The following is a 71,328-nucleotide window of genomic DNA, read 5'->3' on the forward strand; positions in this document are numbered from 1 at the left end:
AAAGGTGTTTATTTCTCTTTTACCGGGAGAGGATTTCTAAATGAGTGTAGCAAATACCATCTACTAGAAAGGTAGAGTAAGGCACTGAAACAGGACATAGTTCCCTTTTAGTCAGACAGCTATAGCCAGCACCAATGAGAAATGCTAGGAGATGCCAAACAGAAACTTGGAGGCTGTCATGAGGTATTCTGTGTTCGGAGACAAGGAGCAACCAACGTTTCCTTCCTGCTTAAGAAAAGAGCTTAGGGAAAAGCCAGCATGGAAGAAAGGACTCTCTTAAACATAGCTCTGAGGAGACAGGGAGCTAGAGCCATGGCCCCACTGCCCGCTTTGAGGGTACAGCTCTTTGTCTGCACTCCTTTGGCTCCCAGGTTGAAGTGTCGGAGACGTCATCGCACCAGATCATCACAATACTGTAAGATACAGAAAGCTTCTTCTAATTACTGAAGAGGCTGCTAGATTATCTAGCCTGCAACAAATACAGTTATTCTTTATAAGACCATGAAATTAAAGGCAAAGGGATTTTTTAAAGCACAAAGGTTTTACAAGATATTAGGGAAGGAGAGCGCTGTTAGCCAATGACTATTAGCTTCTGTTTCTTCTTTAAATCACGGTCCACCTTAGCACATCCATCACACCCAAGCTCCAAGACCCCTACAAGAGCATTTTATATTCCTCTCCTCATGTTTGCCTTTGTGATCTTCTGGACTTCAATCCCTTATCACCTGAAACTCCAAACCCCATCCTTGGGCACTGAAATATGCAAATGGACAGGTATTCAAAGGAGAAAATCTCAGCTGACGGAACAGCAGGAACGTGCCTACGGCCTCCCATCCCTGCTCCTCTGCCTGGAAGAGTGAGCCAAGCCTGACGGACAGGTGCCATCATGTTTGCCTGCTTCCCCGTTTGGGCTTGGGGCCATGTCCATGCCCGATCCCTGAGTGCTTTCAGCAGCTCCTCTTGCTCCTCAGGGCTTCTGCTAACACTTGGCAGAGCCAAAGCAGGCAGCTGGCTAGGAAGGGAGGTGGCCAGAGCAGCGAAACAGAAGATAGCTAAGGTACATGCGCACTGAGTTTGTGCTGTTCATCTGAAGTCCCGAAGACACCTGTGGATATGCCACACCTTGGAAAATGCCACTTCCAATAAGGTGGGTACCTTCTCCCACACTGTGTGGCACTCGGAAAGGTCCATGGGCACCTAAGAAACTCTGGACAAAAAGCTTTTCTTTTTCATTCCCTGTGGCTCGTTAAACACAGTTTTTGCCCTCACTCAGAGGGCAAAACAAATGCTCGATACTGCAAGCAACAGAGATCCGTTCCTGGATTTTGAACACTGCTGAGTTATGGTACACAGTTAGAAGACAAATCAAAGCCACCCAGACCCATCTGTGGAAAGTCAAAACTGTGACACTTCAGCATGACACCAAGAAATAATCTTTGGGCAGGAAAAGGAGGACAGATCTGGATTTGCTTCTTTTATTTGCGCTTTTTTTGATCAGGAACATATGTATCTTCTAACTAACAGGAGATCATTTCATTTTTCATTGGGCTTAAAATAACTTGCCAGTAATCAAAAAAGGTTTCTCTCTCTGCTGTCTGTGATTGATAGGCAGAAGCCAAACAAGTCATTCCACGGTTGTAAGAGCTGCAGAGGTCTCTGCTGAATTCATCTATAGTGCTTCAAATCAGTGTGCAGCACAGCCACTGTGGGAGAAACAGAACAAGGAGTTAGATCGTCTGGAAGGGCCACGGCAGGGACACGCTATCATGGCTCTCGGTAATGGGCTCTGAGAGAACATGCTGCGGAAGACTGGAACTGTATTTTTATGCTTTATGTGTAGGATCCATCTGCGCTGGAACTTTGGGGAAATTTATTGCTGGGATGGACTTCAGACATTGCATGTGGGGTTTCTCTTGAGGAAGGACAAAGTTCTCCAGGGCAAGCTGCATGCTCTTTTAAAATTCTAGGGCCAGATTATGCAAGGTACGCAAACGTAATTGGATTTAAATAACTCTGACTGAAGGCCATAGGGCTTCCTAGCCATCCTCCCCCCTTTACAGCCAGTCTTCAGCTGAGAGGACTAATTCAATGGACCTCTTGGGGCCCCTTCCAGCTCTGTTTCCTGTGATACATTTGGATTCCGCAAAGGGAAGACTGAAGCTGATTGCTTTTATTACAGCTTCAACAGGAGAAATTTGCATTAACAACAATAAAAAGAAGACCTGGCATCTTAAAAGGTCTCTTCTAATTCTGGCAGGTGGTTCAGGTCATTTTCTGCCAGACAGGAACAGTTTTCTACTGTCTGTTTTCTAATGCATTGACCACTGCCCCCCTGAAAGTGGACAGTAAAACACACGGTGAAAACATTTCCTCAAACAACTTTAGGTGTTTTGAACATATCTTTACTTTTTTGCTCATAGAAAGTAAGTGTTTGGTCTACTAATCTGGACAAGCCTTCTGAGCTGATGAGCTTTTTTGCATAAGTAAACTTTCCCTTTGAATCAGTATTTAATTTAATACTTACAACAGTCATTTTACAGAAATGAATTTTAGTGGTGTCCATTGTTACAGCTTAACCACGTGGTATTTTAATTTGACTAGCCTCACCTCAGCCAAAGAGAGCTGGATGACTCCACTCTTGTCTTTGTCTAGGAGCTGGAACACTTCTAAAAAGCAAGAGAGGGAAAAAATGCATATAAACCACAGAGTTTGGCATATAGAGAATCCCTGTCTGACAAAAGGTAGACGTCTGGCCGTTTGCCACGACCTGCTGCAGACCTACTGAGAATATTACAGCTGTTCTTCTCCTTTCCTCTTACAGGTAATTTCTAAGCCACTTCACAGGGAAGAATAGCTAGATCTACAGCAGCAAGCTGGGAGTTGGCAGCAGGACAACTACAAAATCTAACACGCTCGTATCTGATATGATTTGAGGGGTGCACATGTAAATCAGGTCTGAGTCAGCACTCTAGATGATAAATGGTACCATTTAGAGGAGATGGGACAACTGGGGGCCACAGCACTGAACATAAAGTGTAGATAGCCATAAACCAGAAGAGCCAACTCCATGGCCACTCAGACGGAATGGCGTTTGCCATTTCTCTGCTGCTTTTTGAAATAGGCACATTTTTGCTGGCTCCCTCACTTTTCCACGCACTTTGCCACATTCAGAGTTAAAAGACACCAAATACTTAATAAAAACCCAAAGTTATCAGGAATCCTCCTTGGCTGATGGCACTTGGCTGATGGCACTTATTGAACAGGGTCTCCAGGCGGATCATGCAGGCCACAAAGCCATCAAAATTGATGGTCAGTTTGCTGCTGGCATAGCGGACGGCAATGTTTTGCTGCACTTGATCGTTGAGAGTGAAACCTGAAGGCACAGGAAGCACACAAATCACTGCCGCAGCAGGTTAATACGCTGCCTTTGATGTGAGTCGTCTGTGGACTCCTGCAGCCGCAGGCACACCCGGAGCACGGAGGGGGTCCATTCATCCCAGAAGGTCTGCTGGGCACCTTTAAAGCCCATTGCACTGCGGTGAAGGCAGCCACAAAGCTCTCCCCCAGCATTTTGTCAAACTGCATATTTAACATTGTTTCACAGCATTACCAGTCCTCTGGTCCCCATATAAACCCATGATTAGTGAGTCTAGAGGATCCAGATAAAGAGCAGTGATGGCAGCAGAGCAGATTGCTCACGTAACACGTTGGGCTTTACTCAGACCCGTATTAGTGCTATTTCCGTCTCTGGATCATTCACATAGCACTCCACTGGGCACAAAAGAGATCAAAAACCAGTGCTCCTCTAGATGTCCCCGAGCCGGCAAGCCCTGCTGCAAAAGTGAATAGCACAGATCAGAGAGGACACGGTTGGGGCATGCCTTGATAAAGCTCGCGCCATCTCTAGTGTGGAGGAAGGTGGTGGGAGGAAATGAAGGGAAAAGAGGCTTTGGGCATAGCTTTGAGAGAGGATGGTTAGATTGGGAAATAATGAGGCCAAAAATAGAGCAAGTAATAATCAGATGGACAAGCAATGATCACAGCATAGACAAAAATATTAATGGTTGAGAATGCAGAGGAGAGGATGGGGTTTGACGTATATAACAGCAAAAGCACTTAGCGGCAAGTCGGGAAGCAAGAGCGGCACTGGCAACACTGCGATCTAGGAGACAGAAGCAGAGCAGTTAACATGCTCTGCTGGCCTCCCAGGGCTTGTTTTTAGCGGGCGATCACAGTGGCCAGAAAGCCTCCCCAGGCAGCATACCCACCCGCCTCGCTGAGGGCGTTCCGCATCTCATGGAAGTCCATGGTCCCGGAGTAGTCACTGTCCACTTTCTTATAGATGGCCTGTGGCAGAGGAACGAGGGAATGGGGCAGCTGCTTTTAAAAGCGCGCCTGCACAGCAGCGGGGTTGTGCGAGCACAGGCGGGCAGGCTCTGACTTCCACAGCTGGATAACAACAGCAGTGAAGACATGGTAACATGAATTCACCAGGGGCTGGCAACCAGAATGAAATATCAGGGCCCTTCTAGGCTCTAACCTTGGTTTGCTAGTCCACCCTGGAGCCCATGCCCTGCCATAGGCCCTGCTCTTGTAGCTAGACTGATCATGCCTGCCTGCGCTGCATCCACACCACCACTTTGCTGTGCAGACACAGCCTTAGCTTTCCCATGGGCTGGGACAGACGCTGCCCCTATCAGCCAAACCTTCTACCCTTTGAAATGTTAGCGAGAAGGGAAACATTTCAAGTAGCTCCTTGCAAGCAAGACGGACTGGGAAGCACATTCCCATGGGCTGGCAGCCTGCCTGCCTTCACGTTACCTGGTGACAGACAGAGCATTGAGGAAAATACCCTATCATTTGGCAAACACCACAGCAGACAAAGTCCGTTTTGCTTAATATTTCAGACGCAAGGACAGATGCTTCCTACTGCCAGCAGGTTTGTTATCCAGCACTGGAAAATACGTAGGCCTAGAGCTCAGGCTGGAACTGGCTCTGAGGGCTTGCTCTGCTGACCTAAGCCCCTCCATGGACCCAATGCCTCCAGCCTGAGGGGAGCTGAGCACTTCTTCACGAACATCCATGAAAGGTGCTCCGTGCTGAGCAGCATCAAACATGGTAGCAACAGACTTGCTTCAAAGGGATGTCATCAAATAGCACAGGTCCAAGTTCGACCTTCCTTTAAACTGCTTGATTCTTGGTGAACTTCTTGGGATATTAAACCCTCCATCAGAAAAGTTATTGTAGCATTTCTACAAGATTTTAAAAATACAAAGCCAGGCTTTTGGTAGATCCTGAAAATGTATGTTTCTTGTGTTTGCTTCAGCAGTTAACTGGCAAACTCTAGCGCCAGAACATGTCTCAGCGACCCTGGTGCTCAGGCGATAATGTAACACACCACAACAGCAGAGACAGGCAGCAGCTTTAATAAAGCAAGCAGCCGAGAGAGACTCTGTCTTTTGTCCAGCAGTGAAAGGGAGTTAATGTGGCTTTTCAGAAGGTATTGCAAATTATGGAGAATGGCGGGGCTAAGGTGAAAGAGGCTCTGCTTGGGCCCTTTTAAATGGAAGGTGCTTCTGAGCCCTGGATCAAGCTCCAGCTGCGAGAAGGGAAGCTTACATGTATATCTGCCTTTGGTGGCTTAACCCAACCTCACTTCTGGATCTGTACTTCAGAGTTGAGAGGGAAGGGGAGACAGTCAGAAATAATATCTTACCAAATACTTTTGAATCTTCATCCAAAGTGTCTTGACTTCTACAAGTCCCAAGGAGCCAGTCCCATTCATCTGGGGTTGTTAAGGCAGGGTTCGAAAATCAGGATTCCTCTATCCTCACCAAAGCTGGAAGACAACTAGTTCTGACAAAAACAAATCACTCAGCACAGGGTAATCTTAATGCCACATTAGCTCTCCTTTGTAAAGTATCTCCATCTCCTACAGACAGGCCCACACTTTTATATTTGCTTAGGGAAAGGCATGCCAAGACTCTCCAGGCTATCTGCACTCTCAAGGAATGATTTACGGGATTGCTGAACACACAAGCGTGATTAGATCCACCCATATTTTGTACGGTTAACAGTGGATTAAAGTCCTTCAGGAAACAAAGCATCTGCCTTGGGGTGGACCCCTGTTAGACACCAGAGGCAGGAACCGCGAGTGAACTGCGAGAGCTCGTCTCAGGCTACGCCGTCGTCTGCACGTCCCTCAGGGCCCTGCACATCCCTTCCTGCAGAAGACTACGCACACGCTCTTGGCTTTCCCCCTCAGACAGCTCCTCCAGCCCCTCTCTGCCCCTTTCAGCCCCGTGCTGTGTAGGGAGAGCCTGACTGTAGAGACGGAAGTGGAGGTTGTGCTTAAAACCCAGACTCCTGCCAAGCACGCTGTCTGTGTGTCTTAACCTGGCCCCTGGTCTGGGGCGCCCAGGCTCAACGTCCTGGCTTCTCTCCACTGCTGCTCTTTAGGGAAACGTTTAGGCAATGGGAGACGTAAAGCCGATGAGAGAAGCAACCGGTGATGAAACAGTTGAGGTTGCTGCCGCCCTGAGCTGACAGAGCTTGCTCGGCTGAATTTTATGCCTTCGGTCAACAAAGACACGTGTGCCGAGGCAATGAAATGCAAACTTAGCCTTATCTTATCAGAAAAACTTGCAACAGAGATCCAGAAACTTTAACAGTGATGAAATGACATTTAAAGGATACATCTAAAAGGCTGATCATCTCCCTGCAAGTGTTAATGTTGAATCCATCGCTTTTAATATCCTTTCCTGCACACAAAGGAAGCAAAAATCAAAGTCAGAAGTACTTTTAGACCAACATTTCTCCACATGCCAGCCACATCAAAATCTCTCTAGCACGGTAAATGCTCGGTCATTTCTTCCACTATTTCCTCCCAGCCGTCTTTCTCACTTTATGAACAAATGGACACTAAAGTGGCTGTTTTAGTGCAGGGGCAGGGGATGCTCTCATTTTAGGGGGTGGTAAGCCTCTATCTGCCCACAGAAATCACGCAGCAGCACAATAAGAATAATTTCCCCTGGTGAAGGGGGAGCGATTTGGCAGCTCTTTGAAAGGGAGTGCCGGATGGTATTTTTCCCCCGCCCCGTATAAGAGGTTCAGCAGGTCAGAAGAAACTCAGCGGGGCTGGGCGGCGAGAGGAGCAAGGCGCTGGCGGGTCCCTGGCCGCATGCGAGGCTGCGGCACCGCTGGCCGGGAGCTGCCCCGTCCTGCCGCGGCTCCCTCCCCTCCCGCTGAGCCCTGGCGCAACTCGTGTGCCGCGCTGCAGCAGGTGCCTGCTGCCCCGCTCAGCCTGCAGCGCACAGTGCAACTCACGCTTTGCCAAAAGCTGGTTCAGGATGGTTTGAAGTTCAGCTGCAGTCACTTCACAGTCCTGGGCAGGAAACACAGCACATTAACGGGAAAAGCAGTTGAAGCAAACTGCCTTCATTCTCTGTCAGACATCTGGAGACTATCATACCTCCAACCCTCTTCTAAGGTGGGTAAATCTTTACTTCTTTTCTAACGCTTCCCATTTTCCAGCAGACAGCCCATGGAGGAGATCCTCAGAAACCACAAGCATTTCCTACCCTTTCAGATGGGAAATAAGCCTTTTGTCAGGTGCCGTGGGGACATGACCCAGCAAATGTTAACTTTTTACCAGGCTTGGCTCGACTGATTCAATGTCTCAGTTTCTGTCGCGACTAAAGGGGTTCGGGATTGCATTCGAGATCTTCCAGGCTTATGGAAACTACAAGCAAGCAATACCAAAACTCCCCTCTCACAAGACAGAAAAGCCTTTCTAACTCTAAAGATGTTCTCATTCTTCAGTGCCTGTGGCCACCTATTCATCAGGAGCAAATGTGACGTGACAGCTGCGGGCTAGCGCAGCAGGCTTTGGCAGATACTGGCGTCTGTCAAATACAACAAATAAAGAGAAATTTCACCCAACAGTTTTCTAATTCTACACTAAAAGGAAGGAATTGCCCAAGTAGCCAGTTGTCACAATTAGGTGCTAACTCCACAGATAATTTATTTCACCATGGAACAATATTTTCACAGTCACAACTCCCATCAGCCCTATTTTCAGAGCTATTCCTTGCCTTGCATTACCGAGTGAACAAGTCACGTTCTGCACCGATAAGAGGAATAATGTAGTAGACCTGTTCTATTGTAGAACAAATTGAGCTGGAGCTGTGAGCTAACAGAAGGGGAGAACTGCCTGGTTTCCGAAGGCCAGACAGTAAAAGGAATTGGCAGGCCAAATATTTGCATGATCATAACAGAGAGGTCACAGTCTTTTTCTTTCATTTTAATCCCCTTACCTCTCCCGAAAGCTTGTGAAACGGAGTCTTGAACTCTTCAGCTATAACTTCGTTATCAACATGAGGCTGGAGGAAAGAGATGATCAAGAATGTGATTTATGACGTGGTACTAGAAAGTGAGATATGGGTGTCATAAAGCAACTTTACAGGGGACCGTTTACAACCATGGAAAATATCCACTTGCACTGCAGCAGTGGCAAAACAGAAGCGCTCCTTAAATCAAGACCGGTCAGGGGGTTGCCTTCATTTGGGACTAACTGCTTTCCAAGACTGAAAATGTTTTGAAAAGGCTTTCTTGCAGTATCAAAATAGTCTTATAACTACAGAGCAAATGTTGCTGTACCCGGCTACAGGGAACATGTGGGTGTCTTAGTTCACCGGTTCCTTGGAAGTACAATTTTGCAGTTTCCCTCCGGCTTCAGCAAGACTATTTGTTTCTATGAAAAAGATCATTCTGTGCCCTCCCCCCGTCTCCTACCTATATTACACAAAAGGACAATTTAAGGTGTTCCTACCCTGTCTACAAGGGTGCAGCTTCTGTGCCTCATGGGCACAGTTACATGAAAATACACGTGAAACTAAGCCAGAGAGATGTGTAAAGAAGCCCTGTAACCAAAATGTTTTCTCCTGAGCCCAAACATATACTGTGATCAAGTAGCACAGTACTCAAGAGAACAGTAAAAATCTTACATCAATTTTACCGCACCTTGAAAGAAAAGTGTGTTAGAGAAAAACAGTCTGCCCAGTTAAGGTGTTTACCTCATACGGTTTTGCAGCCACCACATCACCAATCACCCTAAGGAAAAAAACAAATAAAACACAACAACCAGTAATGACTAGTCTACCATTTGCCCATAAAATAATTAAGAAAATAACATGTTTTAATACAAAAGGCATTGCAAAATGCACAGAACAAGCCTCTAGTTTCCCCGCTTGCGGTGCTCCCCATTTCACCCCTGTCTGTACCACCTCATTTTAAGATAGTTTCATTGGGAAATCCAGCTTTCTTGTTCATTAGAAAACCCAGCTTCGTTGTTCTTGCCTCGTATCCAGACTCCTCGGTTTTTCATTCACTGGCTGCTATTGATGAAACAGCCCTTTTTAAAACCATCTCTTCATCACCGTACTCCCAGGTCCTTCCCTGCACTCCTTAATAGGGGCAACTTCTACTTTGTAGCCCTGGGGGCTCTAGTTAGGACATTGCTGCTTGCTGGAGGCCATCTGATAAGCTGTGACTGTGTGTTATGGATGTGTGTGCCATACAGGGAAGACTAGGTAATCAAATACGTCCTAGAAATGGGTCTCTTTGGCTGGTTAATTGCTGGTTAAGGGGAAGCGTAGGGCACGGGACATGGGTCTCTCGCACAGAGTGCAACATTTTCCTTCGTGTCTCTCACCAGCAGAAGAGGACGCTTTACAGAAGATACTTACCGAGTTTTAGCCTGTTTCTCAGAAAAAACTCGAAGGCAGAACTCCCCATTTTTGTCAGGCTCAGAAGTGGAGGGCACAATGATGTACTCGCCCCGGGGCAGCTTCATGCGCCTGGAGACTTCGCGCTGTTTGACGTATTTGTCAGACCTGGCTGCTGGTTTGTTCCTTGCAAAGAAATCGCGGTTCAGATGAACATCCGTGTTGTTTTCCAGCTGTGGAGAACATGTTTTTGTTAGAAACCATTTGACAATTGACTGGTAAGCCAGACACCCTGCTTCAATTCCATTGCTTAAAAGCCATCTCAAGAAGTTTTTCTTAGCATGAAAAAATAAATCCCTGAGTGACAGCGTAAAAGATAAGCACCAGGATTCTGTCATGGGAAACAGTCAGGCAGATAATGAGAAGGGGAAAAGTGTCTTGCTCTATAAAGACTATCTTTTCACATGCCTCTTCACAGTGGTATAAAGATAATTTAAAACATCATAACATCCACTCAAATTTGGTCAAATTAGTACTTGCTATACAAGTTGTCCCACCTATTGAGCATTTTTTCCTTTCATAGCCTGTTCATGAAAAAGATTTTGGTTTTACAAATGCATTTCTTTGGAGCAGTTTATGGTCTGTGATAGAACTCCCAATTGCATAGGAGTTATGCTCTCTGATTTCTTTAAACAGACAGAAAAGAAGAGCAAACAGGACAAAAATACTAGCATGAGGGTGAGATTTTTCAGGTCAGATTAGAGGATTTAGCCAACTTCTACTAATAATATTAAAGATATGTACATAGCCCTTTGGATTATGGGGTAAACAGTACTCAACTTTTCCGTAATATCCATATATCATTAAACAAGTGATACACTGTATAGCTCACAAAGCACTGATGGAACAAGGAACAAGGAAGTAAGAACAGCATCTCTGCTTTTGAACCTCACAGTCCTGATTTTTGCTCCACAGGGATGTCCTTCAACAAGTATGAGCCAATGATCCACAAAAAGAGTTGTATGTTTGACACAGGCTGTGGAACATGACATACTGATAAAATTTCTGCCTGTCTAAGATCAGAGCATACAGAGGTGTTATCAAACATTTTACGATAATTCAGTGTTTTTCTCATAAACTGTAGCGTAACAGGGGTTTTCATCTTTTTCTGTTTTGAAGACAAGACTGGATTTGGGATTTTTTTTCAACACCCCCATCACTTCTCTCCACTCAAGCTTCAGCTACGTGGGGCTGCAAAGAACAAGAAGTCAGATCGCACATCTTTTTCATTGCGTACAGTTCATTTTCCCTTGCATCTGCAAGGCTGTTAAAGGAGCAAAATTAATTAGTTCCTGACCACACATTCATTTACTGAAAGAGAAGGAAAGGGTTGAAAAGCCCAGGAAAAATCGGCAGCACAGACCGCCGGACTTAAGTAAATGAGCACAGGCTGTTCCTACTGCCAGATAGCCCTGGGGTCTCTTTCTTCAGCAACGAAAAGTCTCTTTACCTTGATACTGACATCTCTGAGGATTAGGGAAGGTTGAGCTGGGTTTCTTCATTAACGGCAGCCCCAGCTCAGAACAATAAAAGGAATGGAGAGTGCCCCAGAGTTTGGCATTTCTTCCAAAAAACATTAGCTACATTTTCTCACCTTTAGAGTGCAGAGACCCTGTTCTGCCTTCGTCTTTAATAAACAGACAAATTCTGACCTCTGCTGTACAAAATCAAATTTCAACAAGGATAAAGGAGATCAAGATTGGGACTCAGATCTCCCTAATAAAACCTGGTGCCCCAGTGCCTTGGAAATGGTTATGGAGAACTTGAGATATTTGTGCAGTGACAAAGGAACAAAGCTCTCCAGAAGAACTGTCATCAGCAAGGAGGAAGTCCTGCTGGTAGTTTAAATCTCCAGTGTGACAGGAGGTGTTCATCTGGAGGCTAGAAGTCTTCAGCAGAGATTACGTACCTCCGGAGGAATCTGAAAGGAAGAGAAAGAGCTGATGTTAAAGGGCTGCTACGCACATTCTTCAGCCATTAGAGAAAAACATCAGATAAAGCCTCATTCAGACACTTATTGTTCATTCCCATTTACAACCATATACTGTAGTTTACAGCTCTGCATGAAGTTCTGTCTTGTGCTAGAGCTGTTCCAAAGGAAAACCAGGATTTTCAGCCAGACAAATCTGTACAACACTTAATTGCTGTTCTCCAGATATGATGGTGTGAATGATACTGTTGGCTGGAAATATTTGGATGAGCCTTGAAATGTTCAGTCAGGAGACTCAACAATCGTTTAGCCCCACCTTGCAAAACTGACCTCAGAATTTCTCAGAGCAGACCTAAAATCTGCAAGTCTCCTGTTATGGGAATGCTGATAAAAAATATAAGGATACTGTCACCGGCCATCAGCCTGAGGATGAGTACACTGTTGTAAGGCGAATGTAATGAGCAACAAATTTCAAGAGTTAGCCCTTGCTAAATCAACTAGACAGCTATGTTAATTGGTACCTCCGAATACAAGGTAGCTTTTCGAAACACAATCAATTGTCTTGGGAGCGCAAATTCCAGTGAGAGCCAAAGGGATTGTGCTCCCAAGTCACCAAAGAGCTTTTGGAAATTTCACTCGTACAACGCTTCTGGACTACCTGAGATGGCCCCTGGGACCTCAGGCCTTGTTCCTTATAGCCAGCACAGCAGAAGTCAGGAGCTCGGGGATAGGTCCTGTTACAGGATTTTTCACCACGCAGTTCCAGCTACATGACCTATAAAAGCTCTGCAGGGCAGGTGGGCTTGAGCACACACCTTTTTGCTTTCTCTTATAGAGATCTGCTTTAGATCACCATCCGTGTTGGCCTAACTGGCCTTCCTCAGCCACAGCAGCAGCTGCAATGATGTACATCTACAGCACTGAGTGACCCTAGGAACTTGGATCGTGGCTGGATGTCTACGCCAGGTGGCTTAGCAGCCACTTCGTTCAAAAGGAAGAGTTTGTCTTGTTAAGAGTCACTAAATCTCCCTAATACGGAAAAGATCACAGAGGAAGCAGATGAGATGAATTATACGTAAAGCAGAAAGGCTCTGCTAACTTCTCTGCTGTCGTGCTGAGTGATGTGAGCAGCGGGCCATCTTTAATGTGCAAATTCCAGGACAGAAAGAGGTCAGAGTGCTTGGCGCCACACAGATGGCGAGTCAGAAATGAGCACGGCTAAAACTCTCTGTGCATGCAGCTGCTTAGGCACTAGGGAAAACACTTCCTCATTTTGAACCATCCCACACAAGACACATTAGCAAAAATCAGCCATTCCCATCTGCTCCCACCTGTGCCAGTTAATGATCTCCAACCAGAGGAATCTATACAACATTTAATTGCTTTTCCCCAGATATGATGCCGTGATCAAAAAAATCGGTTGGAAATTCTCATATTTGCTTCTCTCCCCTCACATCACAGAAGTTAGAGATGTCACTGTAGAATTTTTCCCTACATTATATTTACAGAGACAGAAGCAACACTGGGGAAATCAAAAAAAAAACAAAAAAAACACCCTCCTGAACCAGAACAGTAGCATGGTAGACAATGAATCAAAACAATTTTCAAATGCAAAGAAAAAAAAATGCAAGCAACTACTGAGCACTAACGGTAGGCTGTAATCAGAGCCACTTATCTGGGATTGCCAGGCACCATGAGCCTGCCCCCATTTAGATGCTGAAAGAGAAGGCTCTCCATAAGACTGTTACAAATTAATTGCCCATACTTCTACACCTCTCTCCTGTTAAAGTGGGACAAAAACTGAACCAAAATTTGTCTCACACTTCCCGTATTATGTGCGTCAGGAAAAAATGAGAGAAGGATTTGAATCATCAGGCAAAATCCAGGTCTTCTTGAAGTGTAGTGTTCAATGTGAAGATGTTGCACATTACTAATTTCTTCCAGGGGAACAGAACCAGGGGAATAAAACCTTTAATGAGGAACAAACTATACCCGATAGAGTGAATAGCCAATACTAAGCAGAGCTTCCCCCATTTTCTTCTGTTTCCTGCGGTTCTTCTGCATCAAGCCCACCAGCAGAGTACAGCACGGCTCATTCACGCTCCCTTCGTGGTCATCGTCTGGTTTGTCCAAACGGATTTTAAACTGGGGATTGGTCCAGTATGTTTCTAAAAAGCCCCAAGGCAAAACAAAAAGGAGAAGATTTTGCTCTCATGGTAACCAAGATGGTTGCCACTTGAATTACAAAGAACGTATCTTTGGAAGAACCTTTGCCTGCAGTTTGCCCCTATGCTTCCAGTATATTATATAGTTCTATGTTTTCACGGCTATGCCAAACACCAAGTGGAGCCATAGCAAATCAAAGCACCCAGATATTTCCTGGGCAGTAATAACAAACAGGCAGGAGCTGATGCCATTAATTCCAATCAGGCATTTATCTCCAGGAGACATCCTTGGCTGAGGCTGCTATTGGTGCAAGAGGACCAAATGCCAGCAGGCCTCTCCAGAGGTCTAACCTGAAAAGGCATGCCAAACCACGCTGCCGCTGACCTGCCACACTTTCCTGGCCTGTCTAGCCCTTTGGAGGATTATTCCAGCCAGAAGCAGAAGGAGCGTAAGCAGGAAGAGCACGGAGAGGAGAAAGAAGAGAGGTGTGAATTAACTGCGCAGTGGGGAGATAATGCCCTGATGAGGAAATAAGTGTGAATTAGATCTTGATTTAGACTGCCAAGCTTTTGCTTACTATCTAAACCCTGCAGAAAGAATTTCACCTCCAAAACCTTCCTATCTAACCCCCTTCTGGTTCAGAAAGAGTTTGCTGCTTTGTTTGTTTTCTTTGTTATTTCACCAAGTGCCTGCTTGGCTGAGTCTTTACCTGGGTGTTTTCGGCTGCCCCCGGCAGTGGAGCCACGTCTCCACTGTCCATGAAACAGGGTCAGGTCCCACTTATTGACTGTGCTTCTGGTCAGTGTGTCGGGAGTCAGGTTGCAGATATTGAGCCAGGTGAAATGCGTTTGAAAATCTGAAAACGCCATCCTGGCACACAAAAAGACCGGGTGAGTTCATCACCTGTAACAGTCAGAGCAAACGGATCCCTTTCCCAACGGGGCAGCAGATATCCGTGTCACAGAACTGCCCAAAGTCCCATTTAATTGAACTCTGAAATTTAGAACTGGCTTTTGGGAAACCCCATTTCCCACAGCCTGAAAGACCTGTATCTCATGAAGCCAATTTTTATCTGTGGCCATTATGCATTATGGCCTCAGTCGTACCATTTGCTGCCATGCACAGTCATGGGCAACCAGTCCCTCATGGATTGCGCTTCACAAGTAAATTCACCAAAACTGGTGGAACCAAATGTGCAATAAGATGCTATTTAATGCGAGTAAGAGTTGGCCCTTCTGAAAGAGTCTCTCTGTAAAAAAAAGAAAGCCTCAGTTTGGTGTTTTGCTCAAATTTGACTGTGGATGTTGATTTTTACCACTCCTAGTATGTCTGCATGAGTGACAGACCTTTCGCATCGTGCCGTGAGCATGAGGCATGTTCTCAGCTCTCCCCTGCCTTATGTCCCACACAGTTGCTTGTACTGAAGGATGGTGGGTGTTCATCCTTTAATCCAGTCTAGGACAGAGTTTGACATGGGCTCAATATTGGTCTGTGTAATCAGCTAACTGGGATGGGCTTTCCATTAGCTCTGGGTAAATAGACTCTTCCCAAGCGGGGAATCTAGACTTTTTCATTAGCGTGTAGCATTTTGGCAAAAAACAAGCCTCAAAATATAGAGCATCTGAGGTTCATTCTTGCCACTTCATTAATTTTATTGCCATCTGGTCTCTATATTTTGGATAAGCACTAAGTTACGCAAGCTCTAATAGAAGGTAATATTTGAATGGGAATGGAGATAAACAAGAGGCTAGCAACTCACACATGTCACTGGTACCTTAGTAACCCTTTTGGTACTGGTAGTTTTTCTCCATCCAAATGAAAGGACTGTTAAAAAAGCATATGTGCACACAAAATGTCCAAAAGATTAAGCTAACGGAATGATTCTCACCAAAACTCTCCATCATTTACTTGCTTATGCAGAGCCTCTTTTTGTCTGCGATCAATATGATTCCATTCAGGAGCACTGCAGGCAAAAGACAAAAGCAACCTGTTCAGTTGTTACATTTAATTTCATGACAAGAGCAGAGAGTTAGGGTCTGTCTTGGGTTGCAGCTGACAAAGGCATATGTATTTCTGCAACAATTCGACCTTCTGTCCCCACAGCGGCAGTGCACCCAGCGACCGGACTAGACAGAGCTGGGATCACATTTCAGCTGCACTTACAACGAATGAGCCTTAAGCGGGATCATCCCTGTGAGGTGCCAGAATGCACAATGTCACAGAGACTGACTGGATTAGGTAATACGCGGGCTGCAGGTCAGGCGGAGCTTCTCAGCTGTGAGATCTACTGGAATGCCTGGTGTCCTCTCTAGGGAATTAATATAAGCTCCACTGTTTGGATCACCGAAGAACAAGCCAAAAGAGGGAATTAGAAAATACACTGCAGAAAACAGTATTTCTTCTCCGCTGTTCTGATGTTATTGTGTGACAAGCTGCATTCTGATTTGATCTGCTCCCATGTAGCTGTAAAACTCTACACCTGCTTCAGCAGGGTTGTCCCATGCTAAAACAGGTGTAGTAAAATCCGGATGTGGCATGTACATGCGCCTGAGGCAAGCTCTGAGAAAGATAAGAATAATCCTAATTTTTATCTGTATTTTCTATCCTCAAGTATTATACAACATCAGCATCAGTAATGCAGTCAGTCGGGACTGGAAACAGATCTCAAAATACTGCCTGAAAAGATATAGCCTGGTCCAAATGAAAGGAAAATCCATGCCATTCTAAAAATAAAGATAAAAGAGATGTTTTCACTGGCATTCTCATGAGACTCCAAGTCCAGTTTAAGACCAGACAGTTCCAGACACATATTCAAATTTCAGGGTCTTTAGCTGAATAGACCTTTAGCTGCACTGACCTTTTCAAGATTCTCCAGCAGAAATAAAATACAGGCCTGACGCAGAGCCCATCAACCTCCTCAGAGCTGCCAAAGAGGCAAAATGGTTTAGCTCTGTTCTGTTATTTCCCAGGAATGGAATTGGTCTGCATACTCTCCTAAGGTCTTGGCAGCATCGGTAGGATCGCTCTGGGAAACGTCATCTTGCAAAATGACATGGCTATGGCTTGCATTGTGTTGCTCACAATTAAAATGTAGACTGTTCTCTCTTATTGGAAAGCTCTGTCTGTGGCAGGGAAGAATGTCCACTGGGCAGAACAGATCAATATCTAGCCTCGCTACTGATTTAATAGTGTTTTATTCCAACTGATTTAGTGTCTTTCCTGAATGTGCTCTGTGATTTGATTAACTGCATACTCCCAATTTAATTCTGAAAAGATACCAAAATACAGTGAAGAGAGAGAGGCGGGGGTGTGTAATAACCTACTCATCTTTCCAAGCTCCAGTCCATTCCACTTCACCCCAGGGATTTCTAAGCCTCACTAGTTTCTCTGGCTGTCCTCGGTAATTTACCTAAAGGAGACACAACAAACAGAGACTGAGCACTTCCATTATTCCAATCACCATGTAGCAATTGCTTTTCAAACAGGTTAAGTATGATTTGTACTTGAGTGATACGGTCCATTATAATCTGCAAGAGTTACAAGACACCTACAGGTCTTCCACCCTTATTTTACATTCTCCTGTGCCACCAAGTGAGCTGTTAGCTGCATCACCCACGATTTCGTATAATGATAGCAACCTGCAAGGAAAAACAGCAGCTACAAAATAGCACAATATCTACATTCTCAGAAGCAGGAGGCACCTCACAACACAGCAAAGTTGGAAAGAGGTTATTTGGCATGAACATCTGGCATGAACAAATGATTCCACTTTCGGAGAAGCAGGAATATCTAGGGCTCCCTGTGCAGGAACAGACATCGAGGGGAGTTCCCTAACGAGGCTTTGGCACCTTTCCCCTTGATGCCGACTGGCAAAGTTCATGCTCTCGCCTCACGTGGCACAATTTTGTGGTGGAGCGGCTGCCCCCTTTCCTGCTCCTCCTTCCCTTCCCCCCAGCGCAATAACAGCTAGGGTCACCAATCTCTTGGTACAACACAGGTTACAGGCTGCACACTGCACTCCGTAAAACTACCAGTAGTGTACTGAGCCTTCAACCTGGCTAAGTATTACAGTCTGTCTTCTTTTTTTTCTGTAAGGGCTGTGCACAAGTTAGCAACATTTTTATTTGGTCAGCCCCACAGAGACCCTGGAAAGGTGAAGACACTGCACTATTGCAATCCCAAGCTGTTCTGTATGATGGCAAGGGTAAAACCTTCATCCAGGCTCGATGAGCTGGATTAATCAATGGGTACCTAGAGAGGCTGGCTTACCTCTTCTGCTCCAGTGACGGAGTAAGAGTGTCCCTCTACCAGCTTCAGACTTGTGACTGCTTCTGTTTCAGCTGCATCAGTTTTCTGGGGCAATAAAAATATACACATTTACTGCTATACATTGTACACAAGCACACAGCTTTCATGTACAGGTGAAGATATCCAGATTGGTATCCACAATGAATATCGATATTCCCAATGCCAAGTATATTAAATAGAAGTGAGGTTCTCAGCAAAAGTTCACATCCAGAGTTTCATACCCCCATATACGCAGCCCCAGTCACAGCCGAGATTCAAGAAAGTACTGTGAAATCTCAATCTAAATCCAGACTCCCATCTCAGGCAACAGAGCCAGTCACCTACAAAGACATGTCCGTGTGAACTCAGCTCCAGACTGCCTCGGTTTGCATCCAGTATGTCCAAATCTGAGCTCTGCTAACCCTACATGCCACCAACCAAGATTTGAAACAAGATTATGAAACAGGATGTGGAAGGTGTGGGGTTTTCAAAACGTACAAACATCTTTTCTTACTCAAGAGACTTTGCATTACGGGTGTTGATAATTCTGGGGATTAAAAATCAAAGCCGGAATCAGACTACAGACTCCTAGGAAGTATCTCAGAGAGTGTGTCTCCAGCAGTTGAGTATCTGGAGTTGAAATTACACAGATTTTGAATGAGCAAAGATACTCCGAGAATGAGACAAAAGAACAAAACTGAGGGAGTCCAGTTCCCAGTTCATGGCTTTAAGTGTTATCATGGACTCTCTTGTAAAAAGGGAGGTACGACAAGAGTAAATTATTTAAAACCTAGCCCAAAGGTTTTATCGCTGAAATCAGTAAAAGTTTCTCTCTGATTGTAGTTCGCTTTTAGTTCAGACCTTATGACCAATGCCTAACACTGATCTGAGCTTTTGTTACAATATGGACCACGGCTCTGAGAAGAGGAGTGAGGAGAGTAAAACAGCAGCAGCCTCTTACATTGATGGAGCAGCTCAGCAATGACCCAGCTCGCAGAGCCTTCTGGATGATTTGGTACAGGTCTGAAGGAGCCGCCTTCAGTTCATAGGACTCAGAGATGCCTCCAGTGAAATCCTCAAACGCTTCTATAGGGAAACCTCCCTTGAGAGCTTCGTAAGAGCCGTTCAACCTATGGAAGAGCAGAGCAATCCAAAGGGTAATCTCCACTTACAAACATTTGCACTGCAGAAAGAAGGGTTTGCAGTTCAGTATCTCTTGGTCTTCTGATCATCAGTGTGACTTGGGGCACCAGAAGTAAAGAAACTTGAAACAGACAGTTGGTAGTGTCCTTTATGGACCTAGAGTAAACTAAAAATGGGTGGAAAAGAGACTGCGTTTGGGTGAAGTACATCGTGCCTCACACCACAACTGCTCAGGCAGTCAGCTTTCTCCCAACCAGGAATGCTGCCTCGCAGGTAGCCAGCTTACTTGGCATAGGCCTTCTCCAGCAGGGCGCTCCAGAACTCGCTGCGCTCCGCCGAGTGGACGAAGAACAGCTTCCCGTTCTTGGTGGGCAGCCGGTCGTCAACCACCACATCCACCCACTCCCCGTACTGCCAGAACTGATGAAAAGAAGAGAGAAATCGCTGATCGGGGCTGATATGCATATAATGGCTCCATACTACCACCTTCCTGACCCTATTTAATACTGGCTCACGCGCTACTCTTTCTGTTTTATATCAGCTTGTGGCTTCTGACTGTCATCCACAGGCACCTGTCATCTAGTCCCCCTGGACAAGCTACTGTGGGCTGTCGTTCCCATGTTGGACTCCTCCTCCTTGTAATAGAAGGAAGAACTCCTCTTTCCCATCCTTGTGAGCCACTAAGTAGGCTTCTTAACATGGTATTCAAGTTTTGCAGATAGCTAATACTAACAGCACCTTCTTGCACATCTTGAATATCTGGAACATCAGCACTTCTTGAACATCTGGAACACTGTTTGTGCTCCATGTGTAGGTTATGTGGTGGAGACCACAGAAAGCTAATGGGTGCACAGGATACTCTGAAGTCTTCTTTTTCTAATCTACTCTTTTAATGCAAGATACCTTGAAGAGATCCAATTTTCAGAAAGCGCTGAAAGCCATCCACTGAAAAAATCAAGCCCCTGTAAAAACGTTGCAAGGAGAGGTGACCCAAAAGTGGAAGTACCCAACAGTGCCAATCCGCTCTAAAAATACCGGAAAATGTGAGAAACATTGCTAATATTATTTTTTTGCTTGAACACTTGAAACATTTCCTCCAGAATTTGATGCAATCCTGGATGCAAAGGAAAGAGGATCGTTTACACAATAAACCCTCTGCTGAGATGAGTTGGCAGAATGGATCTGGGCTCCAGCACACCTGCCCTCACCAGAAGACCTCCTTTAGTATTGCAGGACAAACCTACACTGCCACGTTAACCCAGCAGCAGAGCTTGTGCTTCAGCCTAACTTCCACATCCTCGACACAGCCTGGAAGGCAAAGTAGGTTGGCTTAACCCTGAAACTGGTGCACTCGCTCTCCAGGAAGGAAATTCAGACAAAGCAGCAGGGAGGGAAGGGAAGGAGGAGAGAACTTGTCAGTCTGAACTCCATCTCAATAAGCACTTCAGACATAGCTTGGCTTGAGCCACATGGCGTGATGGTTCAGCTCAGTTTAAAAAGCCAGTATACTGTCTGCTGTAAAAAAAGCACAACCTAGCCCAGTGAACATGTGTCATTTAACACGATTTAGCATTTAACTCTGCTCTTCTTTTCTCCTCCTCTTTACCCCCAACCACTTCACTTCTGCACTGTAATTCTTGAATATTTAACCTGTGCCAAAGACAAAAAAGCTGCTTTTAGCTAAATATGGGCGTATTCTCTTTTATTCACAATACGCTGATCATATAGGTACCTGGAAATGAAAGATCCCAGCATAGTCCTTTTGGAAACTCTGAGCCTTGGGAACAACGCGGTACAGAACATCTGGATTCAAAGTGAGAGATGCCATGGCAGCTAGGAGCCAGCAGTCACCTAAAAACATGCAAGTTCCAAAGCAGAATAGTTCATTAACAGGGTTTTGCCAAGCTGATCCTTACACCAATATGTAATGCTCCTAGACTAAAATGCCAAGATTAAGTGCTTTGCAAGGTCCCGCCAGATGCAGTATTGGTTTGGCTATTCATTTTTGTTGTGTTCTGTTTTTTATCTATTTGGCTCATTTTCTACCCACCCAGAGCTCACAGATATCCTGGAGTCTCTGAAGCTCATAATGGTGATAAATGTCATCGTGTAATTTGGCACTCTTTCCAAGGCTTTACTGTTTTGTTTTTTCTTAATGAAGCTGTGAAAGCAGGATCCTCTTCTACATGCTGTGAAAGCAAGATTTTTGCATGCTTTGCAATGCCTTCTGGAAAAAAGGGCATAGCCAGAGAGAAGGGATTTGAGGTATGTTGGGTTGCAAACCCCGGCTGGCAGTACAGAGTTAATGACTTGCACATCCTTAACCAGCCCTGAGCTGCCACACCTGGGAGAGGCAGGGGCTTGGAGGGCATCCAGAAAAGGGCAAAAGGTCTGAGTTGCTAGCAGGGTGGTGGGATTTTCAGTTTTAGCTTTTGGAGAAAGCTTGGTTGATAGCAGGAAGATTTGGGTGGCTAGTCCTTGTTAGGCCTTTCTTTGAAGGTCTGAATTTGGACCATTGCTGTTTTCCCTTGGAGAGGCAGAAATAATGGTGCCAAGTCTGGGGAAGAGTTCTTCAGAGGAGGAAGAGGAAGAGTCTTATAAAGTTAGAATTGAAACCCTTATTTTTCCAGCTGTCCCCAGCTTTCTTGCTGTCCTGACTGTTCCCGGCCCGCCGTGAAGCACAAAAGGCTATTTCTGAGCAGATGCCGGAGCAGGGCTCCTGGTGTCCCTGCTGTGTGCCTCCGTGCCCTGGGGAGACTAGAGGAAGTCTGTAGGAGTGACAAGGTGCTGCACTCCCAACATGCAGCATCTGCAAGGGCTTCCCTCTCCCTGGCTCAGGCCAGACTTTTACAGCCAGCGAAAGGAAAGGTGCGTTTGATTCACAGCTACACCAAGATTCAGTGAAATGGGACTCGGAACAAAACAATTTCAGACTCTCATCCCCATAAGATACCAAATGCCATGTGAAATCCTTTGCAACTGTCTACAGTATCAATTAACTTCTTAACATCTGGGAGAATGAGTGACATTGGTGTGGACGCTTCTGCCTCCCACAAACGTACAATGCAATTTAACTTTCATGGGAAGTATCGGGGCAAGTCTGCTTGGAGTATTAATGGAAAGAATTGTATTGAAAGAATTGCAGTGCTGAACTTTGTCTTGAAAATTACTATACCTGCCTTGAGCAATGCAAAGTCTCATCTCTAAACCTTACTTGGGAGCCTAATATCTTTGTCTAAGCTTTTGACTGAACAAGTATTAACCATGTCTTCAGAAAGGAACAAGTTGGGAATTGGCTGTTGTGTATTAATGAGGATGCAGGAAACTGTCCGTACCAAGAAGCTTCCAGGACGGGGTCTAAATTACACAGCCTGCCTCTTCACAGAAACACAGATTCACAGAATGGTTGAGGCTGGAAGGGACCTCTGGAGATCATCTAGTCCAACCCCCCTGCTCAAGCAGGGTCACCTAGAGCACGTTGCACAGGATTGCATCCAGGCGGATTTTGAATATCTCCAGAGAAGGAGACTCCACAACCTCTCTGGGCAACCTGTTCCAGTGCTCTGTCACCCTCACAGTGAAGAAGTTTTTCCTCATGTTCAGATGGAACTGTCTGTGTTTCAGTTTGTGCCCGTTGCCTCACGTCCTATCGCTGGGCACCACTGAAAAGAGTCTGGTCCCATCCTCTTGACACTCTTCCTTCAGATACTTGTACACATTAGTAAGATCTCTTCTCAGCCTTCTCTTCTCCAGGCTAAACAGGCCCAGCTCTCTCAGCCTTTCCTCATAAGAGAGATGCTCCAGTCCCCTAATCATCTTTGTGGCCCTTCGCTGGACTTGCTCCAGTAGTGCCACATCCCTCTTGTACTGGGGAGCCCAGAACTGGACACAGTACTCCAGATGTGGCCTCACCAGGGCTGAGTAGAGGGGGAGGATCACCTCCCTCGACCTGCTGGCAACACTCTTCCTCATGCACCCCAGGATACCATCGGCCTTCTTGGCCACAAGGGCACATTGCTGCCTCATGCTTAACTTGGTGTCCACCAGCACTCCCAGGTCCTTCTCGGCAGAGCTGCTTTCCAGCAGGTCAACCCCCAACCTGTACTGGTGCATGGGGTTATTCCTCCCCAGGTGCAGGACCCTGCACTTGCCTCTGTTGAACTTCACGAGGTTCCTCTCCGCCCACCTCTCCAGCCTGTCCAGGTCTCTCTGAATGGCAGCACAGTCCTCTGGGGTATCACCACTCCTCCCAGTTTTGTATCGTCAGCAAACTTGCTGAGGGTGCACTCTGTGCCTTCATCCAGGTCATTGATGAAGAAGTTGAACAAGACTGGACCCAGGACCGACCCCTGGGGGACACCGCTAGCTACAGGCCTCCAACTAGACTCTGCACCGCTGATCACAACTCTCTGAGCTCTGCCATTCAGCCAGTTCTCAATCCACCTCACTGTCCACTCATCTAACCCACACTTCCTGAGCTTGTCTATGAGGATGTTATGGGAGACAGTGTTGAAAGCCTTGCTGAAGTCAAGGTAGAAAACATCCACTGCTCTTATCTTCTTGTACACCACAATGAGATCTCGGCCTATAAGTAAAGTTTCTTGGCCCTACTAGAATAATAAATTGCTAGTTTAAAAAAAGCACAAGCTGACAGTGCACATTTGTTTTTTCAAAGTTCAACATCATTTTGCCAGCAGCAGCTTTCACAGTTTTGGATGCGGCTGTGCCTGCATGGTGCAGCAGCACATGCTCCCTGTCCCTGGTAAGGCAGCCTACGTAGGACCACTAAAACTTGTCGTAATACAGCTGCACGTTACAAGTCACCTTTCAATATGTGAGGAAACTGTTCCATTCCCTTCCTAAAAAGGGCATCTAGAATTTCTGGAGCGAGGGAAAATGAGGCCAACTGGCCAATGAATTAAATATTTAATTAGAATGTATTTCCAACACAGGTAGAGCCCAACAAAATGACAGCAACAAAAAACATTTCTGCTCACTGTATACATTTGAAGTTGTACTCTTTTTAGCTTACAAAAATAAAGAAGTCTTCCCAGCATTAGCCCTGCAAGGCTGTGTCACCTACGGGCACATAAGCTGCTTTCTGCTGAGTCTCATATTTCATCAATAAAAGTTTCAGACAAGTGCCAATGACAATGTGTGCTGCTGCTGTTGAATGTGCTAAAAAGGAACCAGCTTGATTCTTGGATCCCAAGTCATTTGTAATGCTGGTAAGATCCAACTTTTTTATTTTTTAATTTGAAATGAAAAATTCTGACCTTGAGTTTGTGATGCAAACATGAAACCTAGCTGTGCATATATATGCAGTTTTGAAGAATTACTTTGACTATTAGCATACTTCAAATGAAATCACTACCTGCACACAGATGCATGCTCACAGAAGAGCATGTGGGGTTCAGCCCACAGGACACTGGGCTGCGAAGCCCCCAAAGCCAGCACTGTCCTTGTATTCATGGGAGGCGTCTGGGCCCAGTTCTCTGGTTACCACTATTTGATGCATTTGGGCCCTGCTCTATACTGAAAGCCTGTTAAGCCCCACAAACGACCGGGAGTCCCTAGAGACATTCAGGAGGTGACAGAAATAAAAAGGGGCTCGAGGTGCTTGCAATCAGTTTCTAGGCTTAGCACAAATGATGCATTGACCTCTTCTAGCTCGAGAGCAGGTAATATTCCTCAGTCCTTTAGCTTGTAAGCTGTCAAGGAAAATGAGGCTTTACTGCAGGCATTTTTTTCTTTTAATGCTATTAGAGAAACTTCTCAAATTGGAGGTGACAAGAAATGTCGCTTTTCTTATTTGTCAGAACAATTCTCCTAAAACAGAGGAAGTGATTCCCCATACTCTGCTCTAGCACCCACCAAATAAATATCCTGGAGCAAGCATATGATTGGGCATCTTATTTTTAGCCTTGGGAGCATAGGCATGCACACTGGGGAATTTTTTTAGCCATTGCTTTAGTGGTGCTGTGTTTACAGGACCAGCACTGGTATCATTTCTTGCCAATGACTTGCAGAAATTGTTTCAATCGCATTTGCACGACGCATGAGACACTAGTGCAGTGAGGTCCGAAGTGCTGCACTAAGCAGCACACAAGTGAGAAAGGCTGGTTTCTCTGCGTTTGATCTATCAGATTCTCATTACCAGAGTTGCAGCGCTCTCGCCTCTGTATGCAGTCAGGAGAGGCTGCTGCTGCTGTCTTCCGCAGCTGCGTTTTATCAGCTGGGCAGCCAGGAAAGAAGGCTGCGACAGCAGCTATTCGAAGCGGGAACAGAAAGCGCTTGCAGCTCCATTCTGGGCGTTTGCCTAAGGGCTCTGCTTAGACGATGACAAGCGTTGGAGAAAACAGGCAAGACAGACAGTTTTGCTGTGACAGATCTCCAGGAGAGGGTGCTTACTGCCTGACAGACGCCTTACGGGCGTCAGGCCCTGGCGTGGGAGCTGCCTTTTTGGCGGTGTTTGCCCAGCGCGCGGGGCGTCCCGGCGCTCCTCTCCGCTTGCTCGCGGCTCTGCCCGTCGGCTGCACCAACACACTGAGCGTCCAGCACGGAGGGTCGGGACCCACTGCCTTGTCGTGGACGGTGCGACACAGCTGACAGGCTCCGCTAATTGTTTTTTTCTTTTCTTTTTTTTACAGTGTAAAGGGATCCTTGTTTCTAGTTCGTGCCTGCAAGCGGATGGGCACGTCGCAGTCCCAGGCTCCGCGCTAAGTCAGCCCCTATTCTGCCCCTCCGCTCCTGTGTATTTGAGTGGCATGAAACCGTCGCTAGACCTTGCTCTCCTTCCCAAATGAAACCCCTAAGGACTAGGCTGCAGGCTCCAGTGTGCTCGGTGCCCTGTCCTCGTCCCCTGAGTCTGGGAGCTGCTCTTTGGGGCCAGGCACGGAGCGCCGGCTCTCACTGCGGGGCACGTGCACTAACGCTGCTGCTGCCATCCACCTCTGTCTTAAGAGGAGGAAAAACAGCAATCCAGCTTCCCACTTCGGAAAGGGATAAGCAGGTGCCCACCTCCAGGAGACAGTTCAGGCAACCGCAGGTTTGACACAGCTCTTACAAGCCTCTATATGCCCCATCCCACCATCAGTGTGCTGGTTGCACGAGGACTGGTTTTGGTATCTGGCACTCTCCATACTGTCTCATGTTGAGCCTGGGTGCCTGGCTTGCAGCTGTGGGCTCTGCCCCACATGTGGGGGCTGCGATGCCCAGCCTCAAAGTCCTTAGCCTGCCTATAGGGTAGCCAAGAGGACGTGGTGTATGAGGAATTTTTAAATTAAGCTTCCTTTTTCTTCTTCCAGAATAAAATTCAGAACTTGTCTACTTACCCAGATTGCCTTGGCAGATGTCCGTTCGAGTAGCTCCTCCAACTATAAACTGAGGGTTGGTGCATAACTCCTGAAAAGAAATGTTTTGAAAGTACATATCATCCTTTCTGGTCTGAAAAGTCTCCATTTCTTGTTCGTTGTTTCAGTATGAAGTTCAAAAAATAGTAAACGTTTCCAATATTTCTTAAAAATACCCACTTCCTCCTTTCTCTGATTAACCAGCTGTCGCAACAACATTGCATCGTTAAATTGAAAACTGCTCTTACTGGGGGGTGGTGAGCCAAATCCTGAAGCGCTTTGTTGCTTGAGACTGTCCGTGATACTAGCGAGAAGTTTTGCAGGTATGAGGACAGAGGGAAAACTCACCTTTGGAGTTCAGATCTGATTTTCTCTTGCCGTGCTTTGGGCTAGTGCAGCTGATTTGCGGCAGTGATTCCCTGCTCTCACGCACCGGAGAGGTGCTGCATTTCCACTACTGCTTGTAGTGGTGGCGCTTCCCCACCCCAACCGCACTTCCCGTGCAAATACTCTTATTAGCAACTCCCCCGTTCTTCCCAGCCTTTTGGGGGCAGCCAAGCAGGTTATGTTAATGGCTTTTCTTCTTCTTCCGACTCCAGACAGTCTATCACAGAGCTCAGCCGTCCCGGTGGACAGGAGACCGGAGGACGTTGCCACCCAGAAGAGTTCTTGTGGGGTTTTTCCCCCCCTTCCAAATTGGTGACCTGTTACAGCACCTGATGGCAGTCAGCAGTAGGTGACATATTGCTCATTTAGACACCTGTCTCTTCTAAGCCACCGCCAAGTGCCACGTAGGCACTCTTTAGAAGGGCACTTTCTACCTTTTCTCCTTTTAGAAACCCAGTGTCAAAGCCAGAAAATAATGATGGAAGAGCACCTGTCACTCACTGCACCGCAGCAGTCCCAACCCAGGGTGAGGTGCCCTGAGCAGTGAATATTTGTCTTGCAGAGGGCCATTGCTCCAGCAGGGCTCTTCCCGATCACCCGCTGGGCCCCGCTGCTTGTTTCGGGTGCCGGCAGGTAAGCGAGCAATGACCCCACCAGCCTGGAGTCCCAGGCAGGGTCTGGAGCTGGAAACCTGCCGGCTGGCTGGAAAAGTCCAGGAAATGAGCCCGGTTTCCCAGGCTGTCACCTCCGACGGGGGTTATCTGTCGCCTTTACAAGCGGCTTAGATGCAGGGCTCCGTCCCCAGGAGAAGGAAGCAGAGGGTCCGTCCTCCTGGGCAGGGCGCGAGGGCTCTAGCAGACGCGCCGGTGCCATCCTGGCGCTGGGCTGCCCTCCACCCCGCGCGCGGGGACAAGCCAGCGGGTCTCGACGCTTGCAGGTGAAGCGACGACAGAGCTGCCTGGTTTCTGGGGAGCACGGGGGGGTGCTGGGCAGGGCTGGAGCAGTGCACCGGGCTGGCTCGCAGCCCCGGGCTGGCCCTGCCTGTGCCGCGCATCTGCTGCAGGCACGGAGCTCCCTCGCACGGGCTGGACAAGGATCATTCAAGGGGCTGCCGAAGGCCCCTGTTCTCCCAGGGCAGGCAAAACCAAGAAATATTTGCACGGTGCTTGTTGCTGAAACACCCAGGTACCAAAGCGAAATGCTGATTGACAGATGGGCGCACCAGGGGAGGTACGGGAAGTTATGAAAACTGGAAGTTTCAGTGTCTCACTTTTCAGGAAAATAAATTTCTAGACCTTGAAATTTTCTCTCTTTCTCTCTTTCTCCTTCCTCCCCCCTCCTCATTTGAGGAAGGCAAGTTATTGGGGGGGGGGTGTTCCTTCCTCCCTCCCCCCTTTTTTCATTTTTTTCTTCTTGATATCCCAGGCAGGGGCAAAGCAAAGGAAGGAGGAATGAAGTATGGACAAACGACTGGAAAATGAAAGACCAGAAAAATAGTGAGGCCCTTACCTTGCGGTTTAAAAAAATCTCAGCATCTATTCCTGTCTGATGAAAATGACTATTTTAAATGAATGGCTATTTCTAGGATATATGCATTTGGGTAACAACAATTCCAATCGGTTGTTCTTTAATTGCTACAGGCAGCTTGAAGTGATGCAAAGGGTTTTCTTTAAGCATTAGCCTAATGGCCTTGGAGGCACATCGGAAGGGACGTGGTGCGCGGACGCTGTTACACCTGATGATCGGTGGCTCCTGGGGGAGCCCTGTCTGGATCCCCTTTGGGCCTTTGTGTGCTGCTCTGAATTTTAGCGCAGCTTTCTAGCTCCGTGGAGCTGGGCTGGAAAGCTTTAGAGAGAAAGGAAGGAAGCAGGTTCTCATGCAGCAATAGGCTTCCTCGCTTTATGAGGGATTTCAGAAAGGTTGGTCTTCCCCTTTTCAACCTCGCTGCAGCTAGCAACCAGGGAGGTAAAGAAAGAGAGAAGAAAAAACATAAAGGAATAGCAGATATTCAGGATCAGCACTGGTTTAGGATGGACGTCCTGGTGCCTTTGATTAGATCTGGCCCTAGGGAAACACGCAGTGATAAAGCACTCTTACCGTGGGGCGCTTCCAGGTAATTCCCTGGGTTTTGCAGAAGTCTGGTCCCAGGTCCTTGTAGCCCAGTGTGGAGGGACAGGCTGGGAACTTTTCATCCTTAAAGAGCACCCTGGCCTGCAGGCACTGCTGCTTCAGGGCCTCGTAGTCCTGGTTTAAATACCGGATGGCATTGCCGTGGGACCCCAGCCCACCCGCTGCTGCCCGCTCCTTGCACAGCCTGGCCGCGGCGCTGGACATGTCGGCTGCTGCTGCGGGGCTGCTCCGTCCTCGCCTCGTGCCCAGGACGGGCCGAATATATGCAGGCGGCCGGCTGGGGTGGAGCGAGGGCTGCCCCGCGCGCTTCGACGGCCTCAGAGGGAGGAAGCGTGCGAAGAGCAAACACGTCAGCGAGGCCGGCAGCAGGAAGATGGCAGGGGCCGGAGCCTGCGCTGCCGGGGCTGCGGGCACCGGCCTGTGCTACTCCCCTTGTATTTGCTTAAAAGCTTGATAATCTCTTGCCCCTTCTTAAAATGCGCTTTTTGACAAGGAGCAAAGAAAAATGGCAATACTGCAGCCACTCCTGTTTACACCATTGAAACCGATCCTGTGCCTTGCGTGCTGAAAGGCAGGCTTGCGGCTCAGCTCTCGAGGAGCCCAGATGCCCACGGTTTCCAAGCTCCTTTCCTTCAAAGGTCTGGCCCCAAACGGTGGGAGGTCAGAGCGACCACAAAGCCTGCGTCTGGACTTCATGCGTTGCTGCAGCTGAGGTGGCCGTGGAGAGGCCAGTGAGGGTTAAAAGACAGGGAAATGCTGGAACAACTGCACGAGGAACGAGCTTCTAATTTAAATGATCTTTAAAAAAAAAAACCTGTCTTTGGTACTCTCAAAGTAGTGCAATTTTATGAATTAACTGACTAGCAAAAGAAAGGGTGAACTTGATAGAGCAAGAGATGGCCAGTTGGCCATATGACCTGCAGGGGGGCAACGCTGGATGCAATCCAGCTGCATGACCTAGCCCCAACATTGCAAACTGTATGTTATTGTATAGCAGCAAACAGGAGGCAGGCTGGTAGCCCCTGCTCCCCATCCGCCAACACCATGTACAGTGTCGCCTGGGGCAAAAATCACTGTACTCTCCCCACCTATAAAAATAGATTCTTATCTCAGGCAGTGGAAAGTCACCCATCATATTTGCGGGCTTTTGGTGGTGCTTCCTCCATATAAAATGTTTACAGCAGAAAAAAAGACCTTGGGTGCAGAAGTCTTTTTGGACCTTAAAACGTGCGGTTCCTGCCCTCCTAATTCATTTTGTCCGGATACATAGACAGACACCCCCCCGGCAAGGCGGCTGCAGGTAGGCCTGGGAGCCGAAGCAGCAGCTATTTTCTGCTCCCTGCTGCCTTCCGACTTAGCGGTTGGGTTTCCCCAGTAAAGCTCACCGTGCATCCAGCTGAGAGCTGGGTAAGCAGCAGCTTTGCTCACAGAGAGCGTGTGTGGCGACTGCCCCTTCCTTGGTAAGTTTAGGCAGAAGGTGTGGGAAGGGAAGAGAGAAATCTTGAGAAAAGAAACTTCTTGAGAAAAGGAGTCCAAACAGAGGCTAGCCAGCTTAATTCCCTGCAAATATTTGAAGAGCATAAATACAAAAGAGGAAGCAGGATGACTCAGTCTGCTCCAGGTGGGCCCAGGTAGGGAAGGCTGGGCCGAAGGCAATATTAGACAGAGGATCTGAAAATTCAATTCGCAGAGCAATTTGACTGCTGAAATTGAGCAAAGGAGAGTGTGACGCTGTGCTCCTTTCCCCCCCGATGCGCTCTCTCCCCCTCAACCTGACCTCCCTCTAAACAGCACGTATGTAGGGGCTAATTGAGCATGTGCCAACTAAGGCCCATCTAGCATGCAAATATGACTATGAGTCATATGCCCCCCCCCATAAACAGGGGGCAGCCCAGAGCCCATTGAGCTCTCCTGCACGGCAGCGGGCTGCACTGCAGAACCTCCTCTCGAGCAGGGACGCCTCTCAAGGTTACTCCTCGAGGTTGAGAGATTCCTTACCCGCGACAGATGCTCGGTAAGTGATTAATAGCATGCTGAAATTTTTGCGAACTTTGTGAAACTTTGCTGAGTTATATCTCTGATGAATTGCGCACATAATCCTTTAGACATAAACCATTAACCAAGTCTGGGACTAGGATTGGATCCAGCCACACCCAGGCTCCTCCAAGGGGGAGTTTGGAAAGCAAGGGGGTCCTTTCTGAACCTTGTGACTCAATGGGAGGGTCTGCTTCACACATACTCCTTTAGACATAAACCGTCGACCAAGTCCGGGACTAGGATTGGATCCAGCCGCACCTAGGCTCCTCTCTGAAGGAGTTTAGAAAGCAAGGGGGTCCTTTCTGAACCTCGTGACTCAACGGGAGGGTCCCTTTTGCACCCACTCCTTCAGACATAAACTGTTGACCAAGTCTGGGACTAGGATTGGATCCAGCCGCACCTAGGCTCCTCTCTGAAGGAGTCTGGAAAGCAAGGGGGTCCTTTCTGAACCTCATGACTCAACAGGAGGGTCTCCTTCGCACATACTCCTTTAGACATAAACCGTTGACCAAGTCTGGGACTAGGATTGGATCCAGCCGCACCTAGGCTCCTCTCTGAAGGAGTCTGGAAAGCAAGGGGGTCCTTTCTGAACCTCATGACTCAACGGGAGGGTCTCCTTCGCACATACTCCTTTAGAAATGAACCGTTGACCAAGTCTGGGACTAAGACTGGATCAGCCGCACCTAGGCTCCTCTCTGAAGGAGTTTAGAAAGCAAGGGGGTCCTTTCCGAACCTCGTGACTCAACGGGAGGGTCCCTTTTGCACCCACTCCTTCAGACATAAACTGTTGACCAAGTCTGGGACTAGGATTGGATCCAGCCGCACCTAGGCTCCTCTCTGAAGGAGTCTGGAAAGCAAGGGGGTCCTTTCTGAACCTCATGACTCAACAGGAGGGTCTCCTTCGCACATACTCCTTTAGACATGAACCGTTGACCAAGTCTGGGACTAAGACTGGATCCAGCCGCACCTAGGCTCCTCTCCGAAGGAGTTTAGAAAGCAAGGGGGTCCTTTCTGAACCTCGTGACTCAACGGGAGGGTCTCTGTTGAACATGCATCTGACCTTGTCCTTCATGCAGTAAATAACTGAGTGAACCTTGCCAATAGAACCTCGTTACATCATTCTTATTTATTCTTATTCTATTTTTCCGCAATGAACATAGTGCTGCTTCCCTCTTACAAGTGAAGTGCATCACTCCTTCGTGACAGAGAGGAATGCTCAGGATTTTGTTTCTCTGTTACATTTCAGTACTTCTGCATGCATTTGTGTCCTGAATCAGAATGAAGAGTTGAATAATAAGAGGTTGGGAGAGGGGTTGTTTTCTTTCCAGAATGGATTTTTTTCCTAAAAAATAGACCCATTCAGAAGTACCCACCTTCTCTGACCCCAAGGCAGAGCCCTTGTTTCTTTCCCTGCCTGCACCAGCTTCTTACCCTGAATTTTCCCCTCCTCCCCGTAGCCCAGACACAAGCTTCTGTTTTGCTGCGATCCTCGTGAGCGGCAGGCTTTGGTGACATTATTCATGGAAAAGCGAGGTGCTCTGGCATTTGAGAGTGCCGTTTCGAGCAAGAATGGCTTCTTTCCCACCGACTGCTTGGACGCGCATTTGATATGCTGGAACTACTGGGCACCCACAGAAGGGGTGAAGCCTCGGGCATCAAGAGCGTGGTAAGGCACGATGCCGAGGAAATGCAATCAAATGTGACTTTTCAGAAATTTCAGTAAAACGTGCCACAGCGTATTGCCTGTCCCGTGACTCACATTTGGGAAGTGGCTGAGGACCACGGTAGTCTCTGACGGAGAGCTGGATGCGGCAACCACCCGGCATGCCTACCTCCAGCTCCTGCTCCCAGCCTGCCAGAGCGCTGCACTTCCCAGCCACTTCCCAGCTTGGCTGGAGGCAGCGTGAGCCACTTTATGTGCAGAAAATGATACACAAGCACCATCTAAAGGTTATAGAGAAGAGGGAAAGATGGTCATTGTGTGGTTGACTACAATAACAGCTGACAGTTATGATAGGGGGGGAAAAGGGTTGAGGTTTTCCAAGACTCTGTCTAGCCCTCATCAAAAACTGCTGCTAAAGTTACATGAACATACAGGGAAATAGCAACGGGGAAAATTATAAGAATGGTTTGGATTTCAGTTGCTTCTGGGATTTGCATATTTTTGTCTGTCTCTTCCTGCTTTCCTTCCCCCCTCTCCCTTTTCTGAAGATAGCGAGGGGAGAGAGAAACGGGGAAGAACAGAATAAACCAGGAAAACACCTCAGCTTGGTTTTCAGAAAAGAATCTGCAAATTCCATGAAATCAAAACTGTTCCATCTCTGTGGAAGTCTTTGGAAGAAAATAACTGCCACTTACCGGGCAGTCCTTGATACGTTCTTGCCGTAGTGGATCAGCAAGAAGCGCAAGAGCTGCCCGGGACTGCAGCGCTGTGCTAATGAGAATGAAAGCTGCTGAGCTGTATCGTAGACCCTCCGCTGTGGAAAGGGATTAGCTTGATTTCAAGAGGTTGCCTTCTCCCGGTCTAGCTGTGCTGGCTCCTGTCCACGCTATTACTGCGCCAGTGGAGCGGCTGGCAATAGGCAGGCTGGCGGGAACTGTGATGGATCCTAAACGGTGAACTGTCTGCGTGATTATTCTTTCAGAGGACGAAATTTTCCACCTGAATGTTGGGACGGGGAGGGGGCTCATTGCTGTGTGCTGCAAACCGGTGGATTCCCTCTGGGGAAACCTATCTGAAATTGGGGTGATCCTGTTCCTTCATTTTATAAAAGCCGGACCATTTGGGGCACCTCAGGAGGAGCAGGGTGACTTGCTGCACACGAGATCTCAGTCCCCGGCCCCGGAGGTGTCCCAAGCCCCACGGATGTCCCCAGCCCCGGGGTGTCCCCACACCGCCTCTGCAGCACACAGGGAAGGCGGCTGAGAAAAGCAAAGCCGTTATTTGGTGAAACTTGACCCAACCTGGACTTCCGCACCCACTGGAAACTGCCTAGAGGAGCTGGCAGGCCCGAGGCGGTTTTGCAGGCCAGTGACAACGGCCGCTTGAAACCAGCGGTGGTCTCATTTTGCTTCGACTCCCGACCCAGCGCAGCTCTGAGCTGTGGTAGTCCTGCAGGCTTCAACCATTGTGCGGAGCCAAACAAGCATCTTTTGGGCGAAGGAGGAGAGCTGCCGGGCTCGCGAGTCAGACGCTGAAACACAGAACAAATGGGCTGAATTTGCCCTCGGAGGAGCAGGGGGCCACAGTGTTGGCGTTTGTGCCACCCCTGGCAGCAGCGCATGGCTGCAGGGTGAAACCCTGTGCCGAGCAAGTAAAGAGTTAACAGGACTGGAGAAGTCTGCCAACTGATATGCGCAAGGCTGCGGAATAGAAGAGTTAACAGGATTAAAGAACTCTGCCCCTGATAAGGCTGTGGAATCAAAACTGCACGTACCCCCAGGGAGGGAGGAAGTGATACAGAGGTGTTGCGGTCTTGGCTCCCTAGCAGGGACTTTCCAAGCAGAAGAAGAAACAGTCCTGTGATTGTGTGACTCACAGAGGTCAGCAAAAGCAGTGTTTGCCCAGAGCCCCAGCCGTATTAAAAGAGACTTGGAAGCTAAGAGAGTTTGAGCAGGGACGGGAACGTGACCTGACCATCCTCTCCGGCTAGACCGTGAGTATTCCCCCCCAGATCTCCTTTTCCTGGGACGCTGGGTTAAGGTAACTCCTCGAGGTTGAAAGTCCTCTCACTAAGAGAGTGAACAAGCTAGCTTTCAAGTTGGGATAAGCAGTGCTTCCAATTAACAGCACAGTAGCCGACGGTTTGGGGTTATCCTTTCTAAATTAGTAATCGCATTATTTTAATGGGTGTTACTAATCTGAGAGCTTGCGTGAGGAAATAAACATATTTTTTATTATGCTACTGTCTCAGTTGTTACTATCAAACCTTCATAGCGTGACAGTAACTTTTGGCGTAGTGGCAGGATAGGATACAGACTCAGTAGATACATAAGCTAGGGTTACCGGATAGAAACATTTTGAACTATGTCGCTGTGTGAGTTATTGAGGAGACACGGATGCGGACCCTCCAGCCCTGGGATTGACTGGGCAAATGATAACTGGGAAGATGAAGCCTCTGTCGTGCGTAGGGTAGAGAAATCAGAGGCAACCAAAGAGACGGGAAAGGAAAAGGTGGTACGTGTGCCATCTTAGGGGCCTGTGTACTAGCGGCCCAACAAGCCAATCGGACCCATCGAAAAACTAAGGAACAGTTACAAGAAAAGGTGTGTAGATCTTGAAAGAGAATTGAAATTAGAGAAGGAGAAAAATCAGAAACTACAAAACAAGTTAGAACTTGTCCTTTCGACAGCAAGGAAGCCCCCACAGCAGCCCAGATTAGAAAGATATTGGTGGAGGACCCGGACGACTGGGGCAGAGATACATGGGGAAACAGCAGTAGTTTGGAGGACGATGGCGATTTGTACCCTCCAGGACCCTCACCTCTGGATGTGCGGCCAGTTGTAAAAAACAAAACCGCGACACGGCCCCAAGGGGGTAACACTAGAAGCACGATTAGAACTACCCCATACTCGGGAGACGAGATGGGAAAACTGCAAGAGAAATACTGCAGGCAACCTACAGAAACGGAAACCGAGTATTTGTGGCAGGTATCCTTAACAGGAGGTGATCGCATAATGCTAAAAGTGAAGAGGAGGCATCAGGATATTGGGGACCAGGAGTTTTCCTGACGGGTAGAGTTGGGAATCGTCCCCTCACCTCCCGAGTAGCCTACTGGGCAGGGGGACAAGACCCGAGGAACAGAGGAGAACCTTTGAGAATAGATATAAATACCCACAGTGGGCTTACAGAAGCCATACAAAAGGCGGCTTGCGTACAGCAGATATATGAAAGGGGAGCCTATGACGTCCCCATGCAAGCCCCGGTAAGCCCAAACGGCCTAACACCGTGAATACGGGGATTGCCTACAGCGTTAAAGCTGAAGCTACAAGCAATACGAGATCGCATTGTAGCTGCAGAGGCACACCACCATAATAAGGTCAGTGCCCCCCCATGCCAATACCAACATGGGCGGATACCTTGTTGGAAGTGCATCCAACTGCGCAAGAGATGGGGATGGATACCAAACCATGGGAAAAGCGCATTAGACAGGCTACTGCCTCGTCTGCCCCGAGGAGAGGACATTCCCCCCCCAGGCAACACAATAAGGAAATAGGGACTAAACAGGGAGACAGGGAGAAACGAAATAGATTGTGGCAACATGCCCTGGAGTCAGGTGTCCCACGATCCATGCTACATAACCAGAAAACAGAGGACATAGAACAGATAGTGAGCAAATTGGAACAAGCAAAAAGGGCGACTCTGCCGTCCACCTCACCCGGCTCACAAGACGACAGACGAGAATATAAGCCTAGTAACCCTTTCTCGGAGTTATGAGGAGAGTTGCATGATCTAACAAACAGGTAGCGCTTGTCGAAAACCAGGCCAACCGACTCGAGTACTATCAATAGCGCAGTGGCCTGAAGGTTTAGAACCCTGGATTGTGATCCCGGTAGGACCTAGAAGACACAAAGTTTCTTCTTTAATTGATACTGGTGCACAGAGAAGCGTTTTGGACAAACACACGGCCAATAGGTTAAACATTAAACCATCTAAACGATCGATTTTTATAAAGGCAGTTACGGGAATCGCTGAATCTTGTCCTCTGGCAAAACTTTGTCCCTGGTTCCCAGGAGACAAATGTCTTACCAAATTCGAGGTAGTAATAAACCCAAAGGGAAACGATAATATTTTAGGGTTTGATGTATTACGAGGAAGAAATCAGATACTCCCAAACGGTACCCGGTGGAGCTTTGGAAAAGCTAATATCAAACTTTTGCAAACCTCCCCCATGCCTAGTAAGAGAACTAATGTTAAAAAAACACCCTTTAAAGATAACCAAATACCAATTACCCCTAACTAGCCTTGCACCAGAAACAATACCGGGCTACCCAAGATCTCCCATTGCAATAGCTGAACCACTCACTGAAAAGTCCAGCCTAAATGGGATGTGGTTCACCGATGCCTCTTCACATAGAACAGCCACGGGGTGGCAATAGAAAGCAGCTGCCTTAGAAATAAGAGCAGGGCTTACTTAAAAGACAGGCTCAAGTAGAAAAAGCGAAGTGGGATCCATGCATTAACCATGCTGTGCATCTACTTAATAATCGATGGGGAACATTTGGCAGTCCCAGAACCCAGGCCTTTTGCCCTAACAATACGAGCATCATTAAGGGTAATCCTGACATTGATCCTGCACGTGGTAAACCAGGACAGCCTGTGATGGTAAAACTACCACAAGTTGGAGTAGTCCCGTTGACGCTGTCTAAATCCTGAGGGCCCCTTGCATGGGAAGCGCTTGATGCCATGGGAAAATATCATCAAATCAGTTCTCAATGGATAATTCCTGATTATTAACTACTTATCCCGAGGCACCTCCCTCGAGGAAAACCTAAATGTGGTCTCTTAGAGGATACCATGTGGAGGTTCATGTTCCTACGCCACACGGCCCTGGTGACAACCTTGATCTCAAACCTATGGGGCAGCAATGTCAATATTTGGGAAAAGTTAGCTAAAGAAATACTACTCACTTTTGTCTAGAAGGAGGAACTTTGGTAGTTACTTAAAAATCACAAGCAATGCCTTTCTAACGTTGCTCTTTCATGTAAACAATTACCATGAAGCATGTGATCAAGCAAGGCAGAGATCTCATCCCTATTAATATGTGCTTCTCACTATGAGAAACTGCACGATACCATTTCTCAGGGCTCAAACCTAACTCACAACATTTCTTATTTTTTTATTATTCAGAGGAAGATGTTTCAAGTGTTTGGAAAGATGCCATGTACTATCTCAGACATTAAGGAGTAAGGCAAATAAACCACACTGTAAAAGCTGCCTCGGTGATTTGCTTAAGTAGCAATTTAAGTGAATAGGAAATGTGCTGCTCATTTCTGTTAAGAGAGGCGCAACCGAAAAATCCCATCAAAAAGGCCGTATCATACACATGGATTAGGAATTTCCCCAAATTCTATTTTCAGAAGAGAGTGCTGGACTAAGATCCAGAAGATCTCTTCTCAGTCCATGGCAAGATCTGCTTCTTATGGGAAACCTTTAAGTCATTTAATCTTCTTATGGTCATTCTCCTCCTCTACAAAACGAAGATAATAAAACTTATCTTCCTTTATAAAGTGCTTTGAACTCTATGGATGAGAAGCGCTACATTAAAAACAAACCACTTGCTTATCATTATTTGTACGCTTACGAAAGTAAGTAGTGACACTATCAGAAAAGGCCCATATTCTACTTTCTAAAGTCAGTCACCTTGGCAAGAACAAGGCCTGCTCACTGCAGAAATTCTCCCAATAAATTCTTGCACTTCCCTACAAAGCAAAAGCTTTGTATAATCCTTTAATAACGAGCAGAAGAGCAACCTAGCACAGACACCACGCAATTTAAAGTGGCTCTGACCAGCTACAAGAAGCAGCGATTCAAGGGTCACCCATCAGAAGCACGAAAACGCATCTAACACATTGTATCAGCATGCGCTCGGTGTGCACAGATGGCATCCGCAAACTGCTCCAGCGCTTTCGATGCACGGAAAAGGAGGCCCCCAGTTTGGACAAATGGCACAGGCAGCCCAGCTGCCCAGGGAAAGTCACCGAGGGCCCCTTCCGAAAAACAGGCGGCCAAACGCGGCGGCAACACACGCAGCGGCGGCGTAGCATCGTCAGCAGGCACACGCGTAGGTTGAGGATCGCTGCTGGAAATCTCTGCCCTGTGAAATCTAGGAGGCGCACAGCTTGTAACGCGTTTCCTGATGTCGTGTTCGTGCCGCGTCGAAGACAGTAGCTGAGAGGAAGGTGTAAAACTAGTGAGGAGACGGTGGTTGCACAGAGAAATGAATTTGAAACAAAATGAGTTTGTAAGATGCACACCCTTTTGGCCTCCTCCATATGTAAGTAAAGGTAATTTTGTGCACACACTGAATCAATTTGTACACACCACAACTCTGTATCCCTAGAGCTCCTTTTCTTACCAGTTTCTGTTCACCACTGAACGTGGCCAGTTTTTCCTTCATATTTACACTTCCATTTAGCAAATATGAATCGGGGCCGCACTTCATCACATGCCTTTTCATGCCTCAAACCTCACTGAAATGCACAATACGTGAGTGCAATGTTTTCTATTCTTAACAATGTGTAATAAAAATATGAGTATCAATCAGAGGTAGATGACATTTGGAAAAAATGGAGCCCATGATCAAAGCAATAGAAAAAAGTCCATAAGAAAACTTGTAGAAGTCAAAGGGGATAACATCTTCCTAATTGTGTTAACAATACTTAATTATTAATCCACAAGACCAAAAAAAAAAACCCAAAACCCATTGATGTTAAAGACCTTTTTATTTTGGTAAAGTTTGGATTTCACTTTGCTAAAATACGCTTTTCTCACTCCTGTAATATTTTCTGTGGGAGGTTCTCAAACTACCTCACAACATGTCCACAAAATATATTGCTTCTCTACTATACAGGTGAGAAAATCAAGCACAGAGTAATTACTTCATCCTTCTAAAGTTGTAATCATCCCTTTCACAGAGATCAAAGGCACTATATCCTAATTCTGGGAGTAAGAGAGTAAAACAGAGAAGTGAAGCCAACCTCAACCTCTGAATCCCAACCTAGTGATGGACAAACCTCCTCCTTGCGGGGTGCCAGGAAACTGATTTAAGATTAATATATCAAATATGCCTCCCTATCACAAGGTTGTAGGGGGAAGGATGTGCCACTAAGACAAATGATGAGCTGTCATCACAAGATGTCACTGGCCTTGCTACTTATAATGAAAACGGACACAAAAAGGAACTTAAATGGTAAGTCAGCAGAGAGGGGAATGGAAGTTACATGCGACGGGTCTGGCATTGAGAATAAAATCAGAGGACGATGTCAGAAATCTGTTCCTTACAAAATACTGAGTTCCTCCAACAAGTCCGAGGTTAAAACCAACGCTGCGAACTAACCGATGATTTCCTAACACATACGGACCACGCTCGGCTGAAATGAAGGGTCGGGCCTATTTTGCTTGACAAGTGAAGCAAACACACTGAGAGGGAGCGAGTAAAATACATTAACTACAGACTTAGCGAGTGTGTCAGTCAAATAAAAGTTTGTGCAGAAAGCATTATTCTCTACAATGTCAAAAGTTTATGCAAGGCAGTTGGAGGGAAAGGTGTCAAAGTATGCCCTATGTGGGTCTGCACCATCAGCACACACAAGAGCTCTCTTACCCCAAGGCATCAAGTACGTTCTCCTCAGAAACCTAAGGAACACGTTTCTGGTAACCACTAAATCCAAAGGCAGGCACAACCAAGACTTCAGTCCATACACTAAAAACCACAGAGCAATGCAAGAATCAGCTCAGGTCTAGAATAAATCCACGATTCGCATGGTATTGCTAACATTCACCGTGACATTCGAAGGCTTTGCAACTTGCCAGATTTCTTTACCGTCATGCACGATGAATAACATTTCCTAAAAAAGCCCACCAATGGGAAGGGACGCTGCCTGCAGAGCCCAGGTCGGGGTAAGCTGCCAAAGACGCTGCAACTGCAACCAAGCACAAGCGCAGGACGGGAACGACGGGCCGGATACAGCCCTGCAGCAATGCACCTAGCGGCCACCAGGGATCAGAAGCCAAATACAAACCAACAGCATCCTATAATGACAGAAAAGACACCCGGATGTCTACACAGGAGCAGAGCCGCTAAGACACTGGACGTTGTCCTTCAGCTCTACTCAGCGCTAGCAAGGCCTCGTCTCAGGCGCCCTGGCAGGTCCAGGGCAGTGGATGCGGATCAGCGGCAGCACGCACAGGGCGGCCGTCTGCACCACCAGAAACCTGGAAAATAGCATGCAGAAGAAAGTTTGAAGGAACTGGAGCCTTCCAGTCTGTGGCAGAAGACCGAAAAGGCGCAACGGTACATAAAAGGCAGCCACCAAGCCGAGGAGAAGAACCTCTTTCGGATGCCTGCTGTGAACAGGACAAGAAAGCAGCAGCAAGGAAGCTTCAGGTGAGACCCGAGCAAACGCTTTCTAGTGCAAGAGCGGCTGAAGGCAGCAGAGGTGCTTGGGGGAGAGGTGGAGCCTTTCAAGAACAAGATGAGACCAAGAAGGGCTCCCACACAGCTGAACCCGCCTGAGGCCAGCGGATAAAACTAGGCGACAGCCCAAGGCCCCATCCAAGCCTACGTTCCTCGGGAGGCGCGAGCAGGTTACAGCCCCCAGCCTCTCCGCGGGGCCGGGCAGAGGAGCACAAATCACCCAACAGAGCTAGGAAAATAAAGTAGAAACGTCCCCAGGCAACGTTTGATCCACATACAATGACAAAATTCCAGTGCCACAGACAAACTTCAGAATCAGAAGCTTACTGAGCTTTTTTCCTCCCACACACTCTTTTCAGAATTCTTTTCCCCCAGGGAATATTAGAATTCCAGGAATCTGGAATGCATGTAAAAATATATTGTTGTAGCTATTATCTCAGTCCAACAGGTTGAACAGGGAACTTTGCAAATGCCTTAAAACTCAGAAATAACTTCCCATCAGCTCCACCAACCTGCGGATTTCATTTTTCCTGTTACTAGCCTTCCCACCCTGCTCCTCTTTCTTATTTTCTTTCTTTTGTTTTTCTTCATTATGGAATTATAGGGAAAAGCAAGCTAGACAAAGATGATTAGATGAAAGCCACAAGCGAAAGTAGGTGAGATTTACTTTATCCTTGGTGTCAGCAGAGTTAAATACATCAGGGAGGAATCGGGTATACCGACATCTGAAACGTTTGCTCATTTGAGCTCACTTCTACGGCAAATTTTCTGCTGGATACACTTTTGAGAAAGTAAGAGCGTTATAAACAGAGCTATTCTCTGTAGGGTTATCGACAAGAAAAAAAGAGTTATAAGTACTATTGATTGGGGGCCAAATGGGAGAATGGGACAATCAATAGAGCTTAGTCAGATATAAAATAGAAGGAGTCACACAAGTCATGACAGGATTATTGCCGGAGCAAAACTCTGCTATCAGATAAGGAAGGGAGGAATGGGATCCAAAAGGTAAGCAGTGAATACTTAACTGCTTTACAGAAAAAACGAAACTATCAATTTGTATTTTTTCATATGTGAGAGTTTTTATTTTAGCATGTTGTCACTGCTGTTTTTCTAAAGCTTTTGAAACAAATGCTTTCCACCTCCATAGTATTTTCATTAAATGTCATCAAAGCGCTTTTCAAATCTCAGAGAGAAGTATGATTATCCTTATTTAACAGATAATGAGGAGATACAAAGAGATTGGGGCTACATTTTCCAAAGTAGTCAGTAATGCTGAGTGCTTTCTTTAGGGATATGCAAATCCATAAAATGAGAGTCCTGCAGAAAGACATTTCTCAAAGGTCCTGGGAAACCACAACTTTGGCTGATGTCAACAGCTGCTTTGAAATCCTTAAGACTGTGGGTCACAGGCTGAGGATGCAAAGGCTGAGCCTGCACAGTAACCTGTGGAAGCAGCTCGCTCACAGATACAACGGAGCAGAAAATAGGAAGACTCCGAATTTACAGTCAGTCCCCTGTTCTAACTACAAAACCCACTGTTTCACCACTCCAATGATTCAGGGTGGGGGGAGGATCACAACGCAGGTACATATATTCTACCACGTGAAAGATCCGTACGTTTACCAGTACTTTTATGGTGTGCAACTTCCCAGTACAACCACCCCGGAAAATAACAGCAATCATAACTTGGAAACAGCAATGAATATTTTTCACTGGTTATCTTAACCATGCACAGCCGTTCAGCGCATTACCCTTCCCTAGACTCTGGACAAAACATTTTATTGGAAGATCCTAAAATGACTGAAATGCAGTAATGTTAATAACAATCAACATCACAGAAGAATTTATTACAGGCTGTGATGAAAAATACTACATTTGAGAGAGACATAAACCGTCCTCTGAAGAACCTCTCCCACTAATCGGCTAAATCAATGCTGACAATCAAACCGCAGGATACACATGGCTTCGGGGAGGAGGGGGTCCGTGGAACCATCGCTCTTTTACGAATGGAGAATGACAAGCGCTCGTGCAGCCACAACTGCAAGGAACGCACAAGACAGGCAGAGTGGCCTCGCCACGCTGAAACGCGGGCTGGCCAGGCAACCAGGGGGGACACACTTGCAAAAAACGCCACTGATTTCTAAAGAGCAATGCTTAGAGCCTGCAACAGTTTAAAAGCTTGTTTAGCTGGAATCGCATTTGCAGTCAGAGGATTTCTGTTGAAAAAATGGCATTATAGTCCTGAGAGAAAATTATGACTGAATCGTATCAGGAGGAGGATGGACAAGACGACCTCTTGAGGTCCTCTTCAGCCATATTCCTCTAATTCTGTGTTTGGTGGCAGAAAACACGTCTGGATCGCAGCTGCTTGCGTTTAGGCACTCAAGTGGGAAAATTCTGGCATAAGTCTTTGGCATGAGAAGCCCGACCAATTTTTATATTGAACTCTGACTGCCATCAGAGATGCGATTCAATCATAAAACGGCTTATTCCCCCAACACAAATATAAAATACCATGCTGGAGCAGAAATCATTTGAAGCTGCTCACATTATCTCACCTAAGTTCATTTTACAGCAAAGCAGTTTACTTTAAGACTTTTCCAGCAATCCAAGTCTAATTACAGAATCAGTTCCAAGCAATTTTGTAATTAAATGTACCTGCTCAAAATATCTCAAAGGCTCAATAATTTAAAACGGTGGTGTGAAAATGTAATTAAAATTCCCCCCCGCCCAAAAAAAAAAAGAAAAGGCCAGATAAGAAACTGGTCATGCCTCCAAGAGGATAGGGCTGAAGGACGTTTCAGCCGCGGAGCTGTTCGCCCCAAATCACCTGCTTCCTCCCAAAATACCTGCTTTCCCCAGGGATTACCAGTAAGGCTAATGAGAGAGGCATTCGAGTGGGGCTCGGGGGATAAGGCGGGGGGGGGGGGTATTAAAAAAAAACCCAGCATAACAGGGTGTTTCCAAATCTCGCCGCACTGGCAGCGGGGCTATCGGGGGCTCCCTCCCCGCGCCCGCGGTGCCCCGCCGCCCCGGGGTCCCCGCTGCTGCGGTCCGCGCCCGCGGAGGGCGGCGGGGGGACGGGGCTGTCCCGCCGGCGCCGGGAGCAGCTCCGCCCGGGGGGCCGGGGCCGGGGCCGGGGCCGGGGCCGGGGCCGCTCACTCACCGCCCGCCGCCGGCCGCGGGCCGAGGCTCAGCGCCAGCTGCAGCCACAGCGCGGCGGCCAGCGCCCGCCGCCGCGCCGCCGGGAGGGCATCCCCGCCGCTCGCCTGCTTCCCATGACACATCTTCTACCCGCCAGAGGCATCCGGTTCGCCGCCGCCTGCAACGACACAGCCGCCCTGGCTCGCCGGCGCCCGGGGCTGCGCGCCGCCGCCGTGGCCCGGTGCCCCCGCCCCGGAGCGGGGCGATCCGGCGGCCCCGCAGCGCAGCGCGGCGCAGCGCGGCGCAGCGCGGCCCGGCTCCGCTCCGCTCCGCGCCGCCTCCCCGGCCGCGCCGCGGGGCGGGCGGGCGCGATCCCGGTTTCCACCTCCTCCCCCCGCCGGGCCCCCCCGCGCCGCCCCCGCTCCCGGGTTTTGCTTCGCCGCCGCCCCCGCTGCCCGCCCCGCGCCGCTACCTGCCGCGGCCCCCCGCGCCGGCCCCTCCGCGCCTCCCGCCTCCGCCGGTGCGCTGCGCTGCGCTGCGCTGCGGCGCACTCGCACGCTCGCCCTACCTGGGGGGGCAGCGCGGCCCCTGCCGCGGGGAGCCGCCGCAGCGCGCACCTGCCCGGCGCGGCGCGGCCCGCCCCGCTCCGCTCCGCTCCGCTCGACCCGCCCTTGCGCGGCCGCGGAGCGCGCGGTGCGCGGCGGGGAGCCCTGCGCTGCGGGGCCGCCGGCGCGGAGCGGAGCGGCGCGGAGCGGAGCGGCGCGCACGCATGGCAGCCGCCGGCGGGGCTGCGGCGCCCCTCCGCGCCCGGCCCGCCGCCGCCCCCGCCGCTGCCCCCGCCGCCGGCGCAACGTGCGCGCAGGCAGCGCGCCGGCAGCGCGCGCTGCGGGCCGGGGGCTGCCGCCGGGCGGCGCGGGGGGCTGCCGAGCCCCGCTTGGTCGGGCCGGCTTCCCGCGGGGTGCGGGCTGCGGGCTGCGAGGCGCCGGCGGGTGGTGGGCGCCCATCGCCGCGCTCGCTCGCGCTTCGTGGGGGCGCGGGGGGCGCGACGGGGCCCCGTGGCGCGGGGAAGGCAGGACGCCCCGGCCTGCGGGCCGCAGCAATTTGCCCGTTAGGAAGCAGCGCCCGGCCGGCTTTAGGCGGTCTGTGAAAGTCACTGACACAAATCCATGAATCAAACGCTGTCTCGTGCCTTGAACGACTACGGGATAACCGTGCTTCCCGGTGCCATTTACAGCACGCCGAGGTAGCGGTGTTCTCCCCTTTCCCTTCCGCTGGGTAGAGCCAGAGCGGCTCGGCTGAGCGCTGCAGGGCCTCCCTCCGCTGCCCGGCAATAGCGCGGGCTTTCCTCTCACGGAAGAGGTGCAGAGCTGGTGTTTCTGAAGCACACCAGGGTGTGCAGCGCACACGTAACCAGCGCTCCTGGACAGGCCTGGCGGGATAGGCCAGGCGGCTGGGATTTTGCCCAAGCGTGGAAATTACGCCGTGAGAACAGGACCCAAGAAGGGGAAGAACACGGGGACAAGAGAAGACCATGCCCAAAGATCTGCTGGCTCCTAGTACAGGCATGTGGAAATAGCATATCCTGATGCTTCTGAATTAATAGTCACTATTAATAAAAATATACATGGGGCTGGAGGTGTTTCCAAGTATCTCAGCTCCACGATGTTATTTCTTACAAGTTAAAATTTAAGGCTATTCAAGAAAGATTTGAGGTCAAATCAATGCATCATGTGTCGGTTCAAAGAGCACGGTAAGAGGCTCTGTCTCTTTCTCTCCTTATACTTCCCCTGAGAGAAGGGGTATCTCATAGTGGCAGTGACACTTTCTTCCATTAAGGAAGTAGAAGTATGTTGTAGATTTTCAGCTAAGGAAGTGTTCTACCTCTGAGGTACTTTTGCTGCTCCTCTTGCACAGGAGAGGTTGGAAAGTATAGAAACTTTTCTTCCAAGGGTAGTTTCATGACCAGACGAGTCTTGAGTTCACCAGCCAGCCCAAAGAGCGAGTTCAGGTTGGTAATAGCTTCCGTAAGCCAAGCAAACACAACCGACGCTCAGTTGCGTTGTGGAGACAGTTGTTCTGGGGTAACAAGCTATTGGCGACCACAAGTGGCAAGACAGAGCAGTAATGCTGCAATTCCCATTGTCTATAACAAGAGGATCTTTATTTTTATATCACTGGCTTGATAGCTTTATTTTTTGAAGCCAAAGAGCCAAAAATAATGTCTCTAGCTAGCTAGAAGCATTGCAGAGATGAAAATGCAAAGCACTAAACACTAACACCGAGTTCGACGTGGATGGGGAAAGCGTGCCCAGAAATAGAGTTGCCTTCTGATGCGTCTGCCCTTGGTGACAGGTACTGGTGAATCCTTGCCCCTGCTGTTTGCTCTTTCCCTCGCGTGCTTGTGGCTGGGCTCCCAAAGCCTTCCAGCCTTATGCTCCGTGGAAAGCAAGTCAAGCGTGCTCTGTTTCTGCCAGCTACCCACCGCAGCTCTGGGGCTCCTGCACGTGCCTCCAAATAGACAAGCAATATGAAATCAGCATTTCCTAACAGTAAGATCAATTTCCTGTTAGTCTTAATAAATAGTAAAAATCAGTCTTTTAGTGAGCAGCGTACAGCTGTACGACACAAGAGTGACTGCGGGCGAGTGACCGTGGGGTTCAGCGAGAGCAGGCCGTCGTTTCTGCAGAGCTGACCTGGCTGCCGGGAGCGAAACAGCTCCTGGAGCCAATAGACGGGCCGGACCCAGGTGTTCCGGATTGCTGTCGCACACCACACACTGTGAGTACGGCAGGGCTTTGTGCCCAATCCCTGCTGCGTTTCACAGCTGCAGACTTTACTCCTTCTCACCCTTGGTTGCCCCCCGCTATTTCTTTCAAGGAAGTTTCCAGCTGTGCCTCGGAGCCGTGGGGAGTAACCCCGCTGCTCCTGCAGGTATAACCCCTCTCCAGCAGTAGCGCAGGTGGGCTGGAAATGAGTCAGAGCGCCGGCAGGACACATCTGCGGGTTTTTCCTCCCATCCTTCCCCACTGAGCTGCCTTCATCTCCCCACGTCGCCAGTGTGGCTAAAAGGACCACTTGCTGGCAGCCGCCCTCCAGAACCGAGATGGGAAAAGACAGCGCGAAGCTGCGGCCACCGCCGACAGGCTCCCGTTGTTGGGGCGCGTGACTGTCGAGGCGGTGATGGTGGGAGACCTCAGCTTTCTGGTGGCAGGCGGTGGGTGCTGCTGCGCAGCAGGAGGCGGCGCGGGCTCGCTGCCCTGTGGTCAGGCGGGAGCATCTCAGCTCCGCTCCAGCTGGTGCAAGCGGCAGGTCTCTGGCTTGCTTCTAGCAAGGCCGGGGTGGGCGTCCTAGTTAGATCTTGGCTATTTGTGGGGTTACAGCTTATCCTTGCCTGGAGGAGCTAGCATTACTTTCTTCGTTTAGTTCCAGGTGGCTTGCAGATCCGCACCTAATGACCACTCGTTTTTCAAGGGAATAACAGCAAACTCGGCAAAGAACTTCATTTAATCTTCTTCACGGTGAGCCTCCCACAGGTAAAACACTGTGCATATACTTGAAAGTACAGGAGTTTATTTTTATTTTGCCATACACACTTATTTATTTGATCCTTATTCTGAGATCCTTACTGGCTGGAAGTCTAGATTGAAACAATGCAGCTAGATGCACCCAACCCCCAAAGTGGTCCCTTGCTCCAGGCCAAGTAGCAAGAACGGTCATATCAACTCTGCTCAGGACTAGGGAACGTGAAGACCATAGCCACCCCACATAGCACGTTGCCCTGAGTCTGCTCTGAGCCCCATGTTATGGCCCCATGGCCTTAATAGAGTTTAACCATGTTCTCTGTGCGTGTGTGGGAATGCATAGGAAGTGCTCTTCAAAGTGTCCAAGACAACGTGCGGGCCTGTGCTGTCACCGATACCAGTGGTGCTGTTGCGGCATGACACTGGTGGTCGGCGCTGCACGCCTGGCACTGTGGCGTGAGCAAGCGCTCAAGGATGCAAAGCCAGCTAACACGGTGCTGGACAAGAGCGGGGCAGAGGGAGCTAACGCCGGTGCAATCTCATTCACACGCTTTGTTGGGAAGACCTCTGCACTAAAATTATTTCCGGAACCGCAGGCAGGTTTTGCTTCAAAGGGATCCACTCTGTTCACTCCAATAGCCAGCTGGGGAATGAATTAACATTAACACAACGTTGAAACTCTGGGACCAAGAATACTGCAATACAGATCATCTCCCATCACCAAATGAGCTATTGCTTAGCCCAGGATATGCCAAAACTCATTAGATTCTTCCCCGTTTATCTGAAGCTTTTGGACACTCAGTACTGCAATTAATGCAGTGTCCCATGCTCAGCCGCTCTGCGCTTGGCCGGGACCAGGAGACACGTGGGGCTGCGTGTGACCAACGTGGCCAGAGCACTCCTCAAACGCCGACCAGCTGAAGCTTTCCACGGAGCAAACTGTGCAAACTAGGTCAGGCCTCACTCGGAGCAACGTGGTCCTGCCCCTGTTTGCTGGATACCGTAAGAGTTAGAGCTCTCATCCAGGGACTGGGAAACCGAGCTCCTTGGCCTGAAGGAGTTCAAAGCCCTATCTCCTCCCTTTTCGCAAGTGTAACCCATAGACATTGAAACTACATCTACTTAAGTAAAGTAAACAGTTCTAGGACACCAGATCTCGTTTCTCTGTATGGTTAATTTTTCTTTTTATTTATCCCCCTGAGCTATTGCTTTTCTGTATTTTCCCTGCTCAACAGCAGTCAGAAGGAATTGCCCTAGTGATGGGACTTTGGGTAGGTGAGTTTCCTCCTTTAATTAGATTCCAGTAAGGCTGAAAAGCATGTAGTGGTGATTGGAGCTAGTGAGAACGAGCGAATTTATTTGTGTCAGTGTGAGATTGTAAAGAAGACATCAGGGCAGGTTAGTTTCAGCTGAATGAGTACAGGGGTGGTTAGTCCATGGGGAAAAAAACCCAACAGCTTCACTGAGAAGTCTGCAATTAATTATTTTAAAAATATAAAATGTCAATGGCTAGCTCTGAGATTTGGCTGGCAGAGTATCATAGGAGGCTGTTAGTACATATTGTTGCAATACATCCTCCAGACCTTCTGGCCACAAACCAACTTCCTTTTTCATCAGCCACGAGGAAGAGCTATCGCTTCCCAGCCCCCTAGCCCCCATATATCATGCTGTTAAAGACAATTCTGACTGCAAAAATAAGAAATATTAGTCCACCATCATCCAATTAAACACAGGGATGTGGTGAAGAGAGCTCCGAATGCCTTGTAAGGCACAAAACTATTAAGGACGGAGGTTTACTAATGCTCTTGTCATGTCTTTATGGCAGGTAATAGCCTAAGATGCATGACATTTCTTGTACTCCTAACAGGCTCAAGTTTTCAAACATCTTCATACAAACACACAATTCATTGCTGATTTCAGCAGTTTAGTTTAAGCCCTCTATAAATCGGAAAGCAAGATATTCACAGCAAATCCTTCATATATGGAGTATGCTCTATTTCTGTTTTAATTTGGAAATATTAATGAGCCCAGATCTCACTAAGGTAAGGTGTACGTGGGTGACCTGGGGAAGCATTCCTTGTGAAACCATGTAAGAATACACAGATCGCAGAATCACAGAATCGCTGAGGTTGGAAGGGACCTCTGGAGATCATCTAGTCCAACCCCCCTGCTCAAGCAGGGTCACCTAGAGCACGTTGCACAGGATCGCGTCCAGGCGTGTTTTGACTATCTCCAGAGAAGGAGACTCCACAACCTCTCAGGGCAACCTGTTCCAGTGCTCTGTCACCCTCACAGTGAAGAAGTATTTCCTCATGTTCAGATGGAATAGTTTTAGCAATTAGTGCAAATTACATTTTGTTAGAAAAACTGGTAGCATAAGGAAGGTGGAGATTGAACTACTTCTTTTTTGTTTCCTCCTGACCTACGTAACTGATGAAAGAACCCAACTTTAAGAGCATTTTGATGACAACCGTGGTTTGATAAATGTAAAAGCATGCTTTATTTTTATTTCCCTCATCAAAGTTTAGAAGAGATTACAGGAAAAACGATGTCTGGCTAACTGGAGAACAAACTGCACTGCACATACTGGGAGGTCTGTTCTTCACCTAAACACATCAAGACTTTTGTACTCTTCCGCTTACAGCCAGATTCTACTTGCCGCTACTCCTGTGACTAGATTTGGCCCTTGCTTTCCATTAGACAGTGATTTCTAGCAAAAGAATGTCAACAGCGGTATATCGTTCAAAAGCAAACCCAGGAACCAAAACAATTTAAAGAGGTTATAAATACTTCTATTTTCATCCCACCAAACAAGAAGAAGCTAGCAAATACAAAATTCCATATGTGGTGTTCGATTTGCAACACCATTCTAGACAGGTACAGTATTCATCACTCTCAAGTATGAACTCATGATTAATTTCTCTAGGCTCATAGCACGCTTGAAAAAGTTAATTTTCCTCCTATTGTGATACGTTAAGTTCTATATGAGAGGAGCCGGTGTCCTTCACCTCCAGCTCACAGATTCATTTCTCCTTGAAGGCTGGGCTGTGGAAATTAAGGTGCCAGTCCCCATCCATTTCCCCATGGGAAACATTTCTAAATCACACCCTCCAGCCCTTTTTGCCAGTTGAGCAGAAGCAGCCGAGGGCAGGATGAGGAGGCAGGCACTCAGCTTCCTCCCGGGGACCTCGAGAGGGGGCAGCGCTGAGGCGTTAAACAGGGACCCATACGGCAACCGAAAGACACAGACACATGTGAAAGACACGTTGCTTCCTGCTGCTGGGTGAACTTCATAACCCCAAGGTAGTCCCTTGCACTCAGAGCCCTGAAAGGGCACTTAGATTCAAAGGTGATCTTCAAACCCCTGCTCAGCTGCTGCTTAACCCAGGGGCGCTGCACTGTTTCTTAGCAAAATTTCCCAAGGGGTTGGAGCTGTGTGTCTGGATATGCCCTCAGCCTCGGCAGCGCAGATCTGGTGCTCATCTAGGTGTATCTCCACATGCTTCACGCCAAGGAGTGTGTGAGCTAGTGAAGGCTCAGCAAGACGCTTCCAGTTCGAAGGTTCTGGTATTTTACACCAGAAGGCACGTGCCTTCCCATGTCCAAACCTGAGCGGCTGAGCTCTCCGCGAAGGCGCGGAAGAAGAAGGTTGCGCTGCCTGCCCTTCGCATCTCACCTTGCTGTGGAGTTTGTGTACCCACACTTTGGTTTGCCTTGAAGCTTTAATTAACCGTGCAGAAAGTAGAAAATTGTGTGCTACCTGTTCTCTCAGATGAAGAGTAGCTCTATGTATTCCTTCAGGACGCAAGAGAAGAGAAAGGAGGAACCGGAGTGGAGCCTCCGTGAGAGAGCAGCGTGAAAGGGATAAAGCAGGTGGGCTTATGTGTTGGCACCTAGTCTTTGAAAGGCTATAGCAAGAATATAGCTGCTGTTTAAGAATCTTCCAGTGTGAATACCTTTACCTTCTTAAAAGCAGACTAAGAGAAAAATGTAAACTGTCACAATTTTATAGCACCATGTAACGATTCTCCAAGTTGTTGAGGCGATTTGGATTGGGTCCTAACCAAATGCCTAAGTCATGCAAAACCTAGACTTTGTAACACATGGTCAAATGTGAATCTGGTAAAAATTGACATAGTTGCATTTTCTGTATTCCGTATTTACGCATTTCTATATTTCTTAATAGAGATACGGTGGTTTGTGTTAACTCCATTTCATAGCAAAACCATACAAGTTCTACAAAAGGACAGTCACGTCGTTGTTACACTAGAGTCATTGCTACTTTCTTCTGCCTCTGTTCTGATGAAGATAGTAAAACCCACAAATATTAATTGCAAACCTTTTAGAAAAATCCACAATGTAAAATAACGGCCATACAGTGTCAATTAGTGCAGCCAGAAGAAATGGCCCAGAAGGAAAAACATGCTAGACAGCTCTAGACAGTAGCAGACTTTGAAGGAAGAGCGATTTGGATCTGAGCTGTGCTCCTCTCTAATTTCCGTGTTTATTTTTTGCTTTTTTCATGTAGCCACAAAAATAACTTGATTCAGCTATAGCCACATTACCACTGAGTTGTGCCAATTTTATCAGCTGTGCATTTGGCTCTCAGTATAGGCAACCGTTCAGGCTCATTCAGGCTTTTGCCTCCATTAGGTCCTTTTTCTTTTCAGTGCTACATTTTTGTAGATGCATATTTGTCAGTGGGAATGGGGATAAGTCCCAGGTTCCCAGAGAACTCCCACATGGCAGTCTGCTTGGGAGCAGGGGACAGCAGTAAGAAAAAGAAAGAGCCTGCCCCAAAGAGCCTGCAGTCTCGTTCAGGCACCAAAGATTTTTCGCGGTGGAAAGCGTAATTAAATAATTGGTTTTGAGATAAACAGGCCCCAGTTCAGATTAGAGAAGATGCGCTTTAATGAAGGCGTCGTCCAGAAACCTTCATCTACAAGGAGCTGATTCTGCGTTATGGATTGCAGAAGATCCCTTCCTAAGGACTTCACTGAAAGCCGAAACTGCTCCTCTTCAATTATGACAGTGAAATAATTTTATCTGTGCCTAGGTCATCGGTCCATCAACAAGAGGCAAAGGATAGTGATTTCAAAAGTCGTATATCACATTTAATCGTGCTGGATCTATTTCCCTGCAGTTTAATTTCACTCAGAACTGAAACCACGTAAGTGCACAGTCCTCAGGCAGTTACAACACTGAGAATTATTTTACCACGGTTCCGTGTAATATGCCATGTCTCATGGTGCCTGAATACAGGAAGCCCATGAATGCAAATGGAAAGAATAATTTCATTAAATTATTTTTATAACTGCATAATTTTCTAATTAAAGCCTTTACTTATACCAATTCAGCAGTGGGCAGAATATTGTACTAATGCACTGTGCTTATAAAAATTGTAAGGTTGACTAGTAAATCTGTGGGTGGTGTAAGCCATAGTTGAAAAGCTTTGAGGAGAGAAATAGGGAAACAGCGTTCTGATTAATGCAAATATATTTATGTGAATGGCCCCCCCACCTTCAGTTTGGTGGGAACAGGCAGTCTTTTTCACATATCTGATTGCATGGCTATTTTGCTGTGCTTCAAATGTTTCCGAGGCACAGGTGTTTCTAGGCAACATTTACTGTGCTCCCTGAGGAAAAATATCAGCATAGGAAAAGCATAACTAAAAGCAGCCTGACCCCGGAGGAGCAGAGCTGTGCTGAATTAGCCAGTCGTCTCGTCCTTCAGTCGCTCAGCGCCCAGGAAACGTTCTTCTTGGTTTCTCCAGGCTTTGGGTCAGGCTTTTAGGGTATGATCTGCAAAAGTGGTGAGAAACCGAAACGGAGCAAAGCCCAAAGGAAATGTAAGGGAGCACTGAAAAAAAGTTGCTCAGCAAGTGCTAACGGTCGTACGGTCATCTCCGTGAGCACGCGCAGAACATGAGAAACAAAGGCCCCAAAGCATGCACATTACAAGAAAACTGTGAATGCTGGATCTTTTCTACAGAGGTTGTAAATTTTATATATATTCTATCCTAAAAACAAAAAAGCATATCCTAAGAAAAAACAGGGCGCAGGGAGCAAGGGAGCAGGGCTCTGTACAGATCAGTATCAGGGCCCCACTTAGCTTAAGGGAAAAAGAGAAGTCATCTTACCTTTCATCTTTCATTAGAAATGTAAGTTAGATGCTACAATTTGATCCAGACAAGACCATGAGCCTTTTTTCATTGCCTCTTCTCTGTTTCTCTGTCAGCAAACTCTTCTCTCTCTGCTTTTTACAAGATTGTTAAATTACTCGTGAGAAGAACAAACCTTTCAAAAGATTTGGTGGTTTTACCTTGTGGATTATAGACGATGGTGATTTGATGCTAACACGCTGCAGTGCTGACTGGGGCAATTTCATTCATAACTATTTATGGGCTGCTCAGAAGCTGTCCGGAGCGGCGAGGGTAATTAATTGACAAGTTGCTCTCCAAGGAGGGGGACTAATGATGTCTGCATGTGTCCGTGTCTCTTAACCCCCCTCCCATCGCAGCAATCCCGTCTCTCCCGCGTCCTCCCTGCAGATGCCTCTTTCGGCAGTGCCAGCAGGGCTGGGGCAGAGCTGCGCACAGCTCAGCTGTCCCCACTGCTGCACAAAAACCAAACACCACGGCTGAACTCTGCTCACCTGCCACTCAGTGGGAACCGATTCAGGGCCTTTCGTCGTCGTTCGGGCTCTGATTTTCAGGAAAGGTGTAGAACCTTCCTTATCTAGGACAAATCCGCTTCTTTTTCAATTCTTGTTTTAAATTGGCTGATACATTCAGAAGTTACTGGTGAGGAGGAGCGAAAAGTTAGATGGAAAGCCGCGGTGTAGTGTGTTCTGAACGTCAGACCGCTGGGCACAAATGGAGAAGCAGCTGGTTAGTTGTGCTGGTGGACAGAGGCTTTGTTCTCCAGACGCCTCCACAAGTCTGCTCTTCTCACTGCTCTCCACGTAAAGACAGGTTTGCCCTAACAACTTTATTCAGCTGCCGGGGACCGTGATCACAGGCCTCTGAAATTCGTGGGGATTTCCCTTTGACCTCGGTAGTGACGGGATCGGACTTGAAATCTTCAGGCTCTCTATTTGCTCCTCTTTGCACTCGCACAGGTCACGTTGATGGTTATGCCTCCTACGCCTGATCGCAGAGAAGTACATATACGAGCATTACAAACAGAAAAGTCCTGGCTGAGAGTATACAGTTTTCACTTTCACCTCATCCGTGCTCAGCTGTGACTACCAGCTACCAAACCGTAAAGAAAAAAGGAGAAGACAAAAAAGAGAGGACAGTGGGGCTAAATTCCGTTTTCTCACACTGGAATCACTCTCTGGAGTGACACAGCTGAAGTGAGTGGATTTACCCTCAAGCAGATTAGAGCAGATTTCGTTCCTAGACCGTCACCCCCATCCATCTCTTATCTCCTCGTTGTCATGGTTGTGCTATGGTGTTTAAAACTGTTGAGGAATGCAATATCTAGCGGTAACTCTGTGAGATCTGACCTGCGAGCCAATGGAAGTCAATTGTGCATAGTGGGATCCTAATTTCATTTTCATTTACGCTTGAATATTTAATTTGAGGAGCCTAAAAATGAAGTTTTCTGAATGTTAGAGGAAAATCTTGCATGGAAGAAAGAAAATTATAAAGAAGAGATATGGTTTCATGCCGGTTTTGCACTGGAGTAAATCTAATGACTTCCAGAGAGGTCCCTGGTTTGCTTTGATATTAGGAAGATCAGAAACAAGCCACTTTGCTTTTCTCCAATTTTACAGCCACTCAAGCCATTGCTTGACCAGAGTTAAAGTGAAATTTGTGCTAGGGTTATGGCACTATGAGTGCTGCTCAGAAGAATGCTAGGAGGGCTTGGAACTTTTTTCTTCACGCACCAAAACAGAGGCCAAATGCAGCAGAAGCGAAAACACTCACTGTTGTACAGTTGAAATGACAGACCTATGAGCCGCCTTAAATCAGCTCAAAAGCAAGCTTTCATTCCTTTAACTGTATCAACAGTACAAGAGCTACTTCCCAGAGCCATGAAGGTGCAGCAACCCAGCATCTTCCTCATCGCATACTTGGTTTATGTTTTCCGGGTCTCAATTCTCTTTTGTTGTGCATCATTCCACTGCCTCCGTTAGTATTTCCTTGGTAAACGTTGGTGGAAGGAGTAAGAGCAGGTCTGTTCATACAGATCTTTCGTGAGAACATCCACGCTGTCACATATCGGTTGGTGCCAGGTGGAATTTGTTTCAGTACCAATTGCTAAGATGGGAAGTAGTAGCTAATTACACACTACTGATGGGGAGAGAGTGGGAAACAGATGATCTCACGCACTTGCGTATTGCTCCTAGCAGTCACAGAAAACGGCTGGAAAGGAGCCCAAGCGATCTTCTACTCAGTTTTACTAGCTAAAGATTGGATCATTGATATGTACATGATTTCTGACAGAAACTTGTAGCATTCACTGTGGATGCAGAAAACAGATTATTCCCATCGTCTTTGCGAGTGCTCTCTACGTAACTGAAGACGGTTACGATGTCTTACTTCAATCTTCTCTAGACTATCAATCCCCCTTCCTTTAGCATTTTCTTACATGTCAGTTTTTCCAGATCTTTGATCATCGTGTTTGCCCTCTTCTAAACTCTCACCAGTTGGTTTAGATCTGTTTGATCTACAGTGCAAAAAGCTGAACACAGCTGGCAAGGAAAATGCCACTGTGCTCTGCTAGGTGTGCGTGCCTGGGAGGAAGCGCTGCCCAAGGCATGGGTCTGGAAGGCAGTGAGGCAGGTCTTTTGAGCTCAGTGGCTTTGTTCTCAGCCTGTGCAAGACCTCTCACCCCTCTGCTATCTGTTACCTTACATTTACACCTATGATAGTCATTCTGGAGTCATAATAATTCTTATCTCTTGGTTTTCAGGTGCAATTTTGATTGATGATTCTAAAAGAAAAGCGTTACTGCACAAGAAGACAATCTGGTTAATGGCCCGAAAGTGTCACTCTCCTTCTGGCTGAATTCTGTTGTTGTCTAGTCTAGCCCTGGTCTCCACTGGAAAGCTTGCTGTTAGTTTTGTGTATTAGGGAGGAATGGTTATGTGCTTATTTTCATAGAAACGATCCACCAGTTTCTGAAGAAAACACAGAAGACTGCTTGCAAGAGGCCAGCTCGGACATCAGCTTGCTCTACGCCTCACTCCCAAGCCTTCCTACTAACACCGGAAGCTTGAGATAAATCTGAAAGTGCTTTAACCTCCCAGGCAAATGAACATACTCAGTTGTGGAATAGTAAGTATGATACTGAAAACTCAGCAAACTATGGCACTTCATCCTTATGCAGCCGTACTTGGATTTATGTCCGGTTTGGGGGGCAGTCACTGGAGGATCAGATCCACCTCAGCAAGTTGGGTATGTTATCCCCTACCAAGTAGTCTGACACACATCCATTGCGAGAGAGTAGCCAGCAAGCTGCTGATTTTCCCTCTTCGCTCTTTTCCCACCATTTAAAATACATAACACCAAAAAAAAACCCAATTCAAACCATAAACAAAACAAAACACAGATGTAGTTCTACATTGAACTTAAATAAATATTTGTTTAAAATGTTACAAGCTGTCGTATCGGGCAGCAATACAATGCCTAAACCAGAACCCCCCTAAAAAAGAAATCGTAACTCACATCTGAGTATAAAAATAAGCCTTAGCTTTCCCCCTCTTCACTGGTCTAGTGCTGAGATCTTGGTCTCCTCCTGGGCGGTGCCCTGCAACTTTGCCAGTCCGGGAGACTGGTCTCCGGTTTCTGGTAGTGCGTCTCGCTGCTCCCGCTCTTAGGCGGGCACTCGCTGTGTATGTGAATATGTTTCTCTGTGTTGCAGCAGGGAATCGAAATAGCTCACTACTCAGACCATTTATTTCCTTTCAAAATATGTATGACTGAGTTTTATGGCGCAGAACAAATCTTTTGCGTTAGAGAAAACAGGCAATGCCCCAGTGGTACAGTTAAGCGAGTTTGTTTTTATAACACAAAGGTTGGTTGTTCCAAGCATCTAAATAGGGAGGTAACTGGATGAGGTAGCATGTTATTAATTCCCTTTCCTTGCGGAAAAAAACCAGCGTATCAGTTGCTAATGTATTTTACTTGTATAATGAGCTTGAGTTTTCCTTAGCTGAACCCCTAAACAGCAGGGGCACTGAGCTCAGCTGAACCGGCCATGCGGAGTCATGACGATTCGAAAGTTGAGCAGGCAGAAATCTAATCATCCCCTGGCCCTCACCACAGATCAGGTCTCTCTGAGCAAAGGTTGATGGGTGTGACTAAATGAGCGTGGCAATCTTCTCCATTCAGATCCCTCCAGCCAGCTGCTGCTCTGGGGAGCAAGAAATGGTCTTGAGCTCCACAGTTCACTCTGCCTCCAGCAATTTCAAAGTAACCAGATGTGATCTGAACAGGTATCCGTTTTATGTCATGTCACTGTGAAACTTGTGTCTGCTTAATCCAAAAATTGGAGCCAATAGGAAGGATGTACTTCAAAATATCAAATTAGTTTAGCTGCATCTTCAAGGGTCATCTAGCTAACATGCAAGGTAAATTACATTAGTGGAGCAGTTCATCGTAAGTGAGGTGCCTTGAAGTGCCCCCTGCTTTCTTGAGCATTCAGCAGGTGGGATCAAGCTCGCTTGCAGAAATCCTCTCTCTTCTCACTTTGGCGTTGATCACCAGAGCTGACATGCAGCCCAGCACTTACAGGCAGGCTGATGTGCTCCCGACTGTCCCCTGGGGGTCTGAACACTTCTCTAGCTTCTCTCTTATGCGACCTTGGGTAACTTCAGATCCTGTGGTTGATTAGCCTGGAAGATTTGGAGTAAGAAACAGCTTTGGTTTGGGTCTGGGAACAGAGTCAAGCCAGAGTAGCATAGTAGCATCATCATTTAAACCTAATGGCTTCAGGAAGCTCAGTGCAGAAGAGTAATTTTCACTTTAGATGACACAAAAATGGTAGGGTGTGAGCAAGAAAAGAAGAGCATAAAATTAATATCTTCCTCCCACTTCTACCACCTCCGATTCCTCTCTGGTTATGCTTAGGTAGTTGGTTAACTTCTCGTGAATGTCCTGGGACAAGCAAGTTTGGAAGAGAGATTTGGAGACTCTGATCAATCTACACTGAGAGACCATCCGAGCATCTTGAAGTGGCCTGCAAGAAAGCGCTAAGACATTTGAGGGAAAAGCAGATAAGCAACTTTTCAAGTCTGAAGGATTTAGCTCAAACTCAGTTAGAAAACAATCCAACTTCAGAAACAGGAAGAAACTCCAGCCACTGCCGGCAGTTTCCTAAGATATCTCTGATGTTTGGCATTGTACATAGATTGCTAAGCCTCGTTCCTAAAGGTCAGTGACCATTAATTAAAATTTCAGTGTACGCTCATCTTTTGAAGCATGTCTCCTCAGCTTGCCATCTGGAAGGTTAATAAGGGACAGATTTGCAGCCCGTGCTGCATCATTCACATCCAAAGCTGAATTTCAAACACTTCTGATTAGTGCAGCTGTTCAGATCTGACTTTTGGGATGGTTTGGAGAGAAAAGGCCCCTTCCAAAAGTCCAAGTTCAGTGTCAGGGATTTAACAGGAATTGATTCTAGTGCTGAAGACCCTAATGTTAAAGACTGCGATGCTGGGCACACAAATGATCGCCAAGGGAACATGACAGACAGCAAAAGGTGTCTCTGTGGCCAGCTGAGTAGAGTGAGAAACTGAGTCTCCTGCATGGACACCATCCTAGGCCCCCTTGACAAGCAGACAACTTCAGTATTTCCTACGGTCTTCCCTTATGTGATGTCGAGCCTCAGACTTAGAATTCAGATGCAAGCAAGAACATGAGCAAGTTACAGCTTCTCTTTTAGTATCCGAGAGGGCAAGATTAACGAAGGCTTCCTCAAACCACGAACTGCTTTAAGTTCTCTGTGACTCTCTGAGCATTTTGGGAATGGCTGGTGACACATTCACAACAATGACACCAGAAATGCACAACCTCTGGCTGGTGTTCATAAGTATGCTTAATCCAAACACATTTGCTGGTCTCAGCTATCTCTTTTCCAAAGAATCACCAACTTCAATATATCTCTCGGCATTATATAACTGCTGTTTGCTTGTGCTTGGTGTTTATAAAGGTCTCAGAGCCAACAATTCCTTGCTTTAATATTGGCCTCTGACACTGACCTCAAGTAATTTAACCACCTCTTGCATCAGAGCCATTACCTGAGAGGCGCGAGGAAGCACAATAACATATTTCCCAGGGCTGCTCAGAAAATGATGTTGCATTGTGCACAGGCCTGTAACCTGTGCAGGTTTTTACCACACACACAGCAGCAGCCACAGCAATGAAGGGCAAGGGCGCTTGATCAAGCCGAGCTGTCCCATGGGCATAGAGTCTTTTTTCCTGGTAACTCGTTGCAGCCCATATAACAGAATAACAACGTCCAGAAGAGTAGACAGCATCCACTGGAGAGGAAAAATCTGCATCTAAAGAAAATGCTGTTATCTGGTACGATATCCTGGCAACGGTCAGCACTTAGGTCTAGTTTTGTTGAGGAAGGTGTCTCATGGTGGAGAAGGCCTCACCTTATCAGCAAAGGACAGCAGCCTCTGCACAGGGGCTGGGGGTCTTTAGGTGATCAGGTAGGCGGGGAATAAACTGAAGAGATGAAAGTTAATTAGTTCAGGATAAAGCAAGAAGGAATCTGATTAGTCAGCATACTAAAAGCCAGTTTCTTCTAGAGCACAACTAAATGGCTTTAAAAGGCTAAGAAAGGACAGCACCTGATAGCATTTCCGGCGCATGAGCCCTAATCACTAAAGCAATGACTTCATCCTGCCCTACCCCAGAAAATGTAGTTCTGGGTGGGGGCAAGTTTGGGAGGGCTTTGGGGGTTTGTTTTTTTCTAAGAAATAATTTCTGCAAAGACTTGTAGTAAGGCACCCAGCTACAAACAAGCAGGCTTTCCCGTGGAATAAAATGCATCACCGTGAAGCAGGATTTTTGGAGAACTATTGTTTGTAGAAAGCTGATCTTCCCCGCAGAATCGAGTTGTCCTTTCTGCAAATGGGGTTTGCTCTCAGGCCATCCAGCCACTTTGGGAACAGTATCAGTTCAGCCCTCCCACCGGCTGCCACCCTCTTCTCTGACAACAAGAACCTGTCACGCGTATAACTAAGAAAGTGGTGCTTTTTCTTCCCACGGGTTGCGCATTAAAAACATCTGAGAACACTGCTTGTGGTCTTAGCCCGTATCTGAAACATTAAGAAATGTGTTTCTGGACATTCAAACTAATTACAGAACACATTCAATAGTTTACATAACAGTTATATGAAAATAAAAGGCCATTGAAGGCAGGCAAAGCCAAGAATGTGAGCAAGAAATGGCCCATCTGTGGGCTGCTGCATGCCTGTCTCCATAGCTGCTCGCGCTCGATTCCAGCTGGACCTGTCTGTGCCTTGACTGTAAGCAGGCTGTCAATGAAAATTGACAGGAGTCCTCAGGATTCGAGCAGCCGAATGAATTCCCTTATGCGACGCAAACCGTTCAGAATAGGGCAGATAGAGCAGGAGAGGATGTTTGACTAATTGCGTATCAAATTATGTCCGAGCCAAAAAACAGTGACGGAAGAGGCAGTGTGCAATTGCAGGTGGGGTGAAATGGGATCATGTGAACACATCAGCTCAGCCACTTGGATTCTGCTTAAATTCTCATGGTAAATATTCGGTAGAACTTGCCAGGCCATAAGCTGATGCTCTGCAGGAATGTGAATTGCATCCCCGGTGCGCAGGGAATCGGGCGTTGTATAATTCATGAGACTAGCCACACGGGGTCACACCAAAGGCTCGTTTAGCTCTGCATCCTGTCTCCGAGTGTAAACAGTGAGAGATGTGTAGGGAAAGCGAGTAAGAAACAGGGCAAGCGTAGCATGCTCCTTCCCCTGCTGCACCCTCTATCTACTGACAGCCACGAGCTTAGGGATTTCTGGAGGTGCTTAGTGGCCCACGAGAGACCTCTCGTCCACAATTCGGTCTAATTGCTTCTTCAGCCCATTTATATTTGTGATATCCAAAACATCCTGTGGGCAAGGAGTTGCACAATTTAATGATGTATGTGTGCAGATGTTCTTCCTTTCATTTGTTTTGATTAATAATTGTGTGTGATGTCCACTAATTCCTGTGTTATAAGAAAGAGGGAATAATCCTTCCTTACTCACCTTTGCAATTCTCACTTGCTCTTGTATATTGCTCTGCATTATTTGGAGAAAAGTCAATCTTGACTTGACTCATCTCAGATATTAAGGTGAAAAGAGATCACATGCATTTGTTAACTCCCAGCCTTATCCTTACAGCAGGCTTGTTCTGAATTCCAGGTGCAAGCCATGATCTCTGGGTAGTGTTCAGACTTTGAATACAAATTACAGCACGAACCCGCCTCCACCATTATTATCCATTGTGCTACTGGGAATTAGAAACTCTTTGCATCTTGTCTGGTTACTGTGGCCATTCTCACAGTCTGTTATTTCTATACTTTGTACCAGATCTGAAAATATAAGGCTGTTCTTTGGATTCACTTCAAAGGTATATGACATTTCAAGGAAAATCTCTCGATGCTCAGGCACGGGGGGTTGGGCAGGCCCCCTGACGTGAACCCAACAACAGCGAAAGAAGAAAAAATGAATCTAACGGAAAGAAAAAAAATAACCCTGTCCCACTTTTTCTTTGTCTCCACAAGTGACTTCTTGAAAAATGTTGCTGCAAAGGTCCTCTCCCTCTGCAACTGCTCCAACCCTTCACTGGTTTCTCCATTTCTCGTTTGACCAAAGTCTCTCACATATTGCTAGTCTCATTTTGTCCCATGGACCCATCTCCTACTAACGTACCAGAGGCATCCTCCTGACTGCTTGCCCTGGGCAACAATCATTTTCCTTTCTCGAGGGAAAGCCTTATTTATACATCAGTTCTCCACCTTCACACCAGAGACAAGCTCCTGCTTCTTGTTTTCCAAGTTCCCCTCCGCACCGGCTGCCTCCATTAGGGCCCAGTTCCCCACTGCTGTGGCCCGACTGGCCTCATGCATACACCACACAACAGCTGTGAAATGGCAGTAAATCAGGACACTTGTATTTTGTGCTCACCCAGCACTGGCTTGAGGGATGGAGCACCAAGCGCAGCCCTGGAGGTTTAGGAGCCCAGCTCTCAGCACCCTCATAGCTCTGGTCCTGTTGCAGGCTTTTTCTCCCTTGCCGTGTCTAGATTCGACCGCAAATTCCCAGAGGCAGGATTGGAGTGTCGTTTGCAGTGCTTCATTCCTTACTGCCAGCGTCTGGGACTGCGCGCAATTAAGTGCGCCCTGGCAGTGCTTTGCTGAGAGTCTAGAGCGTTACCGTGCTCGGCAAGGGAAAAGAACCTGGTGCTGCTCCCCAGGGCTCAGGATTTTTAAGCTCTCTTTTTAAATGACATTTCTGCAGACAGAACATTGCAAACAGAGCATTTAGTTGAGTCCTTCTGTGCAAACTGGATGAAATCTTCCTGGTGCAGCTCTCTGCAATCAGTATGGGCTGCAACATTTGAGGAGGCAAGAACGCAACCCTGTTCCTCCCAAGCAACAGCGTTCCCAGCCCCTCTGTGAACATAGCCTCCCCTTTTTCTTATCAAATACAATCCTAAATTCCGAGTACCTGGTCATATCCAAAACTGTTAATGAAATGCTTGTGTGCTTGGCTGCAGTCTGGGGGCTTTTTTTGAGCCTCTCCAAGCATGTGACTGCCAGCACTACAGCAAGCATTTAGCAAGACGCGCAGACTCTGTCCTCATTAGTCTAAACAAGAGCGGAGAAGCAGCAGATGCATGCGGAGTGGGCCTTTCTGAATGACACCAACCTAATTTGAGCTTGGCTGAAGGGAGCCTTTCACTGGCAGCCGGCCCTACATACTAACGTCAGCCCTACCGTGAACCAGCATGTGTGAGCCCTCAGACACATCACCTTACATATTGCTGCAGTGCCCTTAATTGGAATATGCTTTTGGAACACCCCAAAAAGCCAAAGGCGGCTGGACCAGAGATTTCAGATCAAGCCTATATTAAACACTGTAGCCATTTAAAACTCCGGTTCAGCTTGTGTTTGAGAGCACATTTACTCAAGGTATGTTTACAGTTCCCATTACCATCATGTCCACCCAGTGCATTTTTTCCTTGCAGGCTTGCTGTACTATTGCCCAGCTTTTACAGACAGGGAGCAGAGCTGCAAGGGGAGACTCGGTGACTTGGTCAGGGTCAGAGTAGGCTTGTGTGGTGGAAGTGGCTAAACAGAAACAGTGTGAAAAAGGCAGGTCTGGTCTAAACAGGAGGGGCTCAAATGACAATGGAATTGCAACTATTCATCCCAAGTCTAAAACAAATCGTAATGTCAAGATTGTTTGCATTATCTCTTCTTTTTATTCTTAATACTGGCAATGATGAGACTTGAAAACAGAATTACGCTGACCTTAAGCATTGTGCTGTACTTTCAGATACACTACGCTTGCTATTTTCCTTAGGGATTTTCAACTTCTGATTATTATTCCTTACACTTTCTTCTCTCCTCTTGCTCCTTCTCAATTTAACTGCCATTTATGTATCACACTACCCACCTCTAAGCAGCCAGGATGTCTCCCTTGACTAATGATCGCAAAGTAAATTCCACTGAGGCTTAGGAGCACGCTTCTGCCTTAATCTAGCCACAACTGCCTCTCTTTATTACAAGAAAATCCAGATACAGTCCCTGTTTTCAGGCAGGCTCATGAGCCCTCAGAGGTTGCATGCAGCCTTTTGTGCAAAACCATTAACACAGCCAGCCTCTTCCGCCTGCGTGTTGTTTTGCTTGCAGGCAGGTTGCTACAGCCAGTCCAATACATGAGGCGCTGCGACATGCCACAGACCTCTCCCACGTAACAGTACTCCTTAAGGAGCAGCCAGGGCTAGCTGGAGCCGTTGCACTTGATAGTCTGGTACACAGTGGTGAAAGAAATTGCGTTTTGCTGAAAAGAGCCAAAGATACAGGCATCAGTTTGAGTCCCTCTGCAAAGCACTGCATCAGCCCACAGCCAGCAGTGGTTCAGGTCTTACCTTCAGATCCTTCATAAGACCACTGAGATGTCAGTACAGATGCCCAGATACAAGGCACAGGACAGAAACTGTCTCTACTGTGTTTGGAAGTAGCCAAGGATGTTATGGCAAAACTTCCACCTGCAAAAGGAAAAAGGGACCTGAAAATGAAGTGGCCCAGAGAGGAGAAGAATGAGAAAGGGCCTCAGTAATGTTGCAGGGAGGATTGCTGTCCCTCTGTCAAATGGCTGAGTAAAAGCATATGTTTTGAATCAGTCCCTTGGCAAACGTATAGTTTTTGTTCAGTCCTTCTGCACAGGACACAAAGCATCAATCTGGACCCTGTAGTTCCTTGCTACACCCTGTAAAATAGCCATTTGGCAAGTGTCCCAAACATATGTTTAGCAAACAGAGAGGGAGACGTCAGAGTTGAGGGTCACAGTATCTCCATGTTTCAGCCTGTGGGATTACGTGAGCTACAACAGGAGTTAGAGCAGCTCCTAGCACTGTTTCAATTTCAGTTTTGGACTGTCCAGGCCTCCAGAGAACTCAAATCAGGGCGATATATGTGTAGAGAGTTTATTGATGTACTAAGAGAATTGCATAACTCCAGAGGCTTTGATAAGAGCGTGTTCTCTTGAAAATCGTTCCTCAACCTTAAACCGTAACAGTAAAAGTAGTCTTTATTATGGTCCGTGGGCTTAGTCAGCCACGTAACGTCTCTGTGTCTCTTAACGAAGATAATACACAGAGGTGAAATGAGTAAAGTGTGAAGTAGCCTTGCCTGGAGAAAGCCAGTCTTCCTAAAAAAAACCCAAAAAGCCAAAGGAGACACTTCCTTTGGCCAATATTACCTTGTCGCTGGACATCTTGTGTCTCTCTCTTATGTCTGTGTAAGACACAGCGTTTTCCTACTCGATCTAGGCAATAAAGATAGCATTTTAATACTGATGGTAAATGACCCTTTTCCTTCCTGTAAGAAGTCTTTGCTCTCCTCAGCTCTTATACTGCCGTGTTCACATTAATCATAACCGCCTTCCTTCTGGGGAGTCGCGGAAACCTATTTCCTTTGGCTAGAGACTCGAGTCTATAATTCACCCCTGTTCCTGTCAGCCTTGAATTCAGATCATACTTTGCCAGACCATCTAATGCCAGTTGCCAGTTAGATTATTGGTCTCAGTTATCTTAAAGAGATGTAAATTTTCCTGGAAAAACATAAAGTAAGCAGCTGTTGAGAGGGGAGATCTCTTACACTGCAGATGATAAAATCTTGCTAATCAGGCAATAAGTTTCCTTTTTATAGGATGAAAATATCACTGCTGAGAAGACACAAATTCTTGGGAATTTGAGGGAGACTCCGCATCTCCTTCATAACTAGCGTGTGTCTGGAGCTCCGCCACTCCTTCGCTTGGAAGAAAAACATCTGCGAGAGGGGACAACGTTAGTGAACCTTGTGTTTCTCTTGGAGCCCTTCAGCAAGTGTGTCTGAGAGGAGAACATCCTTCGCAGCATGGGTCCGAGAACGGCCTGAAGTGTTGCTGGCGTGTGGTGTCTCACACCTAATCTGTGATGGCATTTACTTGCCTTCATTTATACTTACAGGTATAGTTTCAACACTAGCTTGAGACTGATCAGGTTTTTTCATAATAACGTAGTTCAGCACCTTACGGAGCATTTAGAGATTATCCTTTCTTCTTGACTGACTCCAGGAAAGATGTAGTCAAGCTAACTTAGAGAACACTGCATATTGGGTGAAAAAATCCTGTATTCTGTGTCTGCTGCTTAATGGCACTGTCTGTAATTCCCTCGGAGAAGGCAAGCGCTTGTCTCACGCAGGAGGAGGCTTAGCTTCGGCAGCCTGCTTAGGCTGCTCTGGGGGTACGAAGTGCCGGTGTGCATGTTACGCAGCTCCCACGTAACAGCTGCTAATTCTCATCTCGGTGCTTTGCAGTCTTGTGCAAGGGCTTTTATGGGTTTGTCCTCTTCTTCCCCGGGAACACCAGCTTCTGTCTCATTGCTATTCTCCCCTTCAGCAAATCCTGCCAGTTAGGAATCACCACAACTTGTTATCACTCAGTGATGTACCATGACATTAAAAAGAGTGTGGCGCAGGTGTACTGGAAATGCTTGTAACACTCCGCAGCTCCATGCACTTTTCCTCTCCCTCACCCTGGGTGTCCGCGTTGTCGTGCTTAATCCTAGAAGGCAGAGCAGAGAGGAGCAAGGCCAGAGGAAGCCACAGAGACATCTCCGAAGGGCTGGGAGGATCCCTAGAGTGAATATTCAGCCGGACAGTTCCAAGATGAAAATTCATGCCCAGTTGGTAGCATGCCGTGGCCACAGTCGGTTGGGTATCTTTTTCTGTCCCAAGAGAATTCCCATTGCTTTGAATATGCCCCCACTCTTCCTTTATCCTCAATCAAAATGAAAAGCCAAAATCATGAGGGTTTTTTGCTTGAGAAAGTCATTGCAATCACATCAATAAGAATGTTTTATTTTGATTTCCAACATTTTCCCTACACATTAAATTTCTGAGGAAAAAAATTTTGAATCAGAATGTAGCAATTGCCATCCTTCCTCAGCTCTGCTCAGACTGAAAGCGCAGCAGAACTGGTTTGTTTCAACACAGAAGGCATTTTCTGACAAGAAGAGCGTTTCAAAGAAACATTTCTCAAGTAGCTGTTCGGGAGGCAGGCTGAGAGCTTTCCAAGATCTCCTTCTGCTCTCTCTGTTCCCTGCCCATGAGTCCAGCCCTCTTTTCTGGAGCTTGGCAGTGCGGGCCTTATCATGAGAATGTCAAATAAAGGGGCTGCTTTATCGTACGCCAGCCAGCAGACTCTGAGCTTGTTGAAATGGTTGAGGGAGCTGCTTTGGAGCACACCTACATATAGAAGAGCTGATTTCCAAGCTCCGGGCTTGCGTTTGGATTGCAGTGCTTCATGGCTGGAGATAAGCAGGCAGGGCTGAGGTGACTACAACAAGCAAAACAGGAGGCACATGCAGTTGCAGGAGGGCATCACGCAGAAAAACTGTCTACTTTTCCCTACCCAGGGGGTCTTGCTCGCTGGGCTTTCACGAGGTAAGAGGGGTGTGATTAGCAGGTTACACAGACTGTGTTACCATACAAACGGGCTCACACAGTCCCCCTTCTTTTCCTATGCTCGAGAGACACTCAGCGCCAGCTGGTCTACAAGCACACACAGCGTTATCCGTAAAACTAGTGTATTCAGCCCTGACAAAATAATCCAAGAGAAAAGCGAGGAGTCAACCAGAGCTAGTCTTATTAGGATGCGATATAATTAATTCAGAATTCCTTATTTAGTGAAATTGTAATGACCAGTGTTATGTTATCTCTCCAGATGACAGGACTACTAGTTTCAGGCTGCCTGAGGGTATGAAGTAGGAAAGAACAGTCGTTAAATAGCAGGCATGTAGCTGCCACATGTAACATATCAAGAGCCTCTTCCTGTTCGCTCCCCCTATGCCCCCTGGCCATCCCTCCTTGGTCTCTTGCTTGTTTGACCTCTGGCATGTATGAAAAAACTACTGGCAAGCAAGGGTCACTGCAGTCGCTTACTACTGACTGTGAGCAATATTCATCAGAATTTGGTTTCAGCTGCTGCAACACAGTGTGAAATACAAGCCCTGTTTTGAGACACCTCTCGGTTTTCTCTCCCAGCCTCCCAGATTTCATTAACATTACCAAACTGAACTTTATCTTGAGCTGTTCAGGTCAGATACATTCAATGTTTATCAGCTAAGCAAAAATCCCCAAATAAAAATGGACTAAGAAATGAATACTCTAAGGACATGAAAAGTTGTCCTTGGGGTACTGCAATGGTGTAGGGAGGGATTCAAATCAGCAGGAGGAGAGATTCTGTTTATTCTTCAAAATGTAAACACTTTTCATTGTGGCATTCAGCTGCTTATAAAGATTAATGCTGTCATCCGAAGACCTGGTCTAATAACGCTCCTTGATACTCCCTGGCCCATGCACCTGAACTTCCAGCGGCTCATCCGCCTCCATGCCCCATGCCACCTTGCTGCAGGGGATGATGGGTCCTTTTGGGAAGGGGCTTGGCTGGCTCAGCTCCCCAGCACTGGCGCCCAGCACTGCCGCAGGCTGCCGAGCTGCCGGATGTGGCCAGGGCACCCGCACAGCCCGTGCTGCAGGCGAGGGGGAGCACAGGCGCAGCCCTTGGCACAGACTCCAATCAAAGAAATTGATGCAAGCTGAGATTGGGCTCAAGCTTGGGATGGGTCCTGCGCTCAGAAGACAATAAATACTGCACTGAAGGTTTCCTTTCGGAGAGTTGCAGGGGGCAGGCATCGGGTGAGAAGTCACTGGGAGCATGGCTACAAGGCATACAAAGTTAGGGTGACCCCTTCCTTCAGTGGAAGTGAAGGACAGCCACCTGGAAGCCAGGGGCAATGCTTTCTTTTAAGCAATATTTTAGGAATCGTCAATTCCTCTCTCCGTTTATTTTTTTTTTCTCAAGACAAATGTATACACATCTCCACTATATTCAAACTCAGTTATCATAAGCTTTACATTATTATTGGAAACGATACCTACCAATTTTCGTGTGTTTCAATATTGGGGTTTTTTTTAAACTATCTCATAACATTCTTAAAAAGCTCAGGAATTACCTCTAATTTAAAGTTCAGTGTCGACAGAATCAACACCTAGTAAGCAGCTTTTGCAATCTGTCCATGGCTGTTTGGAAGCAGAAAGTATTGTTTATACTGTTGCATTTAAGACAGAAATGGACATAATAAATTCCACATGTATGAAATAAATAGAGATCATTAGAACTTGCACAGCCAAAACTAGAACATTTCAGCAAGGATAGCTCGGACTGAGTCGGTGCGAGGCTGGACACTCGCAGTACCTCTCAGTCTTTCACGGCTCTTTGGCTCACTCTGGCCACATCTGTCTAAGAGGCATCTCAGCATAGGGCCTTTAAGAAGTGGGGTGGACATTCCCGTGGAGGTCTCTCACCTCAGTTCTCCTCTAGCGCTTTCAGCTTGCTCCAAACTCCAGGGCAGCTCATGTTTCCCCTTCCTCCATGCAGCGCTGGCTCCATGCAGCTCCCCACCAGCTGGGAGCCCCCAGGAGCCCATCACAGCCGGGCTCCAGGGGAGTGGACGTTCTCCGTTTATGAGCGGCTCAGCCTGAATGAAAACCTCCAGGAGACCTCTGCTGAGACGTGTCCAGGCCCTGCCCAAAAGAGCTGGTGCGTTACCATATTCAGTAGGCATGCTTTGCACAGGTACTCGACCTCTGCAATTGAACAGTTGCAGTCTTAGCCCCCAGGTGCTTTTGAAAACAAGTGATACTTACTCCTTCATCTGAGTATGAACTGGCGCTCTCCCCTGGACCCTTCCCCATGTAGCGAGTCATGATCCTTGCAGCTCAGCCCATGCCCAGCACTTGCTTTCAGAGCTAGCTGTGAGCGCTGTCACAGGCAAGTGTATTCAGCAAGGATGTTCTGAGGATTAAAGCACCCTCCTAATCTGAACTGGGGAAAAAAAGGAGCTGTTTTATTAGCTGCTCTGACCTTTGCGTGTATTAGAGTCAGACTTGTAACTTCAGTGTCAATTTATTTTTTACTGCCTTTAATTCCTGTTACTCCTCTAAACTCTGCAAAGAGCGTCTCGGCTTTTATTTCCCCTCTGTATTGCCAGGGAAATAATTCACTGAGTTCCCAAACATTTATACCTGTGCAAGCTCACTTAGGGCAAAGACGCCACTCAGGGTCCAAGCTGAAAAAATACCAGCACCTATTCTTTCCAGTGGAATAGGTACTTGTGATGATGGTCTGGGACATCTGCCCAGTTTGAAGAGTGTCACTGAGAAAGTTAACCCCTCTTTTGCTTGGAAATGGAGCATATCATTTCACAAGGATACAGTGGGTGGCAGAAGACACAGGGCTCCGCCAGCTTGCACGCCGGGGAACTTGCCACTCTTAAAAGAGGACCTGCAGTGGTGGCCTGGTGGTGCGTTTCCAGTAGGGCAGCCTCTGACACATCGATAGGTAGAGGCATCCCAACATGATGGCTGAACCACTCACTGTGCTAGTGCAGAAATGGAGACTGAGCGGCTTTCTCTGTCTAGCTCAAGGAGATAGGAGAGCCAAGCTGCTAAAAAAAGGAAAGCGTATATGGGGAAGAGAGCCTCAAAGAGAGATGAAG

At 47.4% G+C, this 71,328-nt stretch overlaps 1 protein-coding gene across 1 annotated transcript; it reads right to left on the bottom strand.

Annotated features, from left to right (window-relative positions):
- Window positions 1-1,453: 1,453 nt before the first annotated feature.
- On the bottom strand, window positions 1,454-29,487 carry LOC136991551 (calpain-8-like). Its single transcript, XM_067292905.1, has 21 exons — window positions 29,148-29,487; window positions 26,646-26,715; window positions 21,044-21,162; window positions 19,598-19,731; window positions 19,130-19,298; window positions 18,151-18,234; window positions 17,205-17,290; window positions 15,770-15,844; window positions 14,591-14,751; window positions 13,708-13,883; window positions 11,695-11,706; window positions 9,747-9,958; window positions 9,075-9,111; window positions 8,316-8,381; window positions 7,327-7,384; window positions 6,697-6,761; window positions 5,717-5,785; window positions 4,269-4,347; window positions 3,239-3,373; window positions 2,608-2,666; window positions 1,454-1,703 (listed from the first exon to the last, which is right to left on the bottom strand). The coding sequence occupies exons 1-21, from the start codon at window positions 29,382-29,384 to the stop codon at window positions 1,680-1,682; spliced, it is 2,127 nt and encodes a 708-aa protein (XP_067149006.1). The 5' UTR covers window positions 29,385-29,487; the 3' UTR covers window positions 1,454-1,679.
- Window positions 29,488-71,328: the final 41,841 nt, after the last annotated feature.

Source organism: Apteryx mantelli, chromosome 3 (genome assembly GCF_036417845.1).
Source record: "Apteryx mantelli isolate bAptMan1 chromosome 3, bAptMan1.hap1, whole genome shotgun sequence".
Taxonomy (NCBI): domain Eukaryota; kingdom Metazoa; phylum Chordata; class Aves; order Apterygiformes; family Apterygidae; genus Apteryx; species Apteryx mantelli.

What these genes read in the sequence shown, in the direction of transcription:
- LOC136991551 (XM_067292905.1), bottom strand. Translation starts at nt 29,384, where the DNA reads ATGTCCAGCGCCGCGGCCAGGCTGTGCAAGGAGCGGGCAGCAGCGGGT. An exon ending in GGGCAGCCGAAAACACCCAG is followed by an intron (nt 13,884 to 14,590) that starts GTAAAGACTCAG and finishes GGGGCTTTTTAG; the next exon opens with AAACATACTGGACCAATCCC. An exon ending in TTCACAAGCTTTCGGGAGAG is followed by an intron (nt 7,385 to 8,315) that starts GTAAGGGGATTA and finishes TTTCCTGCCCAG; the next exon opens with GACTGTGAAGTGACTGCAGC.